The following is a 65,527-nucleotide window of genomic DNA, read 5'->3' on the forward strand; positions in this document are numbered from 1 at the left end:
GTAAGGCACTTTCTTTCTTTTCTTATAGGATATCCCTTTGGGATTTTAGGGTATGTTACTTGGAAACTTTTGCTCCTTTTGACCATGTATTAAGGATAATTGATTTTCATATTTTTAGTAGTAGAAGTGGGGTGACAAATAGTAAGGTGTGTAGGTGTAACTAGTAATTAGGCCAGAAGTGGGCCTAAGCTAAATTTTACATATTGGACTAGTTTTCCTCCATTTTTTCCAAGGAATTGATTTAGCTAGGTCTCACCACCATTTGGTGAACCTAAGTAGACCAATTCCAAGATTTTTGTATTGACTAAATGAAGGAAATCACCTTGGCCGCCTAGCTCACTTCCTTGGCCGAATTAACATGGCTTCTTCTACACACCTGGGAAGCTTTTACTACAAGCTTCTAACTTAGCTTGCTTTCCAAGATTCTAAGTGAGAAGCTGGCTCCACAAGCCTCCTAATTAACTGGACCAGTTGGCTTGAGTGTAAAAAGGCTAACAATGGTTCTCCTTGAACCTTAATTAGTCTAGCTTACACCACAAGCTTCTCCCTCACTATATAAGTTTTTTCCTTGACTTTGTAAACACTTTTGATGTTAATGAGATAAGATATTTCCAAAATTCTCTCTACTTTCAAAGGTCCAAACCTAGGAGAAAGCCTTCTCCTTAAGAACCTTCAAAAAGGATTCCTTCCTTTGTGCCTTGGTTCCTACTGCTTCTTCTTCTTCAAGAAGAGTGTCGCACCATTCATAGCTGCATCCTTCAAACTATGAAGAGTTTGAAACTTTGTTTCGTGAAGTTCAATACCTTAATAGAAGATTGGACATGAAGATGGAACTAGGAGAAGATAACAATCACTTCTACTAGTGTCTTCCATCAGTTAAAGCCATAAACAACCTCAAAAGAAGAAAGATTGGTAGTCTTGTGGAATACCCTATTATAAGAAAATTCTATATGAGGACTATGTTCATCCCAAGACATCTTGTTGTTTTTAAGAATACCCCTAATAATGTAGATAGGGATCTATTTACTACTTCTATTTTCCCATAAATTTGTTGGTGACTGGTAGTAGAGAATAGAAGTTGAGTTCCTAGTCTCTCCCAAAGTGTTTTCCAAAAATGGTTAAGGAACTTAACTTCCCTATCCGAAAATATTGTTTTCGGGATTCCCCTTAAAGGGTGAAGTCCACTTGGAACTTCTTTGGAAATAGATGTTCAAATTCCTTTAAAAGAATTTGAACCCGCTTAGGTAGAGACTTGAGTGCAAAACTTATGGCAACAAGTGTCTCTTTAAAATAGAGAAGGTAATGAGGTTGATCAACTAAAAGACATTGTTTAATGGAATGATTTTTAGAAAACTAACTTCTAGGAACAACTTCCTTCGAACTTTATCACCTTCTCTTCCTCCAACACTTGTGATGGTGAAAGAGGAGTCAAGGTATGTTTCTTGCCTAGGTGTACTAGGCGAATCTTATTAGTCACACCACCATGAATAGTCTTCCTATCATATTATCAAGGTCTACCAAGTAAAATATGACTTGCATCCATTGAAATTACATCACATAAAACTTCATCTTTATATTTTCCAATGGAGAAAGGAACATTTACTTGGTCATTAACTTCTATAGGTCCATCCTCATTAAGCAATTTAAGTTTATAAGATTTAGGATGGGCTATAGTAGTTAGGTGAAGCTTATCAACCAACCTTTGACTTAGAAAATTATTGCAACATCCATTATCAACAATGAGAGAACCAATATTTTACATCTAGAATGGAAAAGGTTATTTCTTTGTGATTGATCTTGTTCACTAAGTTGGTTGGTAAGTAACCTTTGGACAACCAATATTCCTAAGCACTTATTTAAACTAGTCCTAGTTTCATTAGAAGACTTTTCTTTTTGTTTTTCTAGTGGTCTTTCCTTTGAATAAGAGGAGTGACCCTCTTTCTTGAAGTCTTTCTTAGGGTATGAGGTAGATTCTTTCCTAAGGCTAGGCTTCCTTCTAAGTTGTTGTTCTTCCCTCACACAAAGTTGAACTAGTTCATGACGGTCTCTATACTATAATAGTTCAACCTTGTCCCTAATTTCTAAGTTAAGACCACTTTAGAACCATGCAATGGTGGTCCTTTCCTCTTCCCTAATTCCAGCTCTCATTATAAGCAATTCCATTTGTTGCCTATATTCTTCCAAACTTTGATTTCTTTGTTGGAGTCTTTTGAGTTTTTTCATTAACTCCCTCTCATGATAGGGAGGAATATGCCTTCTCTTTAAGGATCTTCTAAGCTCATTCCAATATTGGATTGAAGGCTCATGATGAAATCTTCTTTCCCATTCAAGGGAATCCATAATTACATGGCATACCCTTGAAAGCTAAAGATAGTCATTGGAAGTCTTATCTCTTCACTCACATTGTGGAAAGTGAAGAGTTGTTCACCTTCATCTCCCAATCCAAGTAATCCACAACACTATCCTCTCAATGAAAGGGAAGAAGGTCAACTCTAGGTTCCTTGTGAGAGTCATTCCTAGGCCTTTGTTGCATAGGAGATCATTGATAGTAGCTATCATCATGGTGACTACTATAAAACCCTTCACTTGAGGTTGAGTGGGTGTGTGAACGATGGATCTTGGGCCATGAACCTCCTTTTGCATGTTTTCCTCTAGAAGGCTTGGAAGTCCGTCACCATCTCACCTTTTGGGCTTTAAAAGCCCATTGTCCTCATGGATTTTGGGACAGCTAGCCTCACCACCCACCACTAGCTTGTTTAACAACTCTTTTATTGTTTTATTATTCTTTTCATTTTCTTATTCTTTTTTTCTAATATAATCCCTAAGTTCACAGAGTTCATCTTTAGTACTCCTATGACTTCTAGGGGAACGATGATCATGCACACTACTATCATGAGAATGATGACTTGTTTTTACGAAAAAGGTTTTCACAAGTTTTCAAATAAATTGAAAAATATAGTGATAAATATTTTCACAAAATATTTTCTTTTTGGTGCAAAACTAAGTACTTGGAGGTTTAAGTATACAAGTTTTACTATCAACGGAGGTGAGCTACAAGGAGCCAAGCTACAAGGATCCACTTAATAACCAAGTCTTTTCAAGTAAAAATTACTAAACCCTTTTATACTTGTCTCACTAAACAATTTTGCACACAAGTCATGTAAATGTGTGTGCGGGCACGAACCCCTAATAGGAAAAGAAGCCTTCTAAACGAACTTGGAACGTTCCTAATTACATTTAGAAAGTAAACTATCGAAGCAAGCAAGTAAAGAAAGAAAGTTAAAGATTATACTAGCCGAATTCTCTAGGGTGGAAGTCTAAGTGACACTTAGAGCCCCTTAGAGCACTTCCACAAGTACTAAACGTTCTAAGAAAGCAAGTAAACTAGACGAGTCCTAGTGGAAGCCCACATGACACTTAGAGCCCTATGGGACACTTCCACAAGTACTAACGGATACTAGGTTTCAATTAGAAAACTAAGGAATGGTGGGAGAACACAAACTATGTTTCCCAATTCACCTCTAGTAAGTCTATACAATTTTAAAGCAAAGAATATAAAAGGTCCAGCAACCAAATGAACCTCAAATGAAACACAAATGAAATTAAAATTCAAGCAATTTGGTGACTCACTTTTGCAATGAAGTTTAGAGAAGGATTTGCTTAGTGATGGAAGTTTCCATCTCTAAAGTAGTCTCTAATCCGGTTAGAATTTTATGTAAACTTCTTGGACCTGCAAAAAGAGAAAACAAGTTAGCTACTCCAATGCATGTAAAAGCCACCGATTTTTTTACTAAGTTCGAGGACAAAGACACAAATATAGGATTTAGGGTTTACGGTCTGGCAAAACAAGATCGTATACCTCTATTATCATTTTTCGACTAAAATAATCATCATATTAACACAATCATCTTTTTACCGACATGAGAGACAAAAACAAATATATAGGGCTTTCATGCCAAATATTTTCTCGCAATGAATACAAAATGTATCGAATAACAACCGTCTCAATTTTTCGACATCAGGATCCGACATAATACGTTCTTATACCTCTTTCATCATTTGTCGAATAAAATAATCATCATATTAACACAATAAGTTTTTTTTACCGAGATGAGGGACAGAAGCAAATATATAAGACTTTCATGTCCTATATTTTCTCACAATGGATACAAAATGTATCAAATAACAATCGTCTCAATTTTTCGATATCAGGATCACGCATAAAAAGATCATATACCACTTTCATCATTTGTCGACTAAAATAATCATACCAACACAAACAATTTTTACCGAGATGAGGGACAAAAGCAAATATATAGGGCTTTCATGCACTATATTTTCTAACGATCAATACAACATGTATCGAATAACCGTTTCAATTTTTCGACATCAGGATCAGGATTAAAAATTTTGTATACCACATTCATCATATGTCGATTAAAATAATCACAATACCAAATAAATCAATTTTTACCGAGTTGAGGGACAGAAGCAAGTAAATAGGGCTTTCATGCCTTTTATTTTCTCCCGATGAACACAAAATGTATCTAAGAACAACTGTCTCAATTTTTGACATCAGGATCAGGCATAATACGTTCGTATACCTCTTTCATCATTTTTTGACTAAAATAATCATCATATTAACACAATGTTTTTATTCGAGATGAGGGATAAAAGCAAATATATAGCGCTTTCATGCCCTATATTTTCTCACGATGGATACAAAATATATCGAATAACAATGGTCTCAATTTTTCGATATCAGGATCACGCATAAAAAGATCGTATACCTATTTCATCATTTGTCAACTAAAATAATCATACCAACACAAACAATTTTTACCGAGATGAGGGACAAGCAAATATATAGGCTTTCATGCACTATATTTTCAAATGATCAATGCAACATGTATCCAATAACCATCTCAATTTTTCGACATCAGAATCAGGATTAAAAAGTTCATATACCACTTTCATCATATGTCGATTAAAATAATCATCATACCAATGAAATCAATATTTACCGAGATGACGGACAGAAACAAATAAAGAGGGCTTTCATGCCCTATATTTTCTCACGATGAACACAAAATGTATCTAACAACAACCGTCTCAATTTTTCGACATCAGGATCAAGCATATTACGTTCGTATACCTCTTTCATCATTTTTCGACTAAAATAATCATCATATTAACACAATCATTTTTTTATCGAGATGAGGGACACAAGCAAATATATAGGGCTTTCATGCCCTATATTTTCTCACGATGGATATAAGATGTATCTAATAACAACCGTCTCAATTTTTTGACATCAAGATCAGACATAAAAAGATCGTATACCTCTTTCATCATTTGTCGACTAAAATAATCATCATACCAACACAAACAATTTTTACCGATATGAGAGACAGAAACAAATATATAGGACTTTCATGCCCTATATTTTCTCATGATGAATACAACTGTATCGAATAATCGTCTCAATTTTTCGACATCAAGATCAGGCATAAAAAGTTTGTATACCTCTTTCGTCATATGTCGATTAAAATAATCATCATAACACAATCAATTTTTACTGAGATGAGGGATAGAAGCAAATATATAGGGCTTTCATGCCCTATATTTTCTCACAATGGATACAAAATGTATGGAATAACACCCGTCTCAAATTTTCGACATCAGGATGAGGCATAAAAAGTTCGTATACCTCTTTCATCATTTGTCGACTAAAATAATCATCGTATTAACACAATCATTCTTTACTAAGATGAGGGACATAAGAAAATATATAGGGCTTTTATACCCTATATTATCTCACAATGAATACAAAATGTATCGAATAACAACCGTCTCAATTTTTCAATATCAGGATCAAACATAATACGTTCGTATACCTCTTTCATCACTTGTAGACTAAAATAATTATCACATTACCGAGATAAGGGACAGAAGCAAATATATAGGACTTTCATGTCCTATATATTCTCATGATGGATACAAAATGTATCGAATAACAACCGTCTCAATTTTTCGACATGAGGATCAAGCATAAAAAGATTGTATACCTCTTTCATCATTTGTGGACTAAAATAATCATCATACCAGCACAAACAATTTTTACCGAGATGAGGTACAAAAAGCAAATATATAGGGCTTTCTTGCCCTATATTTTCTCATGATGAAGACAACATGTATCGAATAATCGTCTTAATTTTTTGACATCAGGATCAGGCATAAGAAGTTCGTATATCTCTTTCATCATATCTCGATTAAAATAATCATCATACCAACACAATCAATTTTTATCGAGATGAGGGACAGAAACAAATATATAGGGCTTTCATGCCCTATATTTTCTCACAATGAATACAAAATGTATCGAAAAATAGCCGTCTCAAATTTTCGACATCAGGATGAGGCATAAAAAGTTCGTATACCTCTTTCATCATTTGTCGACAAAATTAATCATCATATTAACACAATCATTCTTTACCGAGATGAGGCAAGAAGCAAATATATAGAACTTTCATACCTTATATTATCTTACAATGAATACAAAATGTATCGAATAACAACCGTCTCAATTTTTCGATATCAGGATCAGGCATAATACGTTCGTATACCTCTTTCATCACTTGTCGACTAAAATAATTATCACATTACCGAGCTGAGGAACAAAAGCAAATATAAAAGACTTTCATGCCTGATATTTTCTCACGATGGATACAAAATGTATCGAATAACAACTGTCTCAATTTTCCGACATCAGGATCAGACATAAAAAGATCCTATACATCTTTCATCATTTGTCGACTAAAATAATCATTATACCAACACAAACAATTTTTACCGAGATGAGACACATAAGCAAATATATAAGGCTTTCATGTCCTATATTTTCCCACGATGAATACAACATGTATTGAGTAATCGTCTCAATTTTTTTATATCAGGATCAGACATAAAAAGTTCGTATACCTCTTTCATCATATGTCGATTAAAATAATCATCATACCAACACAATCAATTTTTATCGAGATGAGGGACAGAAGCAAATATATAGGGCTTTCATGCTCTATATTTTCTCACAATGAATACAAAATGTATCTAATAACAGCCATCTCAAATTTTCGACATCAGGATGAGGCATAAAAAGTTTGTATACCTCTTTAATCATTTGTCAACTAATATAATCATCATATTAACACAATCATTCTTTACCGACATGAGGGACAAAAGTAAATATATAGAGTTTTCATACCCTATATTTTCTCACGATGAATACAAAATGTTTCAAATAACAACCCTCTCAATTTTTCAACATTAGGATAAAGTATTAAAAGTTCATATACCTCTTTCATCATATGTCGATTAAAATAATCATCATACCAACACAATCAATTTTTACCGAAATGAGGGACAGAAGCAAATATATATGGCTTTCATGCCCTATATTTTCTCACAATGAATACAAAATGTATCGAATAACAATCGTCTCAATTTTTCGACATCAGGATGAGGCATAAAAAGTTCGTATACTTCTTTCATCATTTGTCGACTAAAATAATCATCATATTGACACACATTTTTTACCGAGATGAGGAACAAAAACAAATATATAAGGTCTTCAAACCCTATATTTTCTCACGATGAATACAAATTGTTTCAAATAACAACCCTTTATATTTTTCGACATCAGGATAAGGTATTAAAAGTTCATATACCTCTTTCATCATATGTCGATTAAAATAATCATCATACCAACACAATCAATTTTTACCGAGATGAGCGACAGAAGCAAATATATAGGGCTTTCATGCCCTATATTTTCTCACAATGAATACAAAATGTATCGAATAACAGTCGTCTCAATTTTTCGACATCAAGATGAGGCATAAAAAGTTCGTATACTTCTTTCATCATTTGTCGACTAAAATAATCATCATATTAACACAATCATTTTTTACCAAGATGAGAGACAGGAGCAAATATATAGGATTTTCATACCCTATATTTTCTCACAATGAATACAAAATGTTTCAAACAACAACCCTATATATTTTTAGACATCAAGATAAGGTATTAAAAGTTCATATACCTCATTCATCATATATCGATTAAAATAATCATCATACCAACACAACCAATTTTTACCAAGATGAGGGACAGAAGCAAATATATAGGGCTTTCATGCCCTATATTTTCTCACAATGAATACAAAATGTATCGAATAACAACCGTATCAATTTTTCGACATCAAGATTAAGCATAAAAAGTTCGTATACCTCTTTCATCATTTGTCGACTAAAATAATCATCATATTAACAATCATTTTTTACCGAGATGAGTGACAAAAATAAATATATAGGGCTTTCATGCCCTATATTTTCTCACAATCAATATAAAATGCATCCAATAACAACCGTCTCAATTTTTCGACATCAGGATCAGACATAAAAATATCGTATACCTCTTTCATCATTTGTCGACTAAAATAATCATCATACAAACACACAATTTTTACCGAGATGAGGGACAAAAGCAAATATATAGGACTTTCATGCCCTATATTTTCTCACGATGAATATAAAATGTATCAAATAACAACCTCTCAATTTTTTGACATCAGGATCAGGTATAAAAAGTTCATATATACCTCTTTCATCATATGTCAATTAAAATAATCATCATACCAACATAATCAATTTTTACCGAGATGAGGGACAGAAGCAAATATATAGAACTTTCGTGCCCTATATTTTCTCACAATGAATACAAAAGGTATATAATAACAACCGTCTCAATTTTTTGACATCAGGATCAGACATAAAAAGTTCGTATACCTCTTTCATCATTTGTCGATTAAAATAATCAGCATATTAACATAATCATTTTTTACAGAGATGAGGGATAGAAACAAATATATAAGACTTTCATACCCTATATTTTCTCACAATCAATACAAAATGCATCTAATAACAACCATCTCAATTTTTCGACATCAAGATCAGGCATAAAAAGATCGTATACCTCTTTCATCATATGTCGACTAAAATAATCATCATACCAACACAATCAATTTTTACCGAGATGAGGGACAAAAGCAAATATATAAGGCTTTCATGCCCTATATTTTCTCACGATGAATACAAAATGTATAGAATAACAACCGTCTGAATCTTTTGACATCAAGATCAGGCATAAAAAGTTTGTATGCCTCTTTCATCATTTATCGACTAAAATAATCATCATACCAACACAAACAATTTTTACCGAAATGAGGGACAGAAACAAATATACAAGACTTTCATGCCTTATATTTTCTCACAATCAATACAAAATACACATAATAACAAAAATCTCAATTTTTTGACATCATGATCAGGCATAAAATTCAGCACCAAAACGACATAAGAAAAGTTTAAAAAGAAATCAATAAATATAACTAAACTCTAAAGTATCGCAACCATATGATATTGCCAATCCCATATATGTTGTTCCTTAATTCCAACAAACACAATTTCAATAAAATCAAAAGTGAATAGCTATGTCTTTCAAGTTTTGATTGAAATAAAAGATGCAATAATGGTCACTCTACACAGCCTATAATGAATAAGGGAGCAATTTCATAATCAATTTAAAATGATCAAAGCCAAGAGAGCAATCAATCTAATAAGTACCTCAGCTGCATTGTTGAATTCGGGGAACGGATTCCCATTGTTGTATGTCACTTTGACTAGTTCATCCAAGGTGTATCCATATAGTATATCATCCTTTTCTAGCTGTTTGTTCAAACCTTCTATTAAATTCCGATGATAAACCAAAACAACATAAGAAAAGTTTAAAAAGAAACGGTGCCACCTCCTTCGTCTCCTCCGGCCCCACCACTTGAGTCTGACCTCCCTATTGCCCTCCGGAAAGGTAATCGTTCTACTCGTAATCCTTCCCCTCATTATATTACTCTGAGTTATCACTGGTTATCCCCCTCCCAATATACTTGTCTCTCTTCTCTTTCCTCTGTGTCTATTCCTAAAAATGTAGGTGATGCCTTGGCCCACCCTGGTTGGAGACAAGCCATGCTTGATGAACTGTGTGCTCTTCAGAACAATGGTACTTGAGATCTTGTTTCTTTGCCTCCTGGGAAGTCTGTGGTTGGATGTCGATGGATCTTCACAGTCAAGGTTGGTCCTGATGGCACCATTGATCGACTCAAAGCTCGTTTGGTCGCCAAAGGTTATACTCAAATTTTTGGATTAGACTATGGTGACACTTTCTCCCCTGTTGCCAAGATGACCTCTGTCAGATTATTCTTAGCCATGGCTGCTCTTCGCCGTTGGCCTCTCTATCAACTGGATGTTAAAAATGTCTTTCTTCATGGGGATTTGCTTGAGGAAATTTATATGGAGCAACCTCCTGGGTTTGTTGCTCAGGGGGAGTCTTCCGGTTTGGTATGTCGTCTCCGCAAATCACTTTATGGTCTTAAGCAGTCTCCAAGGGCATGGTTTGGTAGATTCAGTACTGTAGTCCAACAGTTTGGTATGACTCGAAAAGAAGCTGATCATTCGGTATTTTATCAACATTCCCCTGCTGGGTGTATCTACTTGATAGTGTATGTTGATGATATTGTTCTTACCGGTAGTAATCATCATGGCATTTCTCAGATAAAACAACATCTTTGCCATCACTTTCAGACAAAAGACCTTGGTAAACTTCGGTATTTCTTGGGGATTGAGGTAGCGCAATCTACAGATGGAATTGTAATATCTCAAAGAAAGTATGCATTGGATATTTTAGAGGAAACTGGGCTAATGAATTCCAAGCCCGTTGATACACCTATGGATCCTAATACCAAACTTCTACCGAGTCAGGGGGAGCCTTTCTCAGATCCCGAGAGATACAGAAGACTGGTTGGGAAATTGAATTATCTCACAGTAACTCGTCCTGACATCTCTTTTGCGGTTAGTGTGGTGAGTCAATTTCTCAATTCTCCATGTGCAGGACATTGGAATGCAGTCATCCGCATTCTGAAGTATATCAAAGGTGCTCCAGGAAAAGGTTTATTATATGGCTACAACAATCATACCCAAGTTGTGGGATACTCAGATGCAGATTGGGCAGGCTCTCCCTCTGACAGGAGATTCACCTCAGGTTATTGTGTCTTTATTGGCGATAACTTGATTTCGTGGAAAAGTAAGAAGCAGAATGTAGTGGCAAGATCTAGTGCAGAAGCAGAATACCGTGCCATGGCCTCTGCTACGTGTGAGCTTATTTGGCTCAAACAGTTGCTTAAAGAACTGAGATTTGGCGAAGTTACACAGATGACTCTCATATGTGATAACCAAGCTGCCCTTCATATTGCCTCAAATCCAGTATTTCACGAGAGGACCAAACACATTGAGATAGATTGTCACTTCATTCGTGAGAAGATTTTACCTGGGGACATTACTACTCAGTTTGTTAACTCTACTGATCAGTTGGCAGATGTCTTCACCAAATCATTACGGGGTCCTAGGATTGATTATATTTGTAACAAGCTTGGTGCATATGATCTATATACACCAGCTTGAGGGGGAGTGTTAGATATAATTTTATCTTATAGTTTTTATCTTATAGTTTTTATCTTATGGTCCTAGGCCCACTACTTTGTATTTAAACACATCTTGTGCTTTGCAATACACAAGGAATATGTTCTCTCCATTCACCATTACTCTCAACATAACTAAACTCTAAAGTATCGCAACCATATGATATTCCAACAAACACAATTTCAATAAAATCAAAAGTGAATAGCTGTGTCTTTCAAGTTTTGATTGAAATAAAAGATGCAATAATGGTCACTCTACACAGCCTATAATGAATAAGGGAGCAATTTCATAATCAATTTAAAATGATCCAAGCCAGAGAGCAATCAATCTAATAAGTACCTCAGCTACATTGTTGAATTCGGGGAACGGATTCCCATTGTTGTATGTCACTTTGACTAGTTCATCCAAGGTGTATCCATATAGTATATCATCCTTTTCTAGCTGTTTGTTCAAACCTTCTATAAAATTCCGATGATATTCACCCCGGTGCATGTCAATTGTCCTCTTACTCATATATGGCTCTAAGGCATCCTAAGAAATATTGAGGCAGCAAAACAAAGTGAGAATTATCAATTATGATAACAATGATATAAAGGGCCAACTAGTGGCTGCTTTGTGTAATAATGAGTATCCAGTTTATATGAGTCACAAAAGGGTTATAGGATTCCTGATTATCAATTTGTCACATAGGCTCTAAGTCTTATAAAAATCTAACAGTGTCAGTTTACATGATCAATGGAAATATTCTTGTTTCTCCTACTCTGCCCTCCTTAAAAAGTTATAATTAGTTGTCATTTTCCTCTCTTGTTATCTCTGAATGTTGATATATGTTGCACATGCAGCAAAATGTATACCTTGTTTCCATTTTATCCATGATAGAGACAAATTAATTGAAGGTGTTGAATAAACACAATGGCTGTAATAAAAAGAAATTATCCAAGAGAAATAAATTTTCACATAAATAGTTTTTGGAAAAGGGTAACTTACATTTTAGAGTTCATCGAAGGTTGGATGTAATTGTTTCATCCCTTGGTAAAATATAATATTCCTTTTTCGCAATTCTTGGTTTCTTTCTTCATCGTTATAATGGCTTAAGTGGCAATAGTCATTTTAACTACCTATGCAATTATTTCTCTGATAAGCTTACTGCTCAATTAGATGCCTCAACTAATTCAAGCATATAGGCCAAAACAGTACAATTATCTTCAAACAAAAATATGATTCAGGAAATGGAGTGAATAACTTACAAGTTCATAAGGAGGTGTCTTCAAGCCATAAAATGCAGTAATTTTTGAGGACCTAGGTGAACCATCAAACCTCTTTTTCTGCTTAAAATACAATGAGGGAAACATGTCAGCACAAATAAGAAAGGAAATTGTCTCAGGAAAGAAATCTCCTGTTAGAAATCAGGATTCAGCAATCATATAAAATAAATTCAAATCTATAAAAAGATTAAAAAAAATTAATTTTTTAATAAAAAAAAAGATCCATTGCTAATAGTGAAATTTATTTAGCTTGCTCAAATACTTTAGAAACAGACCTCTTTACAATTTTCTATGTTAAGATATGATGCTATCCCAATAGAGAACTGACAAAACATATTTATCCTAAAAAAAACTCTCACTACAGAGCCTCACCATTTCCAACTTTCTACCTATTAGATATTTACAATCCTTGCAGGATTGAAATTTATATTTTGCTTCTTTAAAGAAAATGTTTTGAACTTCAATACTGGAAATCCCCATAAGGCAATGGAAACTTTGCAATTCTAGGCCTCAACTTTGTAGCTTTATCTGTTTCCATTTCTATGAAATAAGTAATAGCCCATGCATTTTAATGTAGAACATTAGGCTCGCTCAATTCAACGATTTATCATGTCTTCCAAAAAAATTAAATTGTTTATTTTATTGTCTGTAAGTAACATCATTTATTAAAAATAATCAAAAGACAAGCATAACAACAAAAAACTACATGCAGACAATTAACCTTAAGTGCAACGCATGTTCATGTTATTAAGTATATCACCAGAAAAGCTACCAAAAGAAATTACAATATTTTAAAGGGAGAACTTATCAGCAAGAGATTGACACCAAGACAACAAATATCAGCTCAAAAAAGTTACCCTCTGAAGAAGCTTTGGAATCTTGAATTTTCTAGATAAATCTGCAGAAATGAGATGAGAGCTAGTACGGATAGGATTGAAGTAACAGGACACCATTGCAATTTTGTTACCTAGCATTTGCATAAGTTTATCAATGCATAATTTAGAAGTTGATAGCATTCCAGAAAACAACCAATATGACCCAGAAAGTAGATTTAATGCAACAATGACACAGTTCTCACATCAGGATTGAATTTTCACATTTTAGACAAACAGCAATACTGTGGAGACTAGAATACGACCCAATGCCATCGCCAATACAAAACAGTCAAAACTGATGCCAGCCTCCACCCAAAACCCAAGCATATGTGTTTCCCTCGTGAGGAAACCACATGTAGAAAAGAACACAATTCAAAAGACTTTGATCCAAGGATTCACATGGAATCAACAATTGATTCCAGATATAAAGTCTCAGTCAAACCTAAAAGTGCATCTTCCCCGCTTTGTATACACAGGAATGATACTCATAATTGCTACAGCAAAAGTTGGTTTTTGAAGCAGTGTAACTGTGAATTCTCTTCCCTAAACACTCAGAGACAGGGTAAGCTTTATAGTTCACATAGGGTGTGTGCTTCAGTGCATGAAGGCTCTGATGGCAAATAGACTAGGCAAAAACAACACCAGCAAAAGATCTCAGAATGTAAACCGAAAGCTGTTGTGACTTAAAATTTCACCCTAAACCATACAACCTAAGAATATAAAGAGTCTATTTGGATACAAATTAAAAGCAGTTCTGAGGGTTTCCCTACTGAAAATTTTTCAGTAGAGAAGCTTACAAAAACTCTTCTAAGCTTGTATCCAAACATCCTCAAATAAAGATCGAGAGAAAGAAAGAAAAAATTGTCAATTTATTTTAGTGTTTTAAAACTTCCTTAAATAACAATTCCAAACTATTATGGATTTTAGTTTAAAGTTACTTTATATTATGCTTAAAGTAGATTCCTATCTAAATTCAAATAAATTTTAGATGTATTAACCAATTCTCAATCAAAACAGTACTAAAATATGATAGTTTCTTATTATTCTAAGGACTCTTTCTAAAAGCCATTTGTCTTTCCTATACAATTGCAACTTTATGAATAACTTTAAATTAATAGTCATCTCATGTAACCAATTCTTAAAGAAAACCAGTTTTTGCATAAAAATATTTTATCACCTCACCCTCTTAATAATGCTTTTGGTGCTATGTTTTCTAGACTCAAAATACTTATCCTGAACCACTAAAGGAAGTGGGGGTATGCAATCAAAAGACATAAACAAGAATTAGATTGACTAAGAAAATTTGGAGTCTAGCTCCTTTCAATAGAGGTAAAATCCTAAAAAGAAAACTGTAGAACAAAAAACATGCACATAGATACAGCAGGTATGCAGAACCCTCATCCAAACCTCTCCTTAAACCTCAAGTGCCACTCTCTCCCTCCTCTCGCTCCATCACTTTATCTTTCCTCTTCCTTGCATATTGGTGTTATACAAGAATTCTATTCTTTTTTTCACTCCAAGTATACCAGCTAGCCTGGTTTTTATTCACAAATTTCTCTCAACATATTCTACCCCTTATTCCTCCTTTGGCTTTCATACACTTGCAGCCTAGTAAGCCCACTCCTCTTCCAAGCATAATATAATATATGTTTATATATGTGTGTATGTGTGTGTATATGTATATATGTAACAATGATTGACCACTGTGAAACAGGATACCACTCAAAAGTCAAAAAATATTTCAGCCACAACCTTAAACCTTATACCTTCAACCATACATCCATCATCATTGACATAGCTTGTCAAATACATGCTTCAACAAATATACATTTCTTGCAATCATTTTTGGATTTCTATTTGCAGCCACATGGTATTTCAACTTCATACTATATATTTTTATGATCATTCTTTTCACTTCACAAGTTTCACAGATGCTGAAACAATATAATTATAATAGAAGTTTTAAGCATAAATAGACTGCAAGATTTAAATTAACTCAGGGCTGGATTAGCCTCACCCTTCATGCATTCCATCTCATCTCCCTTCATAGCTCTCTCAATTATTGTTTGGTTCAATTTGGGGGACCAAATTCCTATCCTTTAAAAAGCAAGAAAAAGCAAGTAGATGGCTATTAATATCTAAGAAATAATATTGATAAAAAAAAAATTAAGGAAATCTGGTAATGAATGGCATTAGAAACAAATTTAGCTTAACTCACTCCCAAAAAGCCAACTCAAGGGAAGATGATTGACGAATTGCGATAAGGAGTAGTCTAGCCATATTCCTAGCCAATGTAGGGCATTTTAACAAACACATCTTACACCTAGAACTACACATCTAGTATACGCTATTTGTAGGAGTGAACATTTTCAAGTGATCCAATACTAGCTTGAGGGAAGAGGATTGTCCAAGTCTTCAAAGGAATGTTCTAGCCATATTCTTAGCTTGAGTGAGACATCTTAATTCAGAGAGAATAGGCAGAGCAATCCCAGTAAGTACATGCATGTGCAATTCTCCATTGAAATACAAAACAAGATTTTAAACAAAATTCATATATTTGATTTCCGGTTGATAAACTGATTTTGAGTTAAGGAACTTTAGGTAGCTTTTGTTTTCGATAAAAATATTATACTAAATTTTCCTACTAACTTCCTTTTAAATAAAAGGTCGAAAAATAAATCACATTCCTTTAAATTTAATTTTGAATAAAATCAATTTTGCAAAGACTTGCTATTACATTTTACCAAGAGATAGGCTGCAATCAAGCACTCAATTTATTTTACCATTTAACAAAGAACAAACTCTTTTTATCAAGCCCTAACTCTTGAAGAAGCATATCAAAACAAGGTATTTGAACAATCAGCCAAGCCTGGTAGTTTTAAGAATTTTGTACAATACAAACCTAATTTTATACAATAGAAATTTGTCTCAACTCAAGATAGAACTTCAAGCACTCCAATAGAAAATCTACAGAATGGAAAGAAAGGAAAATTGAAAACAGACTTGAGGAAAACATTTCTAAACAGAGTTAAGACACTATATGGCATACAAACAACTTCAAAACAGAAAATGAGTGAAAATTGAAAACAAATTTGAGGAGAACATTTCTAAACAGAGTTAAGACACACTATATGGCATAGCAAACAACTTCAAAACAGAAAATGAGTTTACTTTTACCGTCATTTATTTTTATAGAGGCACATATTAATTGTTTTTCTTGTGACCCTTTCTTGCAACCAGTTAACTGATTTCCTTTACATTTTTCTCTGCTTCAATTTATAGCTACCTAACTAGTTAACTACTTAAAAAAATTCCTTTTAAGGCCTAAATAATGACGGTTAGATCACTTGATTACTTGGGTGACTATCCCCTATGAAATAATGTTCTACATCTAACCTTCAGGCTTAGTTTTGGTTAGATCACTTGCTGTTGCATGTGCAGCACATGAAGAGTATTTTTAACTTCTTCATTATCAAATATATATCATGTTGCACGGTTATTCTATTAAAAAAAACAGCAAACAAGTACTATCCAGTTATAAACAGAAGTTAATTAAGAAAAACTCACTCATTAACCGTGTGCAGATTAACAAGATTGTTATGGTAAGAATCAGTAGCAACCGGAAGCACCTCCTTCTTAGACCGTTCTTTCCTTTTCTTCTTTGGCTTTTCACCCTGTCTGTTATCAACCTGAGAGGAAGGTAGTATTTTATCCATGGTTTCAGTTCCCCTGCTTCATATCAAAGACAAAACAGATTAACAACCAAACCAGAAACCTTTACTAAGGACTATTAGATTAAGTTGATTAACAGACACTCAACCAATTTTTTTGTCTTTGACTGGAATTCTAGGAGTTATTTAAAAAATACATATCCATCTAAACCCTAAATGAAAAAAAAAAATGAAACTGAAAAATTATTTGGAATTTAAGAGAAAAATAATTGCAACCATTATCTATTTGTTATGTACAAAAAAGATAAAAGAAAAAAATATTAATCAAAACTCAAAAGTAATATCTAAAAAAAGAATCAAACCAAACATAAAAATCCAGGTAGCTTATCATCAAGAAACCAGGGGAATCCGCAAACATGAAAAAGCTTTACAAAATGCTACTTACAGAAGAAAAGTAGTAGAAATATTACTTTTTACAACACCTAAAGAAAATGGCAGGTCCAGATTCTTTTGACAAATATTCATGGGTCTATTTGTAGCAAAAATAAATAGACAATTGATAAAGTCCAGTGCTCTTGAAAGCTTCAGCTATTAAGTGAATGCACTGTAATAGTTTTATATCTTTGAGATGAGATGTCACAGGCCCCTCATGCAAGCTTTATTTGAGCAGCACCCTTTACTTGATGAAATTTAATTTAATTATGAATAATTGGGCATGTTAATGGATTTACATCTTTAAAGCAACAGAAGTTACAGATAATGTTAACATCAATAATCAGTATGAACTGACCTGGCCATATACACTTGGCCTTCTCAGCTTCCTCCCATGTTACTACACGTGCTTCAATGACACTCTTAGGTGGTTCTGCTTTTGTTTTCAAGGAAGTGAATGCATCCTTATCCACCTCTTCTTTGCTAGCCCATGCAGCAATGTTCATTTTACCTAGTATCTAATAAAAGAATCAAACCCTATGATCTATATATCAAGAATTATGTGTAAAAAAAATAAAGGAAACTTGAGAGAGGAATGTGACCAAGAAATATCGTGACAAGAAAAACTCAAACTACTAGACATGCAATGACATTAAGATATTCAGAGTTTAAAATCAGAGAGTCAAACAATTTACCTTCAAAGTCAGAACCTGAATCAGGATCATAAACTATATCTAAATATGAAGATATAATAGAAACCCGCCATTAGTTTCATCTTCAACAACAACATCATCCCTAGGCTGCTCCTCCTTCCCTGCTTTCCAATTCACACAATAAAATATTAGTGCCTTTTTGGTATAAAAAAAAAAATCGAAAGTAGCCCGTACGGAAGACCATGGAACAGTCACTACAGAATACAAAGAAGAGGAAAATGAGGAGTTTGAAGCATTGTTGTCAATCGCGGCCAGTGGAGCGGAGCGGCCCGACGCCGCAATGGTGATGTTGTCGCGTCTCGGATTTCTGTCGCGGCTGGAGCGGCCGCCTCGGTCGCGGAGCGGAGCGGCCAAAAACAGCGGAATCGCGCCGCGTCTTGGACAGACCCTTCATTTAGGGTAAGTCCGTCATTTCTTTTGGGTTTTTCTTGCCCTAATTCTTCCTCTCCCTCTCGTGGAACCATTGTTGTTGGTTTCTGAACGTCTCGCACTCCCTCTCCTCTCTCTCTCGGACTCGATTCTTTCTCTCTCGGGGACGACCGTCGACGCACTCCGGTCGTCTTCTTCAGCGTCTCTGTCAGACGCTTCTCCAGTTCCGACGCACTTCGTCAGTTCCGACTGACCCTCCTCCAGTGTCGACCGATCAAAAAGTATATATAACAGAATTTTAACTTAAAAAATAAAAGTTTGTTTTTTACCATAGTTTTTAATTAACCAATTATTATAAAACTATTTATTTTTTACAATAGTTTTTAATTAATTAATTATTATAAAACCAATTAATTTTGATTATAGTTAAATTTTTTATAAGATCATCCTTAATTTAGGATTTATTTTTCTTTCCACAATTTTAGACTTTTAGATATACTAAAGAGACCAAAACTTCAAAAAAAGAAAAACAAGATTATATGTGTTTATCCTCTCACAGGAATTTTCTTATAAGAAATACACTAACATAAAATAGTTGAACAAAATTTAGGGGGGTGTATTGGTTTAGGATTTCGTAGGATTTTAAAAGACTTTTTTTGAGTAAAAAAATTCATTGGTATTCAATCAGGATTTTATGTCACTTAAAAACAATCCAGTGGTATTCAATCAGGATTTTCAAGATTTTTTAAAGAGTCCATTAAAATCCACTGGTATTCATTTGAGATTTTTTACAACTTAAAAACAATCCATTGGTATTCAAAAATATAAGGATTTTAAAGGATTGTTGTGTGAGAGAGATTTTGAAGGACTTTCTAGTGTTATTTATAAATACCAGATTCATAAAACAATCTCATCCAAACCCATCGGATTTTGAAGGATTGGTTGAAGTGATTTTTCAAGTGTTTCAAGAATTTTCAAGTGAGTTTTTCATCTTCTTTTTTTCTATGCTCCTGTCTTCTCCATTTTTTCTCTACTAATAATATTACACTATTGTTCATTGCTCATATATAATATTTTAGTACTGTTCTCATCCCATTCTCCTATTTTGTGAAACTCTGATATGTAAATGATAGTGCCATTGACTTGCTCTATTTTTCTGTTCGTTCTCTTTAATTGACTTGCTTTGTTTTATTTTATGTAGTTAAATTTGTTCCTTTATATAACACAAAAAAATGTTTGAAATTTCAACTTTTAAGTGGTAATTTTTTTTATAACACACGTCAAGAAAATAAAAAAGTGAAAGATGAAATTGATATCATAATCTCTACAATATATATATATATATATATAATATGAATTTGTTAGGGTTTCTGTGAGTTGAATGAGATGAAAATAGATCTTAGTTTGGGGAAGAACCCTCTCAGCATAAAAACTGCGAACTCTCTCCTCCCCTTGAATTTGTTACTCTTATCCCTCCTTTTTTTATGACTCAACAATTATTTTATTTTTTTTACTATGAAATTTTCTTTTTCTTTTTATATTGTTTATATTTAAAAAAAAGAAAATTAACATAAGACATTGCAGTATCTAATTTTTTAGGGTTTAGGATTTATGCCTTCATTAGCTTATTTTTTAAAAAAGAAAATATTGTTAAAATATTTGTTAGAATAATTTACATTTATAAATATCGTTAAAAATTATCATATAATATATAACTAAAATAATATATATATATATATATATATATATATATATTCTATATCTAAATACTTTCGTTTATATAAAAAAAATTATATATCTAAATATTTTCTCAGTATCGAATATACTGATTTTTTTATATAAAAAATTATCTTATGTTTCTATATTTTCGTTTTTACATGTTTTTTTTTATAATGACTGAGGTATTTAATCCATTTGGATAGCTAATATATATTCGATCTTGTATGATTGGTGTGCTTCTAAAAATAATAATATAATTTTATTGATTTTGTCTCTTATCCATAATTATTTATATAACTAGTTTTCAACATATATTGTTTTAGTAATTCAAATGGGAGATTCACAAGGAAATAATAAAGAAAAAGGAAAAGAGAAAGAAAATTATGAAGCTTGGACCAAGGAGGATTCCGATGAATTGTTACAATTGACAGTGAATGCTATAAAAAGATGATAGGATATTATGGAGAATTATTATTACTATTTATTTAGACATTATTTTTTTTATTTTATTATTTTTGTCTTTGAGACTTTTTAAAATTTGAATGTATGAATTTTTTTTAAAAATCTTATCAAATGTCAAAACTCCACAAAATCCCACAGAATCCATTAAAATCCTTATTTAAAAGTCTTGTAAAATCCATTAAAATCTTGATTTTAAGTCTTGTAGAATCCTGCAAAGCAAAATCTTAAAAGTTATGAAAATCCTGCAAAATCTTTTAAAATCTACAAGATTTTTTTTAACTAAAAAAGTCCTTTAAAATCCTATTCCAATACACCCCCCTTAATATTAACCCTTACTTTATGTGTATTTCTCTTCTCAGTCATGATCCAGTGATCCACACACCTGAAAATGTTACCAAGGAATATATAATAGCTTTAGAACTGGTGATCATTAAATCACATAACATAGACTATAAAATACTCTTCAATTAAAAAATATCACTATTATTAACATAATGAGCAGTTATTTTTTCTTAATTTTTTCTTATTACAACTTTAAAATATTCATTAATAAGAAAAAAGTTAAAATATAGAGTAAATTATATTATTTTCACATGAGAGATAAAACCACTCTCCCCTTTTTTGTTAAAATATATAAACTATGTTACTCTCTTTTGAGAGATAAGAATATTAGACTTTCATATTCTTTTATATTAAAATATATAATTTAGTTCATTTAACTTATCATCATCGATATAAATTATACTCTTTTTCCTTTAGAAATATAAATATTACATTATCTACCATTTATATGTTAAAATACCAAATAATCATCTTTTTATCTCTTAAACTTGAAAGATACAATTATTATATTATTATTCTTCTATATTAAATTAACATGAAAAAAAATAATTATTCTAATATTTTAAAAAATACTTTTAATTTAATAGTTCATAAAATTATATTTTTAATCTAATAAATCATTAAAATATACTTTAGTTAAAATATATTTTTAAATACTTTTATTTCATTATCATTATTTACTTATTAAAAAAATGTAAAATATATAATTAAATTTAAATAAATTAATAAAAATAATATATAAAAACTTTATATGTATATTATATATACGTATAATATTTTGTATATTATAATATAAATTAACTTATATATGAGTATTAAATTTTTGTAAAAATTATGTTTTATATAATAATATATTTTTAATATAAATATATTTGCTTAAAAGATATATAGTTAATATTCATATTTTAAAATTACATTAATTAAATATAATAAAGTACTCGTTTATTTAGATATTATCTTAAAATATTATATTAATAACATTAGTTAAATAATATTTTAATATTTATATATTACCTTTAATATATATATATATATATAATTAATACTATATAAAATATTATTTTATTTAAATGTTTATAAATATATTATATTAACTATATTGATTAAATAATATCTTAATACTTATATTGAATTTTATTATGAGGAGGGATCTTTTTACTTCCGGAGTAGACTTACTCCGTTCAATAACTCATATTCTATATCAAATTTCAATGATCTAATCGTTCAATTTAAAGTTCTTAATACAAAGATTAAATCTGCAAATTTTTAAAAAAAATAATTTGATACTTAGTTTCATTAATTTGAATCAATGTATAAAATGATTTTATGATTATCCGTCAATTTCAATTAATGAAATAAAGTATCAAATAATTTTCAAATTTTCTAAAAATTTACAGATTTAATCTATGCATTAAGAACTTTAAATTAAACGGTTAGATCGCTAAAATTTGATGTAAAACATGATTATTGAACGGAATAAGTCTAGGTAGATTTACTCCTAGAGTAAAAAGAACTCTCCTCTTTTATTATACTTATATTATTTTGTTTTGATATATAACTTTAAAAATATTTTGTAATCTATACTTGTTATAAAAAGGGAGATATATTTTGGTAACTACCCCTTTGGTCTCCACTTTTTAGTGGACCATTATACTCCTTAAATGTAAAAAAAAAAAATTCTTATATTATTTGCCTCTGTATAATTATTAGAGGCACTTGATCTCTCTAGTGATAACAATGAAAATTAATTTTTTTAGATATATATAGTTAATTTTAATAAAATTTATAATAATTTTTAAAATAATTACTAAATGTGTAAATTAAGAGATAAATTTTTAAGTGTAAAATGTTTGAATTTGTTAAGGGAGGGAAAAAAAACAAAAATGTTTTTTATGCACATATAAGTTATCTATGTTAGTAGAGGAGAAAAATAAGTTATCTCTCAAACATGCTTTAACAGGATAAAAAAATTCAACGACGAGGAATATTTTAACTATTAATTAAAATTTGTAAAATTATAAAATTATGAAAAGGATTCAATTAAAAAGCATATTAATACAGTTTTATGATTTATATATGGTTTTAATAAAAAAAATGTTTAAAAGAATATATTATGTGCTATTACCATTTTTTATTCAATAATTGCAACCAAGTCTGGATCTCTCGTGCCTAAGTATATAATTTTATCTCATTTGTTTTTATTTTTCTGTACTGGATGTTAGGATGGAAATCTGAAGTGCATGTGCATGGACTAGTTGTCAAATTTTGTATACTATCGACCAAATGTCTGGATTGAAGAAGCATCCAAAAACTAAAGGTGCATTGACAAGAGCAGCGACAGAAAGCACACGACCCAGTCCTAACTAGCCTCGTTGACATGTTTAATTCAAACCCACTTTACCTTCCGCTGCCCATCGGGTCCAACAAAATAGTTAACTAACCCACTACGGAAACATTTTGTATTCAGTTGTTTAATGTTTGCTTTTATCACAATAAGGAAATCAGCCCGTTATGTGTTTGAACATTTTCACTCAGAATCAAGACTTCGGATTTGGTTGCGCGAGTCAACCACTGTTCCACTCCAAAAACTATTCACCGGACACCAGAGATTCAACCAAAAAATAAAAACTTTGACGTACAGTTGGTTTTTGACAGTCCACTGTATAACTCCGTTTTTTTCGCGTTCATCCAAAAAATGTAATCAGCCACATTCGGTTGGATGAAATATTCAATGAACTTTAACCAGTTCAAAGTCATAAACCAACCATGAATTTGGTGGTATCTTGGCACTTGAACCATCACTCTCAGACCTGATACATGCACACATTAGAGGTTTTAGAGATCCCAAATAAGAAATTATAGCATAGAAAATGGAAATTAATTAGACACATGGATTTAATCACGCACGTCAATGATGGTGGAATTACAAGTCTTCTCTTTTCTCCAACTTGCATGCCTGAGGATCATGAATATACATGCATATACATCACAATGGTAAATAGAATATTATTTATATGAAAATAGCTAGTAACACTCTTTCCAGCAATGTGTGGACACACGCTCCTTTTCAACCAATAAGGACGTTAGCTTGAGTTTTCATTTTCTGTTTTCACTTGTTAATTACAAAATTTGTCACCTTGTATTCAATTTATTTCTTATTTTCAAGTATTTGTACAGGAAAACGAGAAAACAAAAAAAAAGTTGTTTCTTCCTTGTACAAATCTTTGAAGGAAAAAACAGATAGAAAAATAGTTACAGTTTTGTAATAAAAAAATAAAAACAGAAAATGAGATTAGGAAATAAAAACAACGCCATTAAACAGGCCCTATTAGAGAAATTAATGAAGGGGCATGTCAAAAAACAATATTACAGGCATTTCGTTCATTCAATAAAAGTAAAAGCTGGACGATGGAAAAGAACATAGATAAAATGTCAAAATGACTACCTTCAAGGCCAACATCCCAACCCTCGATAACTTCTCCTTTACCTGAAAAAAGTTAATACAAGTAAGCTAAAAGAGTCATCCAGGTAACAGAATGTTTAAGTAAATGGTGTTACCAAGGCGAAATTTCAAAGGAGCTTGGCCAGCATTTGACTCAAATACTACTCCATTTTCTCTCAACTTGCCAGTGTAATTGATGCTGATCTGTAACCAAAGACTACTTATTTGAGTCAAATCAAAATCTGGAATTCATTATTTATTTATTTATTGATACAATGGTGCTAATGAGGTTCGATGACCTTATGTAAACTGCTGAACCCCTCACCACTAACTTAATCCTAGTGGCTTAGCAATTCTTTTGGTTTGATTTCATAGAATTGGTTGCTCAAATATTTAAAATCATTTAAATGAACTACCTTTTTCCCCAAAGCAGCAATTTTTCCATCTTTTATCCCCTTCTCTAGTTCTTGAATAACTAGTCCATTTGACAATGTTCTAACTTGGGAAGGCTCTGCATCTTCCCTCTTATTTCTGTCCTCCGTCATCTGAGTCTCATCTCTTTGCTCAACAAATAGTGATACAGGCATATCAGAATTTACAAGCTCCCCATTGCCCTGACTTTTACCCATTTTTTTCCTTTTCTTAACTTTTCTATCCTCAAGGAAGTCATGACCACTGTTGTCTGCACTGCTGGCCCAGAAAAATTAAAAATCTAAGATGATTGCACAAAATAGGTTATATTGTATGTCTCAGACTAAAAGTAGACAATAAACACACAAAAAAATAAAGAGCTCTTTATACACAACTTAAATAGTGAAAATGGCGTAAAGAAATAAGTTTATCACCATTCAGCAAAATAAGAAAAATTCATATTGATACTGACCGAGGAGCTAGGGCAATTGTCTTCTTAAATGTATTCTAAACCAAATAACCCATGTACTAGGTTGTGTCTTTAAATGAGCAACTCTTCAATTTTTCTGTCAGTTTGCTGCTAATTCACAAAAAAGACAAATATTTATCCTTTTCTCCCAGGATTTGCAGACCTGAATGGCAGTCCCACTTCAGTTGTGTATTAATGCTTATCACTACCCTATCAAATAATAGCTAATTAACTTGCCATGAAATCATGAGTTTTTTGAATTATTATTCTAAGTTTTTAACCTATATTAGAACTACTACTAGCAAGGCACTTATCCTTGTTAATTGCTGTTTTTCCTTATATTTTATTCCCCTTTAGCTTCCTTTCTATTATATATTCCTTGAGCAGTATGGCAAGATTTACTGCTTGATTCAAAATCAACTTGTTTTCAATTTGATATAGGAATTTTATTTGTTAGTTGCTTCTTACTTAAAAGGAACAAGGATATTTTATAGATGCTTTAACAAAGCATAAAAAAATTGAACCAATTCAAGTCAGTCAGCATTGACATAACTACCCAGATAGTCTTGGAAATGTTTAAACTTGTTCAATGTTCACTAGTTTGACAGGTTTTTTTAATAAAATTAATTCTGTCACCAGTTCAATTTTAGAATTAAAGCATGTACTTCTCATTAGTTAGCTTCTGATGCTGCTCTTTATCTTCAAAAGAATTATGAATCAGATTCTGGGACTCTGCTGCATCTCTGTTGGCTTTGTCCTCTTGGATGATATCTTCATGAAAGCCATTGTCACTGTTGTTTGCCTGTCCTTTCTTTTTCCTCTTTGTTCTACTCTTTTTAGGATCCGACTCAGCAGAAGGCAATGCAACGTTGTCTGAAATATTAACATCCCTGCTGATTTGCTCAAGCATATCAGATATAAAATTTTCATTTTTCTTTCTTTAACAGGATGACACAAGTTTAATATAAAATAAAATCACAGGAAATGGCAGCAGAGAAAACAAAGTGAATGAATGTTGGACAATTTCAACATGACATCTTTATTGAAAGTAACTGCATAAATTCATTGGTAAGGAGAGAGAATTCTTCTCAAGTTTTACTTCTTTTAGCATTGAAGGGGTTTCATTCAGTATTCAATTGTGAAATGGTAGACTATTTTTGAAAGTCATTTGTAAATTTGATTTCTATATCTGCAATATTAAGTGATGGGAAAGAACACCTTAGTTGCTTGCAACTTGCAGAAAGATGGCAGAAGAGCACAATTCTATGAAGCACCAAGTGCATATTATATTGAGGTAAATTCCATGGGAACCATAAATTCCTTTGCTATACTTGTATAAGCATGTGGATATTTCACAACGAGTATAATTTGTTAGGTCTGATAATGAGATGAGGGTGTGCATGGATAATTAGACATGTTATGGGGTGAGGGAGCCTATTATGCGGAAAGGGGAATATATAGAGGGTATTATCGTGGCTAGAAGTCCATTTTTGGTCCATTTTGGGGGAAACTCTTCTAATCTTTTCCATCATACTCTTCTATATTTAGGCCCCTAACAGAATTCCTGTGAAATGTGAATGACATGTATTCTCTCAAAAAATTTCATTAGGATGGCAAACCTAATTGTACTACTAACATAAGCACCAATTATGGTATCTCCGTTGCTGAAAAGACTGATTTGTGAGTTGCTGTTGCATGTGCAGCACATGAAGAGTATTTTTTACCTTCTTCATTACCAAATATATATCATGTTGCATGGTTATTCTATTAAAAAAAAAAACAGCAAACAAGTACTATCCAGTTATAAACAGAAGTTAATTAAGAAAAACTCACTCATTAACCGTGTGCAGATTAACAAGATTGTTATGGTAAGAATCAGTAGCAACCAGATGCACCTCCTCCTTAGACCGTTCTTTCCTTTTCTTCTTTGGCTTTTCACCCTGTCTGTTATCAACCTGAGAGGAAGGTAGTATTTTATCCATGGTTTCAGTTTCCCTGCTTCATATCAAAGACAAAACAGATTAACAACCAAACCAGAAATCTTTGCAAATAACACAAAAAAAGGTAGTACATAAGGGCATTTTAAGCTCTACTTTCTAGAACATTGTGATTGAAAGTAAGCACTTAACCAAGGAACAAATCCTCTATCAAGGTGGCATATAGGTAGTCACAAACAAATATGTAATTAAATATTTTTCAATATCTGAAGCTTTTACACCTGTTGCAAAAGTTGTTAGAAAAATAATCAATGTATTTGGACAAACTGCAAAAACTTGCTAAAAAGCATTTATTTTTGAAAAATGTTATTTTCATGCACTGAAAGTTTGAAGCTTATAGTGTTTTTTTTCCTCTTTCAGCTTCATACACGCCCTTTTCTGTATCAAGACTAAATTAATTATCTTAAAATCCCTTTTCACATTTTTGTTGGTCATACAACACTACAATAAAACTTTCCCTTGAGCTTGGCAGATATGTTGCTATTACAAATTGAAATAACTCTCAATGCCTTTCTTCATTTTAACCACCCAACTTGTATCTTGCGGGTGACAATGTGACATCATTAATTTCCCATCATTTTGTAATATTGATCTTAAATACTAAAACATAGGAACTTGCGGTATGACATTCTCCAATTTTTACCTACAAGTCAGTTTCCTCTTGTATCTTGCCAATATTGCAATGCATACACTCTATCTTACTCCTACTCGAGTTAATCCTTTTGATTCCAAAGTTAAGTTTAGATTTAAGATCTCTTAATGCCTCAACTAAAATCATATCATAAGCAAAGGGCATGCATGTGGGGGTGATCCTTTGTATTCCTTGGTATACACATCTAATATTAGAATAAACAAGTAAGAAATCAAAGCTGAGCTCTAATATAAAACTATCCTTATAGTCCTTAATCTCACATTTAAAATTAAGTAAATAAGTAACCAATCCAAAATATGATACCCAGAAGGCCAGTATCTTATGAGCCTTGATTAGATGTAAAATGTTCATTAGCATATCATAAGAACATCCACAAGTGGTTTTAAAACAGAAAAAAAAAAAAAAAAAAAAAAAGATAATGTAAAAAGAAACCACCATCACCAATGAATCTCTCTCACCCTCACTCAAGGACCTAAGGGTGCATTGCCAAAAGCCGTGTAGAGCCATAGATCCATAAAAGTCAACCAGATATGTGAATCAATCTGTGCTTGTCACTAGACTCTATGTGTTATTCAAAATAAACAGATAAATCGTCATTTCACTTGATACTTGACAATAACCCGCTGGCATTGAAATTTCAGAATGAAATTTAGCACACGAAAGGAGCACCACCTTGACATTCCAAATATCACACGCCAAAACTAACAATTTAAATCTTATAATCTGTTTATGGTTATTTATATTGTTATTTAATTTTGATAATAAGAATTTCTTCTGAAAACAGAAGTTTCCTTGAATTAGTTTTAAAGAGAGGTATCAAGTAAAGCAATTACTATGAACAGTAACCAGTCCATTCCTAAATCAAGCACCCTAAATAATTCTAAGATGTGAGTTTGATTTTTAAGCACTATCAATGTAAATTTTTAACACTATTAGTCAATAAAGAATCGTCCTAGATATGACTTTTGAAGTATTTATCATAAAAATCAATAAGCTCACCATACATAGCAATTTATGATTAGAAGATAATATAAAAAACCTTACACAATCAGTGCTTCATAATTAAATTCCTAAAACACACTTATATAAGGGACATATCTAGACTCTAGTAAGAACAATTTTCATTTTAAGAATGTGAGAACTATAAATTTGGGTCATACAACCATCCATGGGTGACTAATGGGTGACTAATTAGTAGTCACATGACTATTGACTAATTAAAAAAATCATGTGTATTTGTTTTTTAATCTCGATCTTTCAAATATTATCTAATGGTCTATATTTATTATACTTATTTCTCACAACAAAAACTATCACTTGATATGCTCCACAAACACACACATGTATATAACTTGGTTTAATTTTCTATATTAGTCTAACAGGTTATCCTACAAAAAACTGACAAATATTACTCAGCAAGAACAATTTCTTATAATATTCAATCATGTAAATGCAGGTGCTTAGAATCAAGAACCCAAAAGATAATCACTCACTTATCATCAGCATGCTGCTCTTGTTTATTTCCTGCTACAAAATCCTGGGTTATCTTTTCCACTTTTGGCTGACCACCTATACCATTATCTAGTTTGACAGAATGGCCATTATAGGAGCTCTTTGTCACTCTTTCCTTTCCCTTCTTTTTCTTTTTTAATTTTTTAATATCCTCAACATCCAGAAGTGTGCAAGGATCTAACAAGTGCTTTGATGGTTCATCTTCCCTGTTTCAGATGAAACATAATTTATGAACAAAAAATACAAAATATTATTCCCTACAACCTGAAGCTGAGGAAAGCAAGCATGCATTTGAACATTGACTGAGAATTAAGAAGAGTGACCTGTGTGTCTGACTATCTACAAGGACATGGTCAGATTTTAAATTTGCTTCGACAATACTATTTCCACCATCATCACCATTGTTGTTGCTGGCATTACCCGCTCCTCTGTCATCACTAGCATCTATTTCCTGGTCCAAAGCCCTTCCAGGTGCTGTATTTTTGAAAAGAGATGAAATAGGTATGTTATCTTCATTTTCGATTTCCATGGTTTGCTCATAACAGTCATCATCATCCGACTCTACTGACTGGTATTTCTTCCTAAGCCGTCGAAGGCTGCCTTTCCTACCTTTTGGTTTCTCTGCAGTCAGGTCAAACAAAAAACACAGATATGATTGAGGTTTTCAAATGGGGACAAACTCGAGAAAGGATTGACATTATTATTTGAACGTGCCTTCATTGGAAATAGGAGATGGTGGGAAAACCTCTGGAAAGCCGTCATCGTCAATAAAACTATCCTCATACTCATCTTCATCACTGTTATCAGATCTCTCTGTTTCTGTATCTGCAATATCCTCCCCATATGATTCCCTTTCCATCGTAGTGAAGGAAATTATATAATACAAAAAAACAGTGGAAAATAAAAGTAAACTTCAATTGAAGTAAAGAAAACTGGGGAATAAGGATACGAATCATCAATAAGATTGGTATTGCGGGCAGTGGCAAGATAGTAACCGCATAGATGAATGCTCCGAGGGCCAATTACAGAGAAAACAACTTGATCAACTTCCTCGAGCTCTAAATTTAATTGCAATGACTCGGTGTTTCCAGGATAGAGGGAGCAGAGATATACAGGGCGCCGGTTTCCTACATTGCACTGCAGTGTACTTTTTGCTGTTGCAGTGCCCCACCCCAAAGTGGCCTAGATTAATATATTCCGTTAGCGATCTATTTTTGTGGTTTCTGAACAACATTACATTACATCACATTACCATTGAAATATGGAGGCGTCCTTTCGAGTCGTCATATTTATGATTAAAAGGCTTTCCCGGTTTTACTTCCACTCCTGCAGTACAGTGAGTGAATGAACTGTGGTTAGCTTTTAGACCTCAGGCTCAGCAGCAACAAAATGCACAAACCACTTGCTTACCCCAAAAAGCCATGTCTCGGACAAACCTCCTCCTCCTCCGCGCCCCTTAAACCCTAAGATTTCTGCATCTCTTTGCCGCCTTTCTCATCGGTATTTATAAATACTTATTTTTATATGAATTATATTTTAGATAATAATAACTATTGTATCGTATAAAAATTACACTTTTTTTCTCCAATAATATTAAATTTATAATTTTTCTTTCATTTTAAATCTACAATTTTATAAAATTTACAATTATTAATATTGATTCATTAATTATTAAAATTATAATATTAATCATCATTATTTATATTTAATAATATTTAAATTAAATTAAATTATTAATTTCTTTTTATTTTTTTTATCACTTATTTTATTATTTATATGACATAAATATGAGATTAAAAGTGAAATTTAATTTAAATATTATTAAATTTTAGTTTGTTATATTTTTTTATATTAGATCATGATTAATATAATAATTTTATAAATTAATGAATGAATATTCGATGGAGTTAAAATATAAATTTTATAAAACTGAAAATGAAAATTAAAAAATAAAAAATAAAAAGTTAAAATTATGAATTTAATATTATAAGAGATAAAAAGATAATTTAATCTAAATAATAATAAAATTAAGTTATAGATAGACATAAAAGAAAATAAATTAAAATAAATATGTAGTTAAGAATATTGAGTGTATATAAAGATAAAAGATAAAATTATTTTAGTTAGTCAAAATAATATTTTACCTAATGTTTGCATCAAAAGAGAAGATGTAAAATAAAAAGTTAAAAATTTGTTTAATTAAAAGAAGAAGAAAATTTTAATGGAGAAGAGAAAAAATTAATTTTTTTATTTAGTTCATAAGGAGAAAAAAATGATGACTTTTTGAAAAAGTATTACTTTTATATCTTTATAATTTTGAATTAAAAAATATAAGTAAGAATGTTTTTAATAAAAAAAATTAAATCCCTTTTCTTTCAAATCTTTTCATCATTGGGAGAAAACTAAATTTATATCGGAAAAAGTTTTCTTCTCTTCAACTTCTCTTCATTTCTTTATCTTCTTATTCCCTTCGATTAAATTTTTTTATTAAGATTCCATACTATTAAATTATATTTGTAAGATAGTTGTGAATATATATATACGTTTAAAATAAAATAATAATAATAAAATAAAAGTTTCTATTTGAGAGAAAAAAAATAGAGAAAACTTCATTGAAAATGTCTAATAAAGATAGCAAAAATGCTGTGAGATTTATTTTCTATATTATTATTGGAAAAGAGGTATTTCATGCATCAATTTTATTTTTTAAAATTAAAAAATAATAGAGTGGAGGTGCTTATTGTGTAGGAGTGAATAGGAGTAGAGATAACACTAAAAGTGAGAAAGTAGATCAAGTGAGAGAAAAGAGTGGGGGGAGAAATAAAAATAATTAACATTTATATGTATTTGAAGGAAAAATAGTCTTACAAAAATAGAGACTAAAATACGTGGAGGAGTTTAGTATAACTATAATTAACGTATTTATTAGGGATGGCAACGGGACGAGTCAAGTATAGATTTCATGATACTCGTCTCATCCCCGCGACTCAAACTCATTCCCGTACGCCTATCTGCAAAAAATTATTATTATTCTTTTACAAAAAAAAATACACAATATTTTTAAATTATTTTTTTATTATATTATAATTATAATTAAATTGTTTCTCTATCTCATATTTTAATCAAGAGATTTCTTAATAATTAAACAACTATAAATATTTTACATTATAATAAATAATTACACATAATAAAATATTAATTTTTTTAACATAATTCAATCGGGGACGGATACCGGTACGGGTACGGAGTGGCTATGTATATACCCGTACCCGTACTCATACCGGTTTAACATATCGGGTTTTACTCGTATCCGTACCCGGTCAAACCGGGTATTCCTCATCAAAGTCAGGACGAGTTCTGATATTACCCACGAGAACGAGTTTATTTGTCATCCCTAATATTTATATGTACATGAGGCTTACAAAAATAGAGATAAAAAAGTAGTTAAGAATTTCATTATCTCTTTTATAAATTTGAATAGTTATTTTTTATTTCAATATGCATTGGTATAGATCATTATTAGTATTTTAATTTAAGTATTTCACAATCTAGATATTTATTATACATAATTAAAATTTATAATAAAATATATGTATAAATAAATATTATATTTGAATATATAAATAATATTTTAAATTGTATAAATAATTTTTTAACATGTAAATTATACTTAATTATACTTTATATTTAAAATAAATAATTTATGTTGCAACATAAAATTATTTTAATTATTGATAATTTATTTTAAATAAAATTATTTTATAAATAAGTATGATAAACAAAAAAGCTTAATTAAATAAAAAAAATTTAACTCTAAAAATACTGTCGCATAATATAACTGCATTTAATATTAAAAAAAAAAATTGATTTTTGTTTTATACAATGACAACACTAAAGCCCACAATCTTTTGCAATTTGCAAATTACCATGGACAAACTTAATGGATTAAACGGTTAATTGTAATTTATTACGTACAAATATAAATTATTAAATTATTAAATAATTATTATTTTATTTTTCATATGATTGTTGGTGTTTAAGGTTAATGCACATTAACTAAGGTTAGGGTGTAAAACAAATTGAATCAAAACAAAATAATGTAAAATTAAACCAAACATAATTATAAAAATTGAATCATGTTAGAGAAGAAAATTAACCAAATCATTTAACTGAATCGTTTTTACAAAGAATTCAGTTTGAATCTTAAAAAAATCGATCATATATACATATAAAATGAGTAACTAAGTTAAATCAAGCAATTTAACAAAATGATCAAATTTTCAAAATAAAATCCGATTCAACATCATTATTCGTAATGATTTTTTTCTATTATGTAATTAACAATATTATGCTCTTTAGATTGTGAATTTCACCTTTTTCATAAAAATAAATTGTGTTTGTTTGAAATATTTTCTACTATCTTATCTTTATGTCTTTTTTGTTATTTATTCTTCAAATTGATTGTCTTGCAATGTCAAATGAGATATATTTATAAAAGACACTCCAACGCATAAGTAAATAGCTTATTCGATATAATAAATGTGAATATATTATAAACAATAATTTTAATTCGATATATGATACTATTTATATCAGTTGTATTGGACTCAGGTTTCACTTAGCCTTATTTTGAGATTACCAATTAGGTAATACGTCTGTATTTCACTTATAATCATAATTAGGCTTAATCATCTTAATTACCTTTACATATAATGAGCCATTAGAAAAGATGGTATATCCAATAAGGGGTGAGTTGGATATTAAAAAAACTATTTTAGATTTTCTTGGTTTAAAAAAAACTCTAAAGCTTTCCAATGAAATATATTGAAACATAGTTGTATATAAGATATAGTATTGAGATATCTTGTACATGCAATATTAGTTTAAAGGTGTCAATTTTTGAAGGTTTCGAATGAACATGCTTAAGTTTTCAAGGGTGTATCTGCATTTGAGAATGTTGAATAAGTATCCCCAAATGCAAGTGAATGTGTTGGCATCTAAGGGTGTTGAATGAACATGCTTAGGTTTTCAAGGGTGTATTAGCATCCGAAGATATCAAATGAGAATCCTTAGATACTAGTGAATATGTCGATGTCTGAGGATGCCAAATAAACATGCCCAAGTTTTCACAATCGTATCGATATTCGAGGATGTCGAGCGAGCATTCCTAGGTGTTAGTGGATGTGTGTGTTTCTAGTAATCTAAGGTCCATCTAGTATACATGCCCTCGAGCATTGGAGAATTTAGCAAAAAGATGAACAAGGTTTTATTTTATGTAGTTTCAAGGGTGCTTTTGGAGCAGTGTTTCATAACCATTATGTCACTTACACTTCAACTGGGGTGGTTCCATTTAGGCATGGCAACGGGGCGGGTTTTACGTTTCTCACCCCCGCCCCCGCCCCCAATACCCGCTAGGGGTAAAATTTGGGTACTCATTCCCGTCCCTGGCGGGGTTCGGGTTTCCTCGCCCCGCCCCCAACCCCGCTCCTACATTTCTTTTTTTCTTTTTTTCTTTTTTTCTTTAAAATAAATATGAACAAATTTTAAAAAAATAAAAGAAAAGTAAAATAATACAAATTTTTACATATAAATATTTCTAATTTTGATTTATATATATATAATAATTTTTTAATTTTATTATTAAACGGGGCAGGTACAGGGGCGGGGCAGGTATTAATGTCCCCGTCCCCGCCCCCACCCCCGATTTTATCAATCGAAGAAAACCCGAACCCGAACCCAATAAACACAGGTTTTTCTCCTCCATATTGGGGCAGGTTCAGGCAGGTACTCATGGGGCGGGTCAGATTGCCATGCCTAGTTCCATTGTTTAGGAAGCAAAGAGTCATGTCTAGCAAACTATTAGATTACTCTTGATCTGACGGTTGTGAAGTGTTGTGTTTTTTTCATATTCCTCAATAAATGATGTGAATGTTAACGTACAAGAAGGAAAGTTGAATTGTTATACTCTTTAAAAATCAATTCTTTTATAAAAATCTGTTACTTCGAAGGTATATCTTTTGAGTGTTGGAGTTGGGTATATTTTTTTAAAATAGTTTCAGAAGGTAGATCTTCTAAGTGCTAGAAACTAAAGTATTTTTTTTGGAAAATGGTTTCTAAGGTTACTTATTTTCAAAACAGATTATGTAGCAGTATAATAGTGAATGCACTAACATTAAATAAACAAGATCCTTTATAATAATTTGTTCTTTATGCAAATATGTTACTTAGAAAGTAAAACTTATGAGTGTTTGAGCTAAATGTATTTTTTGAAAATAGTTTCCAAGTTTACTTATTTGTAAAAATAGATTATGTAACAATGTAATAATGAATGTAGCAAGTTAAATAAACAAGTAAAGCGATAGAGAGATAGAAATTAAACACATGATTTATATTGGTTCACCCCAATTGGGCTACATCCAGTCCCCATAAAACCTTGTGGGATTTTCCACTAAAAACAAAGTTAATTGTTGTTACAATTTAGCCATCTATTTGTACAAACCACTACTATCTAACCACCTGCTATTGGTAGCAAAACACTTAGTCACTTGCTAAGATTTCTTCACTTAACCACATGTTGAGATACTCAACCTCATAACCACCTATCATGAGATCATACAACACCTATTGTGGTTCATTTATACTTTCCTGCACCTTTGCACACTCAGATCTAGGTAGGGAAAGTGCTTACAAGAGTGGGTTTTTATGTTCTTGTAGATTGTAAAGATCACGGGTAACTCTCTTACAATAAAGTTTTCATGAAGGAAGATGCACACTTCATTTTTCTAATACAAATATTGACGTTGATAGTTTTTAATATATAGAGTATGAAGTAAGGATCGAAACTTGTCAAGCTTCACTAATTTCTCATTTTCTTTGGTTTTTATTTACTTCAAAATAAGACCTTTGTCTTCCTTTTATATCCACTTAAAAATAAATTTGTTGTGGCTTGCTTATTTTTTAAGCAGATGCTGACATCACTACACTTTTACTTTTTTTTTGGTGTTGTCAGTTTTTTCTTTAGAAGAAATTACCTTTTGAGTAGCCTTTTCTTCAAATCTTCAAAGCAGAGGTTTTAGTATCAATCTCCTGAGAAGTTGAGTTTTAACTAAATCTTTTTTATGGATGGTTCAAACAACTGGTCTCCTAAACTAAGTCTTCAGGACATTTCCCCTAATTCCATAACCACCAAGTTTGGCTCAAACGCATGTCTACAAGTCCAAATAAACTAAAAATATTACACCATGTTCATGTTGCAACTCAAAATGACGTTTTTATTTTGATTTCTATACTTGCCCTTGATCTAGGTTTTTCTAGTGCAAGACTTCTTCATAAAGGTTGTAGATAATTGTTCAAGCTTTCCATAGCCATGAAGTTTGCCTCAAGATCATATCTACAACTCAAGATGTGTGCAAAATACAACAACTATGTTTTGTAGTCAAGATCAACATAATCTATAACTTCTTCTTTAGTTTTTCACATGATTTACTCCATATAAGCTCTTGACTTCTTCATAGCCACCAAGATCTCTTCAAATGAATTCCTAAAGAATAAGATGTCATACAAATAAATCTCACAGTATTTTGAATATTTTCATTGCTTAGTTGAGACATTCCTTTTGAGCCATTTTGAGTTCTACCTTCTAAAACTTCATTATGATATTTATACCATATTGATTTTGAGTCATCTTCTCAAAATCATTCTGAATCAATCTTGAGTTTGCTTTAATTGATGTTCTAAACACACTAAGCAAACTCAACAGTAGCATAAATACTTAGAAGACTCATGACTTGTGTTCATAAGGTTTGTCATAATTTAAATATAAAGGGTTTGGACTCAACAATAAATAAGAGTGAGCGATTGAGTCCACACCACCACTACAATTGCTACTCCCGAGTTTGACTTTGTTGCAATTCCACTAATAGGTTGATGACTTGAAGTTGCAACTTCAAATTAGTGAATAGGTAAAAGAAAGAGCAAAGAAGAGGTTTGTTGGGCTCATGTGGATCTTGATGCCTATGAGGAGTAAGCAAATGTAGGGGATTGTGGATCGACATGAAGTTTGTTTCAACCAGGCCATTCGACAAGGGAAGCATATCTGTAGCCTATCCTATGATTGAGTTTATCATGGGTCATGATTTTTACAAAGGGGCAATCATAAATTTTGTCAAGATGTTGTTGAGTGTCAAGCTAGATATTGAGGCTTCCTTACAAGGAGAAAATGTTTCTAGCCAAGGTGATGATGAAACAAACCTCAAAGCTATAGACGATGATACTAAGAGTCATGATGAAGAAGAACAAAAGGTGGTTGACTAATAGCCCTAATGTTAGTCTTGTGCTGACTAAATGGGTATTTTTGCTCTTTTATTTTTGGGTTATGTACTTTTAAGCATTTTGTTTGTATGTACAAAAAAGTGATGTCTTTTTTCTATTATTTGTTAATTGTATACGTTTGGCTAAAATCTTTCCAAGTGATGCTGAAGATGTTTCTTAGGTGAGAAAGCCTTATTTTGTATTTATTGTTGAATGCATTCCCTTAGCCAAGAACTTAGGGAGGAATTGAATGTTGTAAAAATATTTTGCATTTATAGCCAAAGGTACATCCTTAGCCAAGTGGAGACTTAGGAAGGAAACCTTATAACAATATTTTGCTTCATGTTGAAGGTACATCCTTGGCCAAGTGGAGATTTGGGAAGGAAACCCTATAAAAATACTTTGCTTAACATCAAAGGAACATCTTTGGCCAAGTAAAGACTCAAGAGGGAAACCTTGTAACAGTTATTTTGCTTAATGCAGAAGGTGCATACTTGACTGAATGGAGACTTGGGAGGAAAATCTTATTGTTCCTGCAATACGATCAAAACACTTATAAAATATTTCACTTAACACTAAAAATACATCCTTGGGCAGGTGATGACTCTAGAGGGACACCTTGTCAAATTATTTAAGGTGAGTAATGTTTAACGATGTGTTAATCATTCAAAAATAAAAGAAATCAAGGTGTAGTTGAAATGTGATTTCATTAACCATAATGGGGTGCCTCATTAAAAACCTCCTCAACCAAAACCCTTTCACGTTCTTCTAGGGAAAAAAAGACTAAGGAAAAAAGTGCATATTTCATGAATTTACATTAACTAAAATATGTTTTCAAATAGGAGGAGTTCCATGTTCTAGCGATAATTTTCCCTAAGAATTCTTTTAATTTGTAGGCTCTATTGTTTAAGTTTTGTCGAATATGAAAAAGGTGATCCTAGTTTGATGCTAACTTGCCTTTTCTTGAATCTTTTTATGTTTTGCCCTACACTCTCCACACCAAGTCAACCTCTAAGAAGTCTTTAGGCTTCAACTGAGAGTTGTACCACTTAGTTATTCTTTGTTTGTAAACTTCAACGATTATGTGTGACTGCTCCTTTGTTTCCTTGATGAGATCCAACTTGGATTGTAACTCATTTTCATTATGCCTTTCTTCAAAATGAAGTTATTGAAATGAGGGCTCATTGAGCTATATTGGTAGCATTGCATTCGCTCTGTATGCTAATTGAATTAAGGTTTCTTGTGTGGTGGATTGGGGTGTGCATTTGTATGTCCATAATATCTTTGGTAGTTGATTGGTCCATGATCATTTTGTCTTTCCAAGATGTTTTTTAAGTTCTGTCAAAATGACCTTATTGGTAGATTTGCCTGCCCATTAGACTGGAGGTGTTCGACTAACATAAATTTATACTTTATACCCAAGCCTTGGAGAAAATCATTGAGTTTCTTATCGATGAACTAAAACCCATTGTTAGTGACTATTGTATGTGATATGTCGAATCAAGTGATGATGTTTTTACAAAAAAAATCTTTTGTACATTTGAGGCAGATATGCTTGCTAAAGGTTCTTCCTTGATCCATTTTGTGAAAAAGTGGAATATTGTGAAGAGGAATTTACATTTCCACTTGGCCATAGGTAAAAGGCCTAAGATGTTTGCTCCCAAAATGGTAAACAACTAAGGAGATGAAATGGTATGCAATTCTTGGGTCAATTGTCAAATGACGTTCCATGTTGTTGGCATCAGGTGTATTTCTTGATAAAAAGTGCCCAATCTGATCTCAATGTAAGCCAGTAATACCCAGAGTGCAACAAACTAGGTGCCATGGTACTTTCACCATGAATACATTCAAGTCGATTGGGTTCAAATTCACTTGGCCTATTTAGGGTTGCCAGGTAATTGACTATTCTCCAAAAATAATAGAATTTCATTGGTACAATGTAGTGACAATGACTCTATCTATAGGCACTCCTCATGATTAATGCCCAAGCTTGCCAATTAGTCAATTCTCTCATTATCAAATTAGGGAATTTGTTGAACCAGAACTTCCTCAAAGTTTTTCCCAAGGGTATGAAAAACTTGGAAATACTTTATTAGATGAGGCTCCTTTACTTGGAATAAGTTGTTAATCTGTTCAGTTATTATCTTGAAATCACTTAAACATAGGATCTTATTTGCCTCCATTTCTTTGGCCAACCCGAGGCCAGCTATCAACTCATTGTACTATGCCTAATTATTAAAGGCTTTAAAGTTTAACAGTGTCTACTCCATAACAAGGCCACTTAGGTCTTCTAGGATGATTCCTACTTCACTACCTTGGTCATTTGAGAATCCATCAACATGCAAAGTCCAACACTCAATTGCAAAGGATCCATGAGGGTGTGATTCATTAACAAAGTCGACCAAGCATTGGGCTATGATGAACCCCTTTGACTCAAAACAGATCTCAAACATAGAAAGCTCCATTGAGCAATTTATCATCCATCCCACCAATTTGAGCTTCCTTAATATTTTGATGGGCAGTTAGTTTATACCATGATCTAGTGTCCTTGAAAGTATTGATGCAAGCTTCGTGACGTCTGTACTAAAGTCAAGGCTACCTTTTCAAGGAGTTAGTATTGAGTTTCGACATCTAGTAACATGCGACAACAAAATATGTTATAGTTTCTACATCAAAATATTCTTGAAGCAAAATGGCACTAACAACTACTTCTAAGACTAATAAGTATACAAGGATAAGTTTCTCAAGATTTAGTTTAAACAAGATGGAAGGTGTGGCCAATGATTCTTTATGTGCCTAAAATGTAGTTTTGCAAACTTTATCCTAATTAAAGGTTTTTGCCTTTTTAAGGAGATTCATGTCTGACCTAGTTCTCTTGGCCAACCTTGGAAGAAAATGAGACAAAGAGGCTAACTGTCTGTCTAAGAATAACACTTCCTTGACTATTTTTAGATTATGCATCTTTAGTACTGCTTGACACTTACCTAGATTGGCTTGCATACCCTAAGAGGATAACATAAAGCTTATAAATTTTCCACCTAATACACTGAAGACACATTTTTGGGATTTAGTTGCATATCATGCTTTCGAAGCTGTTGAAAAATTTCTTGAAGGACTCTAAGAAGTTAAGTAACGTCAATTGACTTTACGACTATGTGATGCATTGCATTTTGTAGATATTTAGGAAACATTTTTGATTCATTTACATAATTATTGTTTTTGTCCTCTTTGATGCATTGTTTATCATTAATTATTGAATCTATTACGCATGATAGTTCTTTTTGAATGTAGGAATTAAAAAATTTAAATTTAAAGCAAAAAGGAGATGTATCTGCCACAATGCAGCAACTCGCACAAGCATGTGACCAATGGTATGCCCATACCATTCACTAAAGGTCCCAAAAGATCAAGTTAGCAACTCGCACAAATGTGCAACCCATTACACACCATGCCAGAGTGTCCAAGGCCATCAGACTCAAATCACATAGGTATGCATCCCAATTGCACACTCGTGCTATTGTTTGTACTTCCTATTTATTTTTATATTGTTTTGTAATTTTTTATTTTTATTTTCTTTATCTTTTAAGATTAGTTTTTAACACTTTAAATAGGAGATGAGTTGAGGGAGGAGGTATCTTTGGCTTTGTTTTTACCTCTAGAATTTAAGATTTTGAATCTCTCAACTCTTAGATTCATTCTTACTTTTATGTATTCTTGCTTTTTTAGAGTGAATTATATCATGATCATATGTGAGTAATCTCCTTTATTCTAGGATCAAGGCTTAGCCCTTGAGAACCATTTTTATTTAATCTAATCATTAATAGTTTATTTTATTTATTCTCTTGATCTACTTTTTAGTAATTTATATATGTGAATCATTGAAAATCATTTTTCATAATTATAGAAATTTAGGAAAGAGCTTAAAGGTGAACCTAATTTTTGGAACCCTAAAAATTAGACTTAGGTTTTAAATCACGAAAGTAAATTTAATCCTTCAAGGACTAATTAGATTAACAAGGTGTGTAATGAATTTATTTGAGCAAAGCTACGACAATAGTGGGGGTTAATTCAATTAAATACTTCTGTGTATCTTGAAAGAGGACAAAGAATATCATAAGTTAAATTATCCTCTAAAATATTTTTATTAAATATTGAATAAGAAGATTAGATTGATAAGAATCTAAGAGCAATCCCTAATCCTAAAATATATTTTAATTAGCAAAATCAATTTTGTTATTTAATATATTAGTTTCTTTCATCTTATTGTTATATTTTACATTATTAATTACAATTATATTATTTTATTTTAATTATGATTAATTAATAATAATTGTGTCAGTCAAAATGTGATCTGAATGGATCGATATTTTATTACTTGGTGACAATCTGTTCACTTGCGGATTTTTTACATCACCATGTTGTCAACAAAAACTTCTAGGATTTGGCCGGTTTGATTCTTGAACACTATATCCATGAGGCGTTAGTAAGTTGCTCTAACATTTTTCAAGCCAAACAACATAACTCGATAACAAAAATTGGCAAATTCCGTTATAGAATCAATTTTCTCCTCATCCTCAAGTATATTCTTATCTGGTTATAACCTAAATAGACATCTAAGAAACTAAATATTTGGTGCCTAATAACTCCATCTAACAATTAATCTATATTAGGAAAAGGATAGACATTCTTTGAACATGCTTTGTTAAGATCTGTGTAATCTGTTCTAATCCTCCACTTCCTGTCAGATCTTCTTACCATGACCATGTTAGCTAACCATATAGTATAGGTGACTTTTCAAATGAACTTAACGGTTGTCAAAATTCTTCACCTCTTCCTTGAATGTCCTTTTTCTTTCTTCTATCATCTTCCTCTTCTTTTGCGCAATCGATCATGCTTCTTGGTAAATAGAAAGTCGATGATAATGGAACCTTGGATCATTTCCTAACATTTCGGTAGCTAACCCAGCTAACAATTCATAATTTTCCATGATTATACACTATAGTTGATCCCAACTAATGTACTTAGTTGTGACCTGAAGTGGGTAACTTGTGCCACACCACTACCTATTTGTGGGTTGAGCTCCAGCAGTTTGGTCCCTTATGAATTTACCATATTGACGCCTAAGGCCTCTTTTTCTTCTAAAGGTTTTACCTTTAGGCTTGCCATGTAACACTTTCTAGTAGTCTTTTCATCAACATGAAGGGTGACAACCTTTCATAAGTGGAAGATAAGCTTTATAGCCAGATGGAGCATAGAGATTATAACCCCTAGAGCATTGATTAATGGTTGACCCAACATTATGTTGTAGGAAGTATTGGCATGCACTAGTATGTATTTGACTTTGATCATTTAGTTATCGGCCCAGCCATACCCAAAATAAGTGTTGAGGTCCATGCATCCTCAGGTGGTAACCTTTTCTCCCAAGAATCTTACCGATTGTTTGTTGTAGGGCAAAAGATCAACTTAAGGGATGTCCATTTTTTGAAAGTTCTAGTACAAAATATGATACAATTTTTATAATGTAGGGTCGTCTTGAAAACAGGCAAAGAAATAAATGATCATAATTGTGACTCATCGGTAAAATCAAAGTTATCAAAAAAAGAACTGTGACCCTAATTGTGGCCTGCTGACAATACCAACACTATAAAGTTCTTATTCAAGAATAAAGGGAAATGCCCTCACAATGAGAAACTCAAAATATGATTAATATTCAAATTCGACTTGAATTCTTACAAGATGCTCTTATTTATAGACTAAGATAAACAATCTCTCACTTATATATATTTCCACTACGAAGCCTAACAACACTCGAAAATGACCTAGGCAATATGAAAAGTCATATGAACTTATATAATTAAAATAAAACATGAAAATTACAATAAAAAAATATGAAAATGGACTAAAGTAATTATTCAGCCCAAAACTATTTATGCTTCCATCCATTAATGTTTCTTCTTGATACATGAGTTTAGGATTGTCATGTTTATCTTCAAGAAAGTGATCCATTTTGGTATAGCCTCTGAATTTGAACTTGCCTTGATCTTCATAATTAATCCTTGTAAAGCTTGCTTCATCATCTCCATCTTGGACCTTGTCATAAGACCTCCAATATCACATAAAGAATTTTTGCCTTGACTAGTTAGATCTTTGTCATTCCTTCCCCCTTCAAAAATATTTGTCCTCGAATCAAATTCATCACCTGCATTAAACAAAGATAGATTAGCCACATTAAAGGTAGGACTTATATTACCATATTCACTTAAATCTAATTAATAGGCATTGTTATTTATTCTTTCAAGCACTTGAAAAGGTCTATTTCCTCTTGGTTGTAACTTGGATTTTCTTTGAGTTGGAAACCTTTCTTTCCCTATATGAACTCAAAACAATCTCCAGGTTCAAAAGTCAAGTTCACACGCCCCTTGTTGGCTTGCTTTGCATACTGTTCATTTTTCTTCTTAATGTTGGTTTAAACTCTTGCATGTAACTCCCTAACAGAATCTGCCTTTTTCTTGCCATCCAAATTAGCTTGGTCATTAGTAGGCAAAGGTAAAATATCCGAAGGAGAAAATGGATTAAAGCCATACACAACTTCAAAAGTAGAATATGAAGTAGTAGAATGAATAATTATATTATATGCAAACTCAACATGCGACAAACATTTTTTTCATTGTTCCAAATTATTTTGAATGATTACACGTAATAAGGTATTCACAACTTCAGTTTTTCCATCTGTTTCTGGATGTGCAACAGTAGAAAACAAGAGCTTTATTTCAAAATTATTCCTCAAAGTTCTCCAAAAATGACTTAGGAACTTCACATCTCTATCATTTATTATTATTCTAGGCAAACCATGCAAACACACAACTTCTTTAGGGAACAAATCAGCAATATGTGTTGCATCATTGGTTTTAGAACTTGTAATGAAAAGAGCCAAATTGTTGTGACTCCTCCTTCAAGTTTTTTCCTAGATCTTTTGTTTCATGACACTCCTCAAGCTTCTTCAAGGTCTCCAATAGATTTGGACTCACCTTCAAAGGTGAATAACTATCTTGAAATGGTGCCACTCCAAGGAAGAAGATAAACCATTTCAACTCTCACCACACTCTTAGGAAGAGGATAAAAGAATTGGAAGCAAATCAAAGAGAGAATTTAAAGACTTTTGAGAGAGAAAACTCATGGCCAAACTCATATAAATGCATTAAAAGTGAGTTTTACAAGTGAAGGAACCTATATATAATGGTGGAGAAGCTTGTAGAGAAAGCTAGACAAGGTAGAGAAAAGGTAAGAACACTTAGATTTAGAAGAGTTAATCATAGAGTGTCAAGTGTCACCTTGTCTTTTAGGAGACAAGGAGGAGACACTTAGATCTAGAAGAATCAATCATAGAGTGTCAAGTGTCACCTTGTCCCTTTGACAAGCCAAGTGGCAAGTGTGTTGGAGAAGCTACTACTCCCAGCCATGGAGAAGGCTTGGGGGCCAAGGCTTGTTTTGCTTCATTTAATCGAATCCAAAATATTACAATTGGTTTAGTTAGGTTCACTAAATGATGGTGAGGCCTAGCTAGATAAATTCCTTGGATTAAATGGAGAAAAACAAGCCTAATATGTAAAATTTTGCCTAGGCTCATTAAAAGCCCAATTAGTAGCTTAACCTACACATTTACTACTTACTACCCCACTACTAAAACTAAAAATATGAAAATCTATAACCTTAATACAAGGTCAAATAAAGTAAAAGTCTCCAAGTAACATATCCTAAAATCCTAAGGGTATGACCTACAAAGAAAGATAAAGGTGCCTTACAAATACAAATGCAAAATAAGTTTATACATGTATCTACTATATACAAGGTAAAATAACTCAAACTATACAAGTTATGCACAATAGATACTATAACTCAAACTATACAAGCTATGTACAATAAAGACTAAAAAAAATAGTGCAAGTTATATCTTATTTGTGTGTTTAAAATGTTATTGCTTGTGTGCTTTGTGCTTGCTGAGTAACTTAACCTTTTATCTCTATCTAGATGATGATTGGTGATTCAGATAAGTGTAAGAATTGATTTGTAAAGATAAATAGTATGAAAAATTGAGTTATTAAGTTTTCACTTAAAATAATCGATTATCTTAAGTAATAATCGATTAGTTGCTCTTTTAGAAACTTGTGGAGCAATTGTTGTAATAATCAATTATTCAACAAAATAATCAATTATTTCAAAAACTTATTTTTCGAATAATCAATTATTTCTCAAAATAATCGATTAAACTGTTCTTAGTTGATTTCCATATCTACTAAAAACAAAATAATTGATTATCCATGTAAATAATCGATTTAAGTTATAAAACTTATATATATATATATATATATATATATATATATATCATTTTTCACACTTAGAATAGAGAAACTTAAATCTTTGTGATATCTTTTCCAAAAACACTCTCTGAGAAACATTTTTCATTGCAAGAAGAGGTTCTTTAAACTTTGTGGTAACCGCAAGAAAGATTTCAAGAATTGAATTGATCATTATATTCATGGAGTGAAAGGATAACAACTTTGGTTGATTCACCTACTTTGTTTTGTTTTGTACATCAAGTGAATTTGTTCCTTAACTTATATATTGTGTTTTTCTTCAGTAGGTTTCTTATGAAGGGAACATCTTGTAATGGGGTGTTACAAGTAAGTGCTTCTTGGGTTGCAAGAAATGATTTCTTTAATAGTGTAAAATTATATTGCATGTAATATTTTTATTGTAAAAACTTCTGATACTAGAGATTAGTGGAAAATCTCAATCTAGTTGATTAGGGACTGAATATAGGTCACAAGTGAATGTGGTTGGACCAGTATAAAATGACTGTGGATTTTTCTCCTACCTACAGTTGACTTTTACATTGTTGCAATTTTGTTTTCATACTTGTTATATGTTGTGAGGCATAAACATTACATGTAGAATTGAATGAATTTAGACTTGCATTGAATCTGAACTAAGTATCCTATAAACAACTATAGATCAATATAATTCTTTGGAAATATTTATAAAAGTTTTTCAAAACCAAGAAAACTGGACAAGAAATCTTTAAGCTACCATTTCACCCCTCTTCCTGATTAGGCCAGCTTTTCTAACAAGAATGGCATGGAAATGATCAACATGTTCACCAAAGGACTTATTATAAATCAAAATATCATCAAAATAAACAACAAATTTTCTAATGAAAGAATGCAACACATGTGAAGGTATTGGGTGCATTAGTTAAGCCAAATGGCATCACTAATAACTCATATAAACCATATTTTGTTTTGAAAGTTGTTTTCCATTCATCACCTTCTTTCATGAGAATTTGGTTGTATCCATTTTTAAAATCAATTTTGGAGAACACTCAAGAACCATGCAATTCATCAAGCATATCATTTAGTCTAGGAATAAGTGATTTTATTGATGGCCGGACTATTAATGCACCTATGCCATGTTCTATCTTTCTTTAGAACCAAGATTACAAGAACATGACATGGACTAAGACTTTCCCTTTCAAATCCTTTTTGAAGTAATTGATCTACTTGTTTTTGAATTTCCCTCGCTTTTTCAAGACATGTTCTATAGGTTGGTCTATTTTAAATTAGAGAACCAGGAATGAAATCAATTTGATGTTCAATACCTCTTAAAGGAGGTAATCCATGAGGTACTTCTTCTAAAAAACTATTTATAAATTCCTGTAACACATAAATGAATCATAAGGCAAAGAAGAAATTAAATCGTTAGTGAAATAAACATCCTTATACATGAGTACAAGTAATTTCTCTATTGCTAACAAAGCACAGTAAATCTTGTAGACACCTAATTTCGTCCGGACTAATAAATTGAGAAATAGACTTCTATTTTGTGAAGAAAAGCAGCTCCCAAGTAGGGAAACAAAAGGACATGACATCAGGACGCCTAAAGCCTAACAAAAGCTTATTTAGTAGCCTAGAATGGGTTGTTCCCAAGATGAAATGGCCTGTTCCCAAACGGGAACGGGTCATCCTTAAACTAGAACGAGCCATTCTAGACTAATAAATAAGGTCTAAAACCCTAGTCTGGAACGGGTCATTCCAGCACAGGCAGCTATGTCTTAAACTCAACTTTGGAACGGGCCGTTCTGGTTTAAGAACGGGCCATTCCAAATATGAAAATTAACGTATAACAAAGGAGTTCAAAACAGGCCATTTTGAATCAAGAACGGGTTATTCTGGCCACTTCTGACGTCTATAAATAACAAACTCAAACACTGTTCTCAAGGCCAGAAAATTCATCCAAAACTCCTTATAGCTCGAAATTTCTATTTCTCTCTCTCTTTTTGTATTTGTTGAGATTTGTGAGGTATTTTGTGTAGTGTGAAAGGTGTTGATGGACTCCTTCCTGATAGAAAAGAATGGCACAATCCAAGAGGGGGGGGGGTGAATTGGATTCTATGACCCCTTAAAAATTATCAGAGTATGTAGGATCTTTATTTCACTTTTAAACTTTTCTAAGACTGAATTTTCAAATGAAGCTTTTCTAAAGACTTGTTATGAAAATATGAATGCAATATGCTCACTTGATTACAACATAATGAGGTTCAACAATAATGCTCTAATTCAGATTTAAACCAACAATTTTCACATACACATGTTAATCAAGTTTTATCTTCTTTAAAGTTCAACCAAGAAATTACACAATGTAAAAGATAAGGTAGAAGAAGATTGCACAAGTCTTTTATACTGGTTCAGCCACTCCACATGTGACCTACATCCAGTCCTTAATCAACACCTGATTAAGATTTGTTCCACTATCTTAAGCAAGAAGGTTTACAAGCACACACACATGCATATACTTCAACACAAAAGATAACCACTTTCTTGACCCCAAGAAAGCACCCCTTGTAGAACCCACTACAAGAAACCTTACCACTTGAGAAACCCTTCTCAAGATTTTTTTACAAAGATTCACAAAGAATAAAGGAACGAATTCACCTGGAATTCTTGAACAAATCTTTATCTTCCCATTTCAAGAATATGATGATGATTATCTTCTCACAAGCTTTTCACAAACGTTTGCAATCTTGGATTTCACAAAGAAAACTCTCCAAGATGTCACAAAGACTCCACAAAACGTTTTTCACAAATTGATTATCAGTTCTAACTCTTTTCTGAAGTTTCTCAAAGTTCAAACTATTTATAAAAGTTTTAGACGCAGATAATCGATTATTTTAAAGAATAATCGATTATTTTGTTCTTCAGGTTTTCTAGAAACCAACCAAGAACAATATAATCAATTATTTTGCTGGATAATCGATTATTCCAGAAAGTTGTTCCTGGGATAATCGATTATTTTGGCAAATAATCGATTATTGCAGCAAGGCATCCCATTTTGCCTATTGCTGGAATAATCGATTATATTTAACAATAATCGATTATTTTGAGTTAGTACTTAAAACTTCATTTTAAGTCTCAAAATAACTTTTCAATGTTTTAACTCATCATCATATACTCTCTACTTAGTTTAGATATAGATTTGATTATGCACAAAGCATACTAAGCACACACAATATAAAATCTCCTTCAAAACAACTTAATTTCTAAACTCTATTACATTGCTCCATTACATAGCATGTTCTTGACTTTTCTTTGACTTTATTTTTGTGCTTCCAAGTTGTGAGTTGTTGTTGTACACTTGTGTTGTGATCATCAAAACTTCTTTAGGCTTCAAGCTCTCTTAAGCTCAACACTTCCACCATGAGAGAGACAAAGACGTCCAAGGTGAGGAGGAGCTCCTTGCCACGACCAAGATGATGGCCTTAAGTGATGGACATTCCTTCAAGGATGGAGAAAAGGAGAGTATGGACATGACGGGTGAAATATGGGAGAATAGGGAAAAATTGAAGGAGAATGATGTTTGGAAGGTTCAAGGTTGGCTCACTTCACTAGGCAATGGTGAAGGCCACTCAAATAAACCCTAAACTCACTCAAGGAGGAGAAGGGAGGGTTAGGCCGTGTAGACCTAGGTGACTAAGGAGAGGATATGAGGCAAAAATGCTCACTCAAATTCATATATTCCAAAGTATTTACAAGGATGCTAGCCTAAAGTATTTATAAAAGGGAGGTTGAATTTAGGGTTGCATTTAAGAGTGCATGACCAAAAAATGCAAGTCAAATGCACTTCAAATGAAACCTAAATTAACCCTAGATGCTATTTGGTGGCCAAAGATGGAATCTTTGGGTTTGGTTAAGCTACATCTAGGTGCATGATAAGACCATGCAACCTAGGTGCCCTCCACTTGGGCCTAAACCTTACCAAGTCCAAAAATAATTCCAAGACTACCAAAAAATATGTCTAGGCCTATTTTCTCACCTTAATAAAATACCCTAGTCCAAAAATAAAATCCTATGATCTAAGGCACCCCATAATACAAGGGTAAAATGGGAAATACAAGTAAAAATAAATCCTATGACTAAGACACCCCAAAATACAAGGGTAAAATAGGAAATACAAGAAAAATAAATCCTATGTCTAAGGTACCCAAAATACAAGGGTAAAATAGGAAATTAAAGATGAGGGTAAAATAGGAAAATTAAATTCAATGCTAACAAGGCTTAGGAGAATGATTAATAGCTATAAGAAGCATGTCTCTAGGGTGTTAGCTCCCCTACCCTCTTCCAATCTCCTAGCCATGGACCTAGTGATAGGTCTCACATGAAGCTCCAAGAATGGTCTTCCATCATCCCCTCCTTCTTGAGAAGGATTTGATCTCAAATCTTTAAGCTCATCTATTCCATTGGTCCCTCCAAAAGATGTGAGACCACAATTAGGGAAATAAACTACTAAAACTTACCTATGCAATCCTTAAGTACCTAGTTTATTGAATGAAAGTGTTAGGGGCATTGAGGAAGCCAAAAGGCATCACCAACCAAACACATAAGCAAATTTTGAAAAATTTAGTGACCCCATGCAATTCATTCATCAAATCATCTATCTTAGGGATTGAGTGCCTAGACTTTATTTAATGATGGCTTTTATAAACGGTGCTCATCCTTTATTGCCATCTTTCTTTGGCACCAAAAAAATAAGGATGACACAAGGGTTAAGGTTCTCTTGAACCTAGCCCTTCTTTCTCTCCAAAAGGAGAATTCTTTTTTTTTTTTTGCTTTTCACTTCTTTATCTTTCTTAGATTTCAATTTGAGTTGGTCCTTATTCACTTGAAAAGGTGATAGAGGACACCACACAAATTTCTTACCCAAGTGTTGGAAACTTATTTTATTTGTGAGGCCATCATGGATTATTTTCTTGTAAAATTGCCATGGCCTCCCAAGTAAGACATGACTAGCCTCCAATGGTACTATGTCACACAAAACTTCTTTATATTTTCTAATGGAGATTGGTATGCTTGCTTGTTGGTTAACTACAACACCTCTTTCCTCATTGATCCATTGCATTTTGTAAGGTTTAGGATGAGGTTTTGTAGTTAACGCTAACTTATCAAACAATCTAGTACTACAATAATTTAAACTAGACCCACTATCTACAATGAGAGAACAAGCGTTTTCTAAAACTTTGCATTTTGTGTGAAACAAGTTCTCTCTTTGAGATTGGTCAATTTCACTAGATTGATTGCTAAGGATCCTTCTAACCAATAATAAGTCTCCTTCACAAGGTATGATTTCTTCCTCGGAATTTATGGCTTCATCTTCACTACTAGAGGAAGATGAAGTAGCCTCATCAAGGCTACTATAGTGATCTTCCTATCTTCACTCACTCCATGGCAAGAGCAAAGTTGTTCAACTTTCATTTCCCAATCTAAATATGTATCCACATTATCTTTGCCATGAAATGAGGGAAGAGTAATGTTGGGTTCCTATTGGAAGACTCCTTATGTCTAGATTGTGTCCGGGGTCTTTGATAGTAATCATCATTGTGATGACTACTATAGAGGCTTTCACTTGGAGGTTGGGTATGATGCCCTTCCTCCTCATGCACACTTGAAGGGATTCGAACCCCTTTGCCTCTTGGGGACCTAGGTGGAGGGACCCTTAGTTCGGATCCACTAGCTTCCCCTCCCATAACTAACCTTGCAAGTAGTTGTCTTATTTCCTCATTATTCCTTGCATTTTCTTTTTCTCTTTTTCTAATTTCTTCCTCTCTTTTTATGTTTTCCTCTTCTTTTTTTCTTATGTACTCTTTCAACTCCCTAAGCTCATCCCTAACACTAGGTCTACTATTATAGGAGTTATGACCATATACACTAGGTTGATCACTCATCTTTGATCAAGAAAAGGTTTTCACAAATATGTTTTGGTTGGTACAAAAAGGTTTTCACAAAGATGGAGTGATGAAAGGTTTTCACATATTTTTTAAGGTGTAAGATTCGTATAAAAAGGCCTAAGTGTACTAATTGAACTATCAAGGGAGGTGGACTACAAGGAATCACTTAAAAACCAAGCATTTTCAAGTAAAAATCACTAAGCCCTTTTACACTTTTCGTACAAAAACAATTTTTGCACAAGAGTTAAGCGTGTGTGCACGGCCCCCTAGTAGGAAAATTGAAGTCTTCTAAACAAAAATAAACAAAGTAAAAGATCCTAAGAAATTATAATACCAAAGCAATAAAACATGCAAGGAAAGCAATTAAAGCATGTGCTAGTCGGATTCCCTAGGGTGGGAGCTTGAAGTGACCTTGGTGGTATTCAAGCCACTACCACAAGCACTACTTTGAAGTTAGACATAAGAAACACACAGAATGGGGGGTTGAATGTGTGTGTTTGTGTAATTTAAGGAAATCTAAAACCTTTTTCGCAAAGATGATTTGATTTGTTTGATAAAATATGGTTTTAAAACATTTGACGATTATGCAAGATTTTCTCAGCTCAAGGTTTTCCGTCTAAGAGTTTTCTCGTCTGCTTCAAGGGAAATGTTTCTTATAATAATAATATAAATCCTTGCATTTTCTGTCTAAAGATAGTCGTATTGAAGAACAAGCAGTAGACGAAACTTTTAGTGTAATAAGTAAGCTAAGAGAAGTTTGCGTCTTCATCTAAGAGATGATTTTGATGAAGAATAAATGGTGGACGAAGTTTTCAGTATGATTTAACAATTAAGAAAGATTTGTATCTGAAATATAAATAAAGTAGTGCAAGTACTTTTATACTGGTTCGCTCAACTGAGCTACGTCTAGTCTCCTTCAACTGAAGGGTTCCACTAGATATGCAATGAAGTACAATGAGTATTATCGTCCACTCTTGGACATGAGTATTCTCAACCACTCCTGGTCCAAGTATTCTCGACCACTCCTGGCCTTGAGTATTCTCGACCACTCCTGGCCCGTCAGCTTCACTTACCAACGCTAGTATTCTTAAACCACTTCTAGTTCTCCAAGTATTCTCGAACACTCCTGGCCTGTCAGCTTCACTCACCAACGCTAGTATTCTTAAATCACTTCTGGTTCTCCACGTATTCTCGATCACTCCTGGCCCGTCGGCTTCACTCTCCAACGCTATTATTCTTAAACCACTTCTGGTTCTCCAAGTATTCTCAACCACTCCTGGCCCGTCAGCTTCACTCACCAACGCTAGTATATTCTTCTCGGCCACTTCTGGCTAGCAGTGAGTATTCTTTGACAAGCCCCTCCGGGCTTTACAAGTATTCTTTTCCAAGCCTCTTCAGGCTTTTCAGAGTACAAATGATGGTCTTGGTTTGAGTGTGTACATAACTCTCTCAAAGAGGATACAAAAGTTTCTACACTCACTAAGGTATGTGACCTTAGTTTTACAGAGATTTGAGGTTGAGTGTTTAGGTTACTCTCATAGAGAGGATACAGAGGTTTTCAACACTCATTAAGGTTCATGTTCCTACGTTACATTTAGAACATCTTAGTCTATAGAGATAAATACAATGCTACATTGTACATTTGACTATGAACGCTCATCTCTGATCTCTCTGTTTCTTGGGCTTGATATTACTCTTCACCTAAAACCAAAAGCCCAGGGCCAAAAGCCTTTTTCAAGTTTAAAGTAGTGATATATTTATAGGATCCTAGAATCTGCCCGATGCGAGTGTCCGTTGAAGCGGATATAATCGTTCATGACTAGTTTGATCTTTCGTTTAATGCTAAAGATTTTGCATTAAATGTTGCTTCCTATTCATAGACATTGCGTGAGGTCTTCTTTGCCTTGTTAGCAGTAGTGTATGATTTAGCAGAGACCAAGAAACATTTTTTTTGTCCTTTTTCTAGTCTCGTAGTTGTTGAACTATCCTTCTCTGAAAAAGTAATGTACTTTTTCTGACACATGCATGCTTTTACTTTTGTGCTTGATTTTCTCTTTCTTCTTTTCAACTTTTACTCGTGCAATCACTTTGAGAGCTTTTATGATCGTAGACGATGCCTGAGTTGTCCTTGAAGACATAATTCCTTAAATGATTTCATGATAGTTTTCGTCTTCGTTAGTTAGTCCTATGCATCTCAAAACTTGACCTTCATCTGAGCTTTTGACTTGATGTTTTGACTCTTCTCTAGGTCTGGTCAACTTGTAGGTTAAAAAATTTTGTTTCCATCTAGAGTTCCTTTCAATCTGTGTTGTCCTTCGTCTGACGTATAATTGACTTCCTTCTATTCTTTGACGAAAGCTTCATCTAATTTATTAGATTGCAATTGAGGTTGTCCTTGACACATCCTCGTTTGACATTTGGTTCATAGTTGTCTGGAACACATGTCATACTTTATTTATTCATATGACTTGGTTTGTTTCATCCTCATGGTGTGCCTTGCTTTGACTCATCCCCGTCTGATTGACCAATTGGCTTCATCTAGTGCTCGTGCAGACTTCATGTATGCTTAGCCCATTTATGCCTTGTTCTATATTTAACCTTGTTTTGGCCTTTTTCTTGATACATTAATCTTCAACTTGTAGACGCCTTATTTTCGTATCTTTGACAACTTGGATTAGACTTCATCCTTATACTTGCTTTGCTTATCTTGACTTCTGTGCTGTGCTTTCTCTTTACTCATATTCGACTGATGCTTGAAGCTTTGCTTTGTCTTCACTCTTCTTCTTCTGATTCTGAATTTATTATTTGATGATGCACACGTCGTATTCCATCTATCATTTGTTTTAGTATGATCTTTGTAACGATGGAAGATCTTTAATTTCATATTGGAATGTTTCTTCTCATCGTCTGGTGCTTTGGTTGATCTTCGTCTATTTGTTCGAACTTTATCTGAACCACTTGCTTTATCCCTTGTGACATTTCCTGACCCATCCAATTTGCTTCGATACATCCATTTCGTACTAGTGATTGTTTTATTCTTTGGTATTGGAACAAATTCTTATTGCATGGCTTGAGCTTCAATCGTTTGCTTAACCAGCTTTCGTCTTGGTGTGCATGACAGGTGTTCTTCTGCTGGGCTTGGTTTCGTTTGATGTTTTCATATGATGCCTTATAGTTCTTTACCCTTTGTCTTGGTTCTGGTGTGGGAAGTTGCACATGCTTTGTTCTTTATTTTGCCTATACTTATGTTTTTCTAAAACGCTAACACACTTGTTAGTAATAACAACATGTATTATATTTTTCTCACTCAAAACCCTGCTAGGGATTGCTTCGTCTGACTCAACATACTCGAGTTAACCTAGAACTACTATGTTTAAAGAGGCCAATTACAAACCAAAATTCAAGAAACAAAGGCCCAAATACAAGTGGCCTAAAAGAAGTTGAACAAGAAAATAAACAAAAATAAGGTTAAGTCTTCAACTCCTCTAATTTGGCTCCCTTTCACAAAGAAAAAACTAGACTAGTCCTCTCCTTTGGTGTTTGCACTCTTTGAGATATGGTATCCCTCTCCAAAGCACTTGGGATCTCCACGGATTAATCTCTACTCAGTGCCCTAAAGAAATTTGCTAGGGGCTTTTGGAGGTAGTACTTCATCTACACCCAAAGATAACATACTAACCAAGAACAAGAAGAAGGCCAAAGGAAATAAAATTGAAAATTCTCAATTAAAATAGCTAAACTCAATGAGATATTAATGAGACAAACATAAGAGTTCCAAAGAAGACAAGCAAAAATTAAGACACATTAAAAAGGCTAGCACTCAAAGGGAAAGTCCTATAATGATACTAGAATGGAGTTAAAACTTAATGGTTTTACACTTGTAAATTTTAAGTCCTTTTTTTGTAAGGTCCAACCATGGTTTTTGAGTCTCAAATAGGGTCCAAAATTCATTCCAAGTCCAACTCCAATGTGCAAGGGTAATTAGGTCAAATGTCCACAAGTCTAGCAACAAGTCCTTTTGTTTTCCTTTTCTTTTCTTTTGTCTTTTTGGTCACGATTTTTTTGTTTTTAATTTTTCTGTCCAGATTTTGTTTCTATTTTCTTTTAAAAATGTTTATTGGGTTTTACACTTGTGGGTGATTAAAATTGTAGTACATATAAGGAGTCAAAAATAGAGAGACAAGTGGCAACACATGAGTGGGTGATGAGGCATATTGTGAGTGGAGTGTGTCTTGTACTATTTTTCTTTTTGTGCAAATTTTTGTCAAATATTGCAACACTCACACACAAGATTTTATCACTCACACATGTGTACAAAGGACAAAGGAATAATCATGCAATGATGATCATGAAAAAGGTGGCCAATCATGTACGTGTAAGAAGCAAATCACACAGATTTCAACACAAATTTGGAACATGCCAAGGACTAATCAACATGCATGAATGACCTCTAAATGGTGCAGGGAATTTTCGGCCAGCTCATGGAAAACACATACATCACATATTTTTCATTTTCTCATACATCAAATGGGTGCATCATACATGTATATTTTTGTCTTTTTTGAGGTGGGTGAGAGAAACACAACTTTTGATAAAACTTAAAAGGTAAAAGGATCAAAAAGAGATGCAAGAGATTTCTTCATGTTCTTGATATATTTTTCCAGAACTCAAGAACAAGAAACAAAAATTGCATACAAGAACCTAAGACTTAAGAAAAACCCTAAAGCACCAAAGAAGGCTCATGAACAAGTAGTGAACCATAGAACAATATAAGAAGACACTTATAGCAAGGATTTCATGGATGACACAAGACATAAAAGAGGACACAAGCTATGACCCAAAAGATATAAAGACTCAAAGAAATGAAAAGGAGACTAGTTACCCTTGAAGACAACCAAAGCTCATGATACCAAATGATGGACTCCTTCCACCATGAGAGAGACAAAGATGTCCAAGGTAAGGAGGTTCTCCTTGCCATGGCTAAGATGATGGCCTTAAGTAATGGACTTTCCTTCAAGGGTGGAGGTATGGACGTGAGGGGTGAAATGTGGGCGAATAGGGAAAAATTGAAGGAGAATGGTGCTTGGAAGGTTCAAAGTTAGCTCACTTCACTAGGCAATGGTGAAGGCCACTCAAATAAACCCTAAACTCACTCAAGGAGGAGAAGAGAGGGTTAGGTCGTGTAGACCTAGGTGACTAAGGAGAGGATTTGAGGCAAAAATGCTCACTCAAATTCATATATTCGAAAGTATTTACAAGGATGCTAGCCTAGGGTATTTATAGAAGGGAGGTTGAATTTAGGGTTGCAATTGAGAGTGCATGACTGGAAAATGCAAGCCAAATGTACTTCAAATGAAAACTAAATTAACCCTAGGTGCTACTTGGTGGCCAAGGATGAAATCTTTGGGTTTGGTTAAGCTACATCTAGGTGCATGATAAGACCACGTAACCTAGGTGCCCTCCACTTGGGCCTAAAGCTTACCAAGTGAAAAAAATAATTCCAAGACTACAAAAAAATACGTCTAGGCCTGTTTTCTCACCTTAATAAAATACCCTAGTCCAAAAATAAAATCCTATGATCTAAGGCACCCCATAATACAAGGGTAAAATGGGAAATACAAGTAAAAATAAATCCTATCACTAAAACACCCCAAAATACAAGGGTAAAATAGGAAATAAAAGAAAAATAATTCATATGTCTAAGGTACCCAAAAGACAACGGTAAAATAGGAAATTAAAGACAAGGGTAAAATAGGAAAATTAAATTCAATGCTGACAAGGCTTAGGAGAATGATTAATAGCTATAAGAAACATGCCTCTAGGGGTGTTAGCTCCCCTATCCTCTTCCAATCTCCTAGCCATGGACCTAGTAATGGGTCCCACATGAAGCTCCAAGGATGGTCCTCGATCAGGTTGCCACAAAGAACCTAAAAATCCCACATTTGAAGAACTTTAATAAAGTTTGCCACGAGTTATTATCCACCAATCTCTTTCTCTATCTTCCACCTCTTTTATTTTAAATATCGTTATAATAAAAGAAATAACCATGTAAACATTCTAGGTTAATTTACGTAATTCAAATTTCATGTATATAAATAATCATCAATAAAGGGGAATTAATATTTAAATTATTATCTCTTATGCTAGCTTCATCATAGGATACCGGTTAAGGGCTTTGTAGGGGTGCTTTATAACTTTCCTACACGTAATCGACCCTCGAACCCAATTATGATTATCAAGACCATTATTAGACTTTTAAAAACCTTTTCTTTTTCCAATGTTTTGAGTAAAACATTGGTAACGACTCCATGAACCTATTTTCAAAACCATTAATTAGGGATTAGTCTAGTCTCCATGCATTCCTTAGTTGTGAGATTTTCAAAAGGATGTCTAAACCATAGGTCACAAGTACTGCGACAGACCTTAGAGTTTGCCAGGTGACGGCGACAGAGGTACTGGGTCCCTATAATGGGGGCACCTTAGGAGCCTTAAAGACCAGTGAGTTTAGAACTGTTCTATATAACGCACTATTGTTAACAAAGACTCCAGACCATGGATTTATGTCGCTCGTGGACTCGTTTGTTTGAGCATATGTTTGTTGCATTTTGTTTATTTAAACTGTTTATTTATTTTTATAATTCCCCTAGGGTAAAGAAAAACACAAAAATAAAATGCATTATCATGAGGGAATACCTAGTGTGAAAATAAGATCTGTGAGAAGCATGCATCCTTTCATGCATTTTTAAAAGAAAAAGAGTAAGGAAAATACAATAAAAAAGAGAAAAAATAGAGAACATGCATATCATATATTTAGGATCACAAAGGGAATTTCTATCAAAGATGAGAAATCAGTGTGGCCTCTGTCACATCATAAAATATTATGAAGAGGAACAACGATGACTGACCCCTCACCAAGGATGAGTTATCGAATCTTTATTAGAAAACTTCCTTCATGCATTATCATTTAAATAGCATAGTTGGAAATTATCATGACCCCTTGAAGGTGGCTTTTCAATACTCCGTACTCACAAGAGCTCAAAAGATAAAAGCTATGAGAACCCCATCGCAAAGAAAGCAGCAACCGCCTTATCCACTATGGTATAGCCTGAGGAAACTTGCGATTATTACGCCCGGGCAGCAGGGCACTCCATAGAAAACTGCAAGGCTTTGAAATCTCATGTATAAGAGCTTATCGATGCAGGGCAGCTCAAGTTTGAGGCCAATGTACCACACATCAAAGAATGAGCTGGATGAGTAACCATCTTGGAACGACCTGTTAAAAAGTTGTTAGGTGGCTCTCTTTTTCAAAAAAAAAAGAAAAAAATTGTTTTAAATTCATGATCAACTCATGACTTTCATCCACAGTCACGAGTTCATATCAAATAAGGGTTGTACAAGTTTTTACATTCGTCAATAAGATATATCATTTCTATAAATCTCCATTTCATTCCTTTCTCCCTTCTATCACTAAAATCTAAAACCAATCATAGAAACCAAAAAAAAAAAACAAAAAAACAAAACAAATAGACATGACTGAAGATAATAAAATTAATCAAAGTTTCGAACATCTACGATGCATTATCTGAGTCTAAGGTAGATAAGGAGATCACTCCCTCAAAATATATATAGATAAGAAAGTGATCACATGCAAAACCATAAGATTCTCATTGCACAAGAGGAGTCTTACAAAATCTTCAACTCAATTTGGTTGACAAAGGAAGCACAAATCTCAATCCATGAAAGATTTTGCAACACCCATAGGCCGGGGCAACATCTTTCTCCTTGGTATACGGGATGGGGGCAATGTTAATCATCAAAGGCATTGGTCCTCCCAAACGTGGATGGCAAGAAGTTTTGTCAAAGCAAAGAAGTGTTATGCCTGAAGAAACATCACTTGCAAAATACTGCTAGGATGAAAACTCACAAAAGACGTCCTAGGCAAAAAAAAAAAGAAGAAAGAGATCCTAGGAAAAAATTATGGATCTAAAAAGGATAAAAAAAAGCAAGCGATGATTCTCATAGTCAAAAGCCAAAAGGCGGCTTGAACACTTCTACAAGGGGCCAAATTCTACGAAGACTATGCTCGAGACTCAGACATGTAGTCCAAGATAATTAGGAGAATGATTATAATAATTATCTAAGGAAATATTTGTTTAAAAACTTAAACACTGACCTACCTCAACCACCTATTCATTCTAAATCATCCTTTTCTTTCCTTTTCGTCTTGTCCCATCCTAATGATGTATATTGTTGATGGCTGTCAAAATTTAAACAAGTACAAAAAAAGAGAAACAAAAAATGAAAATGACCTGCTGGGATGAAAACCCGTAAAGGGCATCCTAGGCAAAAATTAGGGCAAAAAGAAAAAATACCCGCTAGGAGACATCCTAGGCAAAAGTTAGGGTTTCTAAAGAAAAAGAAAAAAAAGAGCCCCAAGACGATTCAATACATTAAATGGCCAATACAACTAAAGTTGTGCATCAATCGAAGCAGTCTATTTGTGAGAAGGAGAAAAGGAGAGCCACCTTCTAAAAAACTAAAATCAAAGCATGCATTAAAACATGTATTGCACACATCTAAAAGCATTTCACACACTTAGAAAGCTTTCTTTATCCAAAGGGGATTATTCAAAAATAAATAAATAAATCCTGCATAAACAAGCATTCAACATTTTTGCATCCCAACAAGAAAAGCCAAAAAAGGGAAACACAAATTCCAATTGATAGCATCTGAAAAAAAGACAATAGCCGCCCAAACTAGAGGCATCACAAAACACCTCCCAGTCCGGTATACGACAAAATCGTGAGGGAAAGGTCTGGAGAGACGGTACTCACCTCCCAATCCGGTATACGACAGAGCCGTAAGGAAAGGTCTGGAGAGACGGTACTCACATCCCAATCCGGTATATGACAAAGCCGTGAGGGAAAGGTTTAGAGAGACGATACTCACATCCCAATCTGGTATACGACAAAGCCGTGAGGGAAAGGTCTAGAGAGATGGTACTCACATCCCAATACGGTATACGATAGAGCCATGAGGGAAAGGTATGGAAAGACAGTACTCACCTCCCAATCTGGTATACGACAAAGCCGTAAGGGAAAGGTCTGGAGAGACGGTATTCACCTCCCAATCCAGTATACGACAAAGCCGTGAGGTAAAGGTCTGGAGAGACAGTACTGAACAAAATTACTATTGGGCCGGCTAAAGCCCTAAATGTCAGTCTAGCCTAGAGAGGCTTAGCTCAGAATATACTCCCTCTTCAACAAGCTACAAATAAAGGAACACACTACTATGAAGCAAGCAGAAGCGATAGTATGCATCGACATCAAAGCCAGAAGCTTAAATGGTACAAGTTTACCATCCTTATCACCCGACGGAGCATACAACCCAACACTTAGTTGCTCTAAGGGGCAAGGATATAGGTAAACACCATCTACCCGAAGGAAATGATGTGGGGGCATCTACACTGTTGAAGTGAAAGGGAAGATTCGGATATAGCAACAAAAGAAGCGACATGGAACATTCACATGGATCTTGAAGCCTAGATATTTCGGTTTACCATCCTTGACACCCATCAGAGCATACAACCCAACACTTAGTTGCTCCAAGGGGTAAGGATACAGGTAAGCACCGTCTACCCGAAGGGAACAACGTGAAGGTATCTATTATCAAAAGAAAGGCGAAGACCCAGATCTCCACCTCACTATCACAAAAGAAGCAATTAGAGAAAACGACATGGAACATCTAGTCAAAAACTGAAGATCAGGTGTACAGTTTGTCAGCCTTGTTACCCAATAGAGTATGCAACCAATACTCAACTGCTCTAAAGGGCAAGGATATAAGCAAATCCACCTATCCAAAGGAAGCAACGTAGAAGCGCTAGCATAAAGAGACGAGGATAAGACCCAGGCAAAATGTCTACATCTTTATTTGCCTTTGGAAAAGCAACATAGCTATTCCAAAGGACAAGTAAAGAGGGGCATCTGTAGACACCTAATTTTGTCCGAGGCATACAAATAAGGAAATTGAATTCCATTATAAAAAAAAGGAGCTCCCAAGTATGAAAACAACAGGACATGACATCAAAAGGCCTAAAGCCCAACAAAAGACTGATTTAGTAGCCCAGAATGGGCCGTTTCTAATCCTGAACGACTCATTCCCAAACTGGAATGGGTTGTTCTCAAGCTGGAATGGCCTGTTCCCAACGTGAAACATGTTGTTCTTAAACTGGAACGAGTCATTCCAAACTACTAAAAAATGTCTAAAACCCTAGTCTCAAATGGGTTGTTCCAGCACAGGCAGTTATGTGTTAAACTCAACTCTGGAACAAGCTATTCTGGTTTAAGAATGAGCCGTTCTAGATACGAAAGTAACGCATAACGAAGGGGTCTAGAATGGGCCGTTCCAAATATGGAACGGGCCGTTCTAGCCACTTCTGACGTCTATAAATAGCAAACTTAGACACTATTCTCAAGGCCAGAAAATTCATCCAAAACTCCTTATAGCTTGAAATTTCTCTTTCTCTTTTTTTGTATTTCCTGAGATCCGTGAGGTGTTTGTGTAGTTTGAAAGGTTGCTACAAAGCACCTAAAAATCCCACATTTGAAGAACTTCAATAAAGTTTTCCACGAGGTATTATCCACAATCTCTTTCTCTATCTACCACCTCTTTTATTTTAAATATCGTTATAATAAAAGAAATAACCATGTAGATATTCTAGGTTAATTTGCATAATTCAAATTTCATGTATATAAATAATCATCAATAAATGAGACTTAATATTTAAATTATTATCTCTTATGCTAGCTTCATTATAGGGTATCGATTAAAGGCGTTGTAGGGGTGCTTTATACCTTCCCTACACGTAATCGACCCCCGGATCCAATTCTGGTTATCAAGGTCATAATTCGACTTTTAAAAACCTTTTCTTTTTCCAATGCTTTGAGTAAAGCATTGGTGGCGACTCTATGAACCTATTTTCAAAACCATTAATTAGGGATTAGTTTAGTCTCCAGGCATTCCTTAATTGATAAGATTTTCAAAAGGATGTCTAAACCATAGGTCGCAAGATCAGAAATTTTTGGGTTGCGAAAAATTTATCTTTTCTATGTAAATGCACTAACTTTCTTATTTTTTCTTCACTACACTCATGAGTTTTTCTTTCTTTTGTTGATTTTCACTCATCTTGTTTTTTTTTTCTTAATTGGTCAATTTTTTGTCTTTGTTTACACTCTCTTACAATTGTAATTTGATCATCATATGCTTTAATTGGCTTCAGAGGTGTTAACAAAATGGTGCAATCATTCATGGCAATGGTATGCCTATTTTTGTACCCATCATGAGTGACTTTCCTATCAAATTGCCAAGGACATCCAAGAAGTAGATGACCAACATGCATAGGTGCAACGTCATAAAGAACCTGGTCTTTGTATTTTCCAATGGAGAATGAAACCAAAACTTGTTTAGTCACCCTTATATCTCCACAATCATTCAACCACTGATGTCTATATGGATTAGGATGTTTTTTAGTTGGCAGTCTCAATTTCTCAACCTGTTAGTTACTAGCAACATTAGAAGAACTTCCACGATCAATAATCATGTTGCATACCTTCTACTTTATATGACACCTAGTGTGAAAAATTTGCTCACGTTGCTTAAGATCTCCATCTTCCTTAGCTTGTGTGCTAAGATCACGTCTAGTAACAAGTACCTTTCCTTCTCCATATTCAACAACTTCAACATCACTATAATCATCTAATGGTGCCATATCATCATCATTTGAGCTCACACTCTCCACATCTTCATTATCCATTATAACCATTGCTCTTTTGTTTGGACATTGAGAGGCAATATGTCCAATTCCTTGGCACCTGAAACATTTGATGTCATGTGATCTAGAAGATGTTAGTTTCAATTTTACCTTTAGAAGGAGTCAATGAATTCTTGGCCTTCAAATCAGGATTTGCAATGGCTTTGTTATTCTTCTATTTTTATCTCCATGGAGAGTTAAAAGATGAAGCAACTTTGGAAAGGCCTTTCGACTTCATTTGTTGTTCTACATGAATTTCCTTGCAACAAATCGTCCATCTCCACATAATGTTGTCACTCCACCGCACCAGTTATCTCCTTCTTTAAGCCTCTAATGAACCTCACCATAGTTGCCTCACGGTCTTCCTCAACATTATCTCTAATCATGGCTATCTTCATCTATTTGTAGTAGTCCTCCACACTCATAGGTTATCCTTGAGTTAAACTTTGCAATTTTATGTGCAAGTCCCTATGCTATGACTTGGTACAAATCTCTGTCTCATGACATCATTCATCCCTTCTCATGTACGAATAGGCCTCTCTCCATTTTTATGTCTGTTAATCATAAACCGATCCCACCAAATTCTAGCATAATTAGTAAATTCAAAAACTGCTAATTTTACCTTTTTCCCTTATAAGTAATTATGACAATCAAACACATGCTCAACCTTTCTCTCCCACTCCAAGTACAATTCAAGATCATTCTTTCCTTGAAATGTTGGAATTTTCATCTTGATATTACGTAAATGATTGTCACTTCTCGATTTAAATCTTCTTCTTCTTTCACCATGTCTACCATTTGAATACTCTTCTTCCTCATCACCATGTTGTTTAGGAGGAGTCCTAGATCTGGAATTAGATTGTAAAATCCAATCTTGCATTTAGAGCATTGAATTGCTCTTGAATAGCCTTCACCAACAACTTGAAATCAACATCATTTTCTCTTCCACTCATGATTAAAATTGCTACACAAATTTAGTTAAAGAAAAAAAATCCTCACCCAAACACTCTTTTACGTGTTTACACTCAAATGTGTTTTAGGCTTTCATGTTTCACTCAATTTGATTTTTTCCCTTTTGATGGCCTCACCACTCTTTCCTTTAACCACTTAGTTTCTCTTTATGAGCTTTTGAGGATGATTTTACACAACAAGAAGTAGTAGAAAATGACTGAGATGATAGCTTTAAAGAACAAGAACAAGGAAATTGGTGAAAT

General features: G+C 33.2%; 3 protein-coding genes and 1 long non-coding RNA gene across 15 annotated transcripts; 1 reads left to right on the plus strand and 3 right to left on the minus strand.

Annotated features, from left to right (window-relative positions):
* Positions 1–11,786: 11,786 nt before the first annotated feature.
* Positions 11,787–17,136, minus strand: LOC109818981 (superoxide dismutase [Fe] 3, chloroplastic-like). Of its 5 annotated transcripts, XR_014428774.1 has the most exons (6): positions 15,947–17,136; positions 15,746–15,825; positions 13,711–13,820; positions 12,836–12,913; positions 12,576–12,706; positions 11,979–12,119 (listed from the first exon to the last, which is right to left on the minus strand). XR_014428774.1 is itself a non-coding variant. In XM_083062915.1 (5 exons), the coding sequence occupies exons 2-5, from the start codon at positions 15,774–15,776 to the stop codon at positions 11,886–11,888; spliced, it is 384 nt and encodes a 127-aa protein (XP_082919041.1). In that variant the 5' UTR covers positions 15,777–15,825; positions 16,631–17,136; the 3' UTR covers positions 11,787–11,885. The 5 variants fall into 5 exon arrangements, 4 of the variants coding, with proteins under 4 accessions (XP_082919041.1, XP_082919040.1, XP_082919039.1 ...); XM_083062915.1 differs by lacking the exon at positions 12,576–12,706 and having other exon boundaries at positions 11,787–12,119; positions 13,711–13,751; positions 16,631–17,136; XM_083062914.1 differs by lacking the exon at positions 12,576–12,706 and having other exon boundaries at positions 11,787–12,119; positions 16,631–17,136.
* Positions 17,137–17,165: 29 nt separating this feature from the next.
* On the minus strand, positions 17,166–19,257 carry LOC145949211 (uncharacterized). Of its 2 annotated transcripts, XM_083062923.1 has the most exons (4): positions 18,743–19,257; positions 18,527–18,645; positions 18,190–18,349; positions 17,166–17,457 (listed from the first exon to the last, which is right to left on the minus strand). In XM_083062923.1, exons 2-4 carry the CDS (start codon positions 18,554–18,556, stop codon positions 17,264–17,266), a joined length of 384 nt encoding a protein of 127 aa, XP_082919049.1. In that variant the 5' UTR covers positions 18,557–18,645; positions 18,743–19,257; the 3' UTR covers positions 17,166–17,263. The 2 variants fall into 2 exon arrangements, with proteins under 2 accessions (XP_082919049.1, XP_082919048.1); XM_083062922.1 differs by having other exon boundaries at positions 18,527–19,256.
* Positions 19,258–23,865: 4,608 nt separating this feature from the next.
* LOC109818980 (peptidyl-prolyl cis-trans isomerase FKBP43) lies at positions 23,866–31,451 on the minus strand. 5 transcript variants are annotated; one of them, XM_083062920.1, is made up of 13 exons: positions 31,330–31,451; positions 31,172–31,245; positions 30,869–31,101; positions 30,634–30,770; positions 30,243–30,540; positions 29,901–30,125; positions 27,592–27,756; positions 26,424–26,651; positions 25,295–25,568; positions 24,995–25,082; positions 24,882–24,923; positions 24,344–24,392; positions 23,866–24,246 (listed from the first exon to the last, which is right to left on the minus strand). In XM_083062920.1, the coding sequence occupies exons 1-13, from the start codon at positions 31,340–31,342 to the stop codon at positions 24,165–24,167; spliced, it is 1,908 nt and encodes a 635-aa protein (XP_082919046.1). In that variant the 5' UTR covers positions 31,343–31,451; the 3' UTR covers positions 23,866–24,164. The 5 variants fall into 5 exon arrangements, with proteins under 5 accessions (XP_082919046.1, XP_082919042.1, XP_082919043.1 ...); XM_083062916.1 differs by lacking the exon at positions 24,344–24,392; XM_083062917.1 differs by lacking the exon at positions 24,344–24,392 and having other exon boundaries at positions 27,592–27,753; positions 31,330–31,450.
* Positions 31,452–40,505: 9,054 nt separating this feature from the next.
* On the plus strand, positions 40,506–56,024 carry LOC114915024 (uncharacterized). Of its 3 annotated transcripts, none has more exons than XR_003802866.2 (3): positions 40,506–41,353; positions 41,521–41,717; positions 46,868–47,092. It is a non-coding gene; the product is annotated as an uncharacterized LOC114915024 (long non-coding RNA). The 3 variants fall into 3 exon arrangements; XR_014428580.1 differs by having other exon boundaries at positions 40,508–41,353; positions 46,871–47,092; XR_014428579.1 differs by lacking the exon at positions 46,868–47,092 and adding an exon at positions 55,626–56,024 and having other exon boundaries at positions 40,510–41,353.
* Positions 56,025–65,527: the final 9,503 nt, after the last annotated feature.

Source organism: Cajanus cajan, chromosome 8, assembly GCF_000230855.2.
Source record: "Cajanus cajan strain Asha chromosome 8, NIPB_CcT2T_4, whole genome shotgun sequence".
Taxonomy (NCBI): domain Eukaryota; kingdom Viridiplantae; phylum Streptophyta; class Magnoliopsida; order Fabales; family Fabaceae; genus Cajanus; species Cajanus cajan.

Bases quoted from the DNA above. Each gene is read 5' to 3' on its own strand.
- LOC109818981 (XM_083062911.1), bottom strand. From the start codon at position 16,065: ATGTGTAGTTCTAGGTGTAAGATGTGTTTGTTAAAATGCCCTACATTG. The intron at 13,821-15,745 runs GTGAGGCTAATC...TGCAAATGCTAG, and splicing joins TGAGATGGAATGCATGAAGG to GTAACAAAATTGCAATGGTG. The intron at 12,914-13,710 runs GTAACTTTTTTG...TATTTTAAGCAG, and splicing joins TTCCAAAGCTTCTTCAGAGG to AAAAAGAGGTTTGATGGTTC.
- LOC145949211 (XM_083062923.1), bottom strand. From the start codon at position 18,556: ATGATCCTGATTCAGGTTCTGACTTTGAAG. The intron at 18,350-18,526 runs GTAAATTGTTTG...TTCTTTTATTAG, and splicing joins TTCAGGTTCTGACTTTGAAG to ATACTAGGTAAAATGAACAT. The intron at 17,458-18,189 runs GTCAGTTCATAC...GATATGAAGCAG, and splicing joins GGCCAAGTGTATATGGCCAG to GGGAACTGAAACCATGGATA.
- LOC109818980 (XM_083062916.1), bottom strand. The intron at 30,771-30,868 runs GTATCCTTATTC...TACGATGGAAAG, and splicing joins ACCAATCTTATTGATGATTC to GGAATCATATGGGGAGGATA. The intron at 25,569-26,423 runs GTACATGCTTTA...TTTCTGGGCCAG, and splicing joins CAGAAGCTAACTAATGAGAA to CAGTGCAGACAACAGTGGTC.